Source organism: Rhinolophus sinicus, linkage group LG01, assembly GCF_036562045.2.
Source record: "Rhinolophus sinicus isolate RSC01 linkage group LG01, ASM3656204v1, whole genome shotgun sequence".
NCBI lineage: Eukaryota > Metazoa > Chordata > Mammalia > Chiroptera > Rhinolophidae > Rhinolophus > Rhinolophus sinicus.
This window is the reverse complement of record NC_133751.1, coordinates 61347787-61399492: the sequence shown is the minus strand read 5'-3', so window position 1 is coordinate 61399492 and position 51706 is coordinate 61347787. Positions and strand designations below refer to the sequence as shown.

Sequence of the window (51706 nt, the reverse complement as noted above, 5' to 3'; positions counted from 1 at the left end):
TAGCTATGTGACCTTGGGACAAGATATTTAACCTTTTTGTGCCTCAATTGCCTCATAGTAAAATGGAGTTTAACATTAATTTTCTTAGAAGTTTTCTGTGCATATTATTACACTTTAATTTTTTTAAAACTACATTTGTCCTTTTCTACGATTTTTAAGGACATTTATTTCTTCCAGAATAGATCAATGAGTGTTTGTCTTGGCGACTAATTGGCTGTGGGAATGAAGAGAAGCAATCAGCATTAAAACCTATTTGACTAGGAGAATATTAGTACAGCAATTGCACTAAGATGTGTGTGTGGGGGCAGAGAGGGTACTAGTGGGGTAGATTGTACTGTTTGCTCTACCCAATAATACTACCTCTGTTGATAGAACAGACAGTCTTGTGTTGGAGCCAGCTCATAGTGGCTCAGCAGAGCTGATTGTTTAATTTTCAGGACTTTTGTGAGCCAGTTGTTAACCACCATTATTTAGAGTTACATTGTATAAACTTATAATAAAATAGATTATATTTTAAAAAAATAAATACTGAAAATTCATCATTTCCTAATTACTACACTTTACTGTTAGCTATACTCTTGAGTTATTGATGTCTGTTGTGTCTGTTTGGTAGAAGTATTATGTAAGGGTGTGCTACTGGTCAACTCTTCCCAACTCTTCATTCAGTGATACAACATTGGGAACTTAAGATCGGCCATGGCAGGAATCTTTACACCATGGAATTGGCAAACACTACAAGTCAGGGCTTGATTTATTCTTTTGTTGATTGTCTAGAATTAAGAAAGTGATGGAGAATAGCTAATAAGGCAGAGTAAATTTAAAAGTGTGTCATGTTTGTAGTTATTACATTGTAAAGAATACAAACAATTGAAGAATATTCTACTATGTGAAAACTATTATCTAATTCAACAAATCAGGAGCTCATGTCACTGACAAATAAGAGAAGTTCTGACATATGTCTTCATTGCCTCATTTTCATCTCACTTGTTAATGTAAACAAAAGTACTAAACAACATTTATGTCAGAATTATACTCATTCATTATTTGCAACCATAGATTGGCTACAAACATAAGCCAGGCAAAAATCTTTGAAATATTCTGTGGGAATAAATTATCTAGTTGAAATTTACCATAAAGAGTGTTGTATATTTTATTATTATTTGTAAATTATGTGCTATACAACCTTTATATTCATAAAATTTATAATGAAAAAAGATATATATATATATGCACAAACTTTTTTTCTCAGAGAGCTGCCTGTTCAGTATTTAACAGCACATCACTGGTGGAGATCATGCGTGGCATGGTTTGAAAATAAAATATTTCATGTTTTTCTTTTTTAATATGATCTAGGCTATACTCTCTCTGAAAGTTAATGCTTGTCTTGAGACATATGTGTGTGTGTGTTTGATTCAATGGTAACCTACTGGATAACCAGGAAGGATCTTTACTCTGCTTTATTCTTCATCTCACAGGAACTTAGAAAGACCCAATCTCTTCTGCAGACATCTCCCTCTACTTTCCAGTAAATGGTAGTATTAGTAAACTTAAATGACTCCTATTCGGGAAAATGTACCACTAGGGATTACTGTACTGGCACAGTGATAGGTACTGGAGACTTTCTCTGTGGAGGTTTGAAGACGAAGCTCCTGAAAGGGGCCTGAGCACAGGGAATAGGGCAGAAATTGGGTGTGTCTATCAGGTGACTCCCTCTAAGGACTGAACTTGGAGTTGTACCCAAGAGGATGGCTTGCTTCACTTCTTCTGAAGTCACATCCTATTTTGGGGGGGGGGGGGGCTGGGCCAGGAGTTTCAGGGGCAACTTGAGACAGAGAGGTAGCTATGAGGAGCTCACAACACACTGATTCAAAATAGATGGGAAAGCCCCTCTCCCCAATACACAATGCAATGGCAGGAATGGGGAAATTAGAGAAGTTTATAGAAAAGCTTGTTGAGAAGTTGAAAGGAGCTTGATACTAGAAGTTTGCAGAGAAGCTGAAATAGGAAATTTAGATGAAGCAGAAAAAGAGAAGTGCTGCCCCAAAACGCAGATGTGGGTTGTTATATTAAGATCAGCTGTGCCCGTAAGGTGGCAGGAGAACCGAGAAACAGCCATGTGAACATGGCCACTCCTATGTTGGACGGCCACCATCCCCAGGCTTGGAGAGGACACTTGCTTCATTGGAAGAAAATGAGTTTCAGGAGGTAGACAGCCATTGGAGACAGAGAATTGAGAGAGAAGATAAGCACACTGGGAGAGGAGGAGGGTACAAGTTCAACAGTGAGTAGGGTTGTAACAACTTAGGAGAGAAACAGAGTACTTCCTGGGCTGACGATGGTCAACAATATGCTTCTTGTAGAACTTTCTTTCCTTGACTTTCAAGATCTGCCATCCTGATCCTCTGTGTTTTCCCAGTCCGCCCAGGGATGATGAGCAGACCTCGAGTGGCAATGCACACTGCTGATAAATAAATACATCCTTGAAAGCAAAACAGAAATTGACCAGCTGAAACTTCTACTGTAAGTAAAGGGTTTCAGTTTTACTCTGATTTGATTTCTTGTAAAATGATAATATGAGGGAAAATATAAACTGTTTGCCCAGTTCTGGACCCCCAAACTCTGGGGCGAGAAAGATGTTGATTTTAGTTGTGGTTTGGGGTGGGATGCCTTGTGCGGAAACGGTCACTATTGTGTGGCTGAGAGCTGTGACTGGCCCTTCTGTGTCCTTCCCACTTCCTCCATTGGGGACCAGGGTGGTTTGGACTGGATGGTGATCGCCACCTGTAGGTAGAAAACTGGAGGCAGAGGACAATATCTGAATACTGTTTAGCTTTATTGTAGATCAGGAATAAAAGTCCAGTAAACTGTCTTTGGCCCATCTCTGGTTCTCTTCATTTTGAAATTCAGTTTCATTGTGATTAAGAGACAATATGCCAGGCCCCGTCCTGTAGGAAGAAGCAGCTCTAATTTTGGCTGCTTCTAAGAGCCAAAGACCTAAGAGTCTAAGAACTGACCACTTCCTCACAGAGAAAACAGAATTCAGCAGGGAAAACTCCCATTCTGTCCCATTAAGTCGTTCAGAATTACCAACATCTGTAATCAATCTCCACCTTGTTCCTGGTGCAGTGGGAAAAGTGTCCGCTTCCTAGAGTTAATGCTTTCAGGATCCGCTCCCATGTTTTTCCACAACCTGTGGAAACCTTCACTTCTTTCTATCAGTATTTAAATATGCCTAGGACTCTTCCATCTTAAAAATGTTTTAAAGGCCAGAAAATTAGCATAACAAATGTCTGATCCTGTAACCCCATAAGCTGCTGCCTGACTCCTTTTTCCTTTTCATGGTCACACTTCTGGAAATAGTTGACTAAGCTTGTTGCCTCCACTTCCTTCCCTTGTTTTCAGTCCTCTGTCCACTCATTTCTGTCTCCTGCTCCCTCACTAGGAGACAGTGCTTGACAGGTCCCCAGAAGTCCAAGAGACACTTTTCTCACCTGTTATCTTGGTAATGTTTGAATGATAATCCCTCCTTCTCACTGGAAACACTCTTTTATTATGGGTCAAGGATACACACATTCCTAGCCTCTCTCCCACATTTCTGGCCTCCCCTTGGTGCTCCCATCTGGTAGATGTCACTATTATTGAGCCAGTTGCTCAGGCCACCCATGGACGACCATGGAGTCATCCTTGAGCATCTTCTCTCACTGCCCACATCCTTTAGTAAGTCCTGCAGCTGTGCCTTCAACAACCGTGGGGAATTCCGTTATTTCTCAGAAGGTCCTCCTCTGTGAGAACCCTGGTCTCAGCCACCCTCATCTCTCACCTGGCACACTGCTGTAGCCACTTAGTGATCTCCTTGCCTCTGCTCTAGGTGCCACACAGCAGCTAGAGCATTCCTGCGCAAATAAATCACACTACGGACCTCGCTTTTTTTACCCCTCCAAGGTTATCCCCATCATCCTTAGGCCTCAGGTTACATGTCTGTGGGGGCGGAGCCCCAGAGAGTAGTTTCCAGGCTCTCGGCCTCACATAGACAGGTGCTGGCTCAGGTAGTAAATGGCCAACTGTGATTGCATGGCCATCAGCTGTGGCTAGTTGGCCGTCAGCTGTAACCAGTGAGCCATTGGCCACAATATAACTGCTGTGGCTACGCTAGAGAGAAGGGAGAAAGAGAGAGGAGAGAAGAATGGGGGCTAGCAAGAAGATGGCGGCTGGGCTGGCAAGCGTGGATGGCGGTTTGCGGACAGTGTGGATCCAGCCTCCAGTGAGAGTATAGTGCCGCCAGAGAGAATATAGTGGTATGACTCCCCTACCTATGGCTCTGTGGGTGTTCCTTTTTGGCCTCACCATATCCTGCGTTCTGGTATGGGGAGCGGGAGCAGAGAGCGAGCAGGGTCTCCCGCACGACAATGTCACTTCCCCATAAACCCTCCTGAGCCCCTCCTAATTTGTTCCGGAAGCACCTGTATGTTCCTTCCAAGAGAACTTATTTCAGTGTCCGAACTCCTCTGTTCCCACAGCTCTGTGAGGTCAGAGAGGGCAGAAACTGTGTTCATCTGTTGAATCCATCCCAAGTACATGGCACCTAGTAAATATTCCATAAAAAACTGTGAATGTACTGTCCCACTCCCCAATTTCTAGACAAATGATATTAACAGATCAGGGAACAAATTTCAAAAGAAGGAAAGCAAGGAAAATTCTGTCAATTAATTGATTGTTGTAAGAAACTCCCCAATGGGCCCTAAACATACTAAAGAGTCACAGTTTAGATGAGCCATTTCATTTTCTTGTAAAATGTCGGCCTGTGGCAAAAATAAAACTTTGTGGTTGCACGAGGTCCTGTGACCCAAAGCTGCTGATTTCACCTGTGGCACATGTGTAAGTGGCACAAGCCCTGAGCTTAGGGACCTGTGTGCACAAATGGAGGGAGATCCACTGCGGGGAGTGGCAATGGGCAGCCTTTGCTGTGGGCCCCAGATGAAGGTGAAGATTTGGGGGATGAGGTGGGTGGGAGACTAAACAAATCCGGGGCTGCTTTTTACTGCTAAAGGCAGAACCTAAGGACAGGGAGGAGTTTTCCAGGAAACGAAAGCGAAAGAGGCAAAGTTAACCGCCGGGAGTTGGGGTGGAACTGGCAGTGCGGGACGGGCGAGCTGAGCCGAGGATGGCCGAGCCCGGCCGCTTCCCGTTGCTGGTTGAGGGGTCCTGGGGCCTCGACCCACCGAAGAACTTGAGCACCAAGCTGCAGATGTACTTCCAGAGCCCGAAAAGATCTGGAGGCGGGGAGTGTGAGGTCCGCCAAGAGCCCGGAAGCCCGGCCCGCTTCCTGGTGCTGTTTTTCCCGGACGATGGTGAGCCGCCCGGGGGGTGGATGACAGGGGGCACCCGGGCTTTTTCCCCAGGGAGACTTGGAACTGGGGCACGCAGCGGGAGACTATACCTCGCTCCAGCAGCGGCGATCGGGGAGGGCCTGAGGGGTTGCAGAATGGACAAAAAATGCACGGGGGTGGGAGGGAGGTGACGCTGGGGTCCATCTCCCCTGCGCTTCCAGGCGCTCACCGGTGCTGCTTGGAGGGGGCCGCAGAGCCGCGCAAGGTAGAACAGAAAATAGCTGACTGGTAGCTGATTCACTCACCTCTTTTTTTTTTTTTTACAAGGCTACATAATGTGTTAATGGCAGAGTTGCAATTCCATTGCAATTTTTGCCTTCTGCCTATTTCAGCAGCAGTTCTAGAGCTCCAGAGGTTTGTGGAAACATGATTTTAAGGGAAGATAAAGTTTCCAGGGACAGTCACGTCTGACTCCGGAGGGTGAATTCAGTTCCTGAGAGGCGAAATATTAGGGAGGCTCTTGAGATGGCAGCACCCTGCAGGAATAAGTGCTGGGGCAGGAAAGCACAAGGCATCTTTCAGGGAACATGCAGGATGGCTTGACCAGAGGGTCGTCTACTAACCCCTGTGCACGAGGAAGTCTGTAGACTAGATAATAAAGAGAACATGTGGGCTCTGCAAAATTTTTAAGATTGCAACAGAGGTTCTTATTTTAAAAAAATCTTAGGTTTTCTATTATTAAACCTTTTTGTGAAGAGCTGAGGATGAAAGTTGGGTTGAGATGATAGAGGACCTTATCTGTATGATACCATAAGAAGTATGAACTTTCCCCCACAGGTAAGTAGGGGAGAGACATGTCCCTATACTTTAGGGAGATAAATTTGGTTGAAAATGCGTACATTGATTTCTGTTGGGAGAGTCTATGAAAATAAGACCTTTTAAGAGATTCATGCGGCGATCTAAGTGAGGACCAGTGAGTCCTTGAAAGTCAGTGTGGGGATAAAAGATACATATTTGTGTACTGTTCTGGATTTGGTAATTGATTCTGTGGGAATGGTCAACGCTCCATTTGAGAAGGAGGGAGAAGGAGGGTCCCTTTTATTTCTGTTAATTTTTAGGTGGTGAAGGTGAGGGGTTAAGCAATGTGAGAAGTCATGGGGATTTCCCCATGGGTCATGGAGATTCCCAGTGGTTTAGGATTACCTGGGAGAGCGGCAGAGGCACTGCCTAAAATCACATTCTCTGGGTGAAATAGTTATTGGAGGGGGAAGGCAGCGTGCTGTTGATCAACACAGTATTGAGTCCTCTGGCACTTCTTCTCTCAGTTTCAAGGTAGTCCTCAGATTGGGTTGAAAGTGGTTGGGAGTTTTAAGCTTTTGGGGGGGAAGGTCCCTCCCCACAGGCAATTGAGCAGCTGACTTCTCCCCTCCTCCCCTTGCTGTTGCCATTTAAGAAAGGGGGAGGACAAATACCCACCAAGTATCTGCTTGCTTAAGATACCCACCAGGTCCTGTACTGGAGGTATGTGACCTGCTGCTTCTAGAGCACACGCTTTTTCCATTGGCATCTCATTGGAAAGGATGTGGACAACTCCTGATCCTGCCTTCCTGTTACTGGATTTGGAGGAGCATTTGGGCCAGAAGAGAGGCAAGGAGGCTTACAAGGCCCTGAGAGCAACTGGAATGCTCTAGGCAGGGATCTAGAAATGGAAGATGAAACCCAGAGAGCAGAGGGGTGCACAGATAAGAGTGAAGGAGATGAGGTGGGAAGGGGACAGGAGACCCTGTTGGCTCAGAGCCTTTATGAAAACATACAAAGTTTTCCAAGGACTAATTTCACCAAGGAATGCTCAGAAAGGCAGCTGTGTATTGTAAGTCTTTTCCTCAAGGGATGTTACCACTTTGATTCTAGCTGTTTACATCACCATGGGCCTGCCCTTTAGGGACATTTCTCACTTCTTCAGCATCCCATTATCCTCAGGAGTAGTTCTCAAATTGGGGCCACACATCCCCTGCGTCCCAACTGACAGTAGTTTAAACAGCGACAGCCCCAGCTCTGCGTAGACTCAGGAACGCTAAGTGTGGCTGGGTGGAAATTTGGACTTTGAATCAGCACCCCAGGTGACCTTGCTGTACTAAAGTTTGGGAATCCCTGTTGTTTGTTGATGACCCTGAATGAACAGAAAGGGAAATAATTATAGAAAATAGAAGCAGCTTAAAAATACAACCAGTGCAATATATAATTTTGTGATGATAACATCATTCTGTTGTAGCCCCTCAAAGCAGAACTGATTTTAGTCTCCTGCCAGACTTCTTCCTTCACATCTCCCAGCCCACGACCCCCTTCCTCCACCCCCAGGCCACTCCCATGGCCCCTTCATATTACTCTCAGCACAGATATCTCAGAACTTAGTGCAACTCAAGACCTTTTATGGTCAAAGTTCTTGAAACGTGGAAGTCCCTATTCAGTTTCAGTTTCCTACCAGGAGAACCACTTTCTGAGCAGCAAGTTGCCAGGAATTTGCTAACAATGAGTGACCTGCTATAGCTGTCCTAGGATAAGAGTTCTGCAGCCATTCCCTCCCCCTCTATGACAGGAAGTGGCTGCAGCAGACCCATAGTGTAACATGACTTTAGGCATATAATTCACATAATAAGAATGAGCCCACCAATATTTCTCTGTAGAAATTATAGCACCCAGGAACTATTTAGAAACTGTATTTTACTTTTATATGGTTTAACTAAATTTCTGAAAAGTTGCATATAAATTGATTTAGAAGATTTTAAACCCCGTTTTAGAGGTGTACATGTATCATCCTTTCTGGTCATAATTTGGCCCCTGGTTATTGTCAGTCTCTGTGTAAGGGGACCCATCTTCTCTATAAATAAAGTGTGGGTGGTCTGAGGTTGGAGCAGAAGGGAGACATCCACATGGATAAGGGTGGCTTGACGTCAGAGTTTCAGCTCTTTTTCCTCCCAGATTCACCTTGCTAGGGAGCACTTACTGATATTGCTGCCATCTGCTCTCTTGCAGTGGTAGTGCCCACACATACATATTATCCACAGAACAGGTTGGTACATTTAGATGCCTGGATAGGATCCACCAAACTGTAAGGAATAATACAAGGAATGCATTACAGAGGTCCATGGGGGTCTGGCCAACTTGGCTTACAAAACGGAGCTTCCTCTGTGGCTTCAGGGGTCTTCTCCTGTCCTCATTCTACCTGAGGGCAGCTCCTTGGGGTCTGTGTGAAAACATTTCTCTCCCATAAAGAGTGAAATTAGACACTGGTGTTCTTTCTCATATTGCTTTTGGGGTCTGTGTCATCCAGTTGGCATCCAGTTAAGGCCTCACCTCCCCCATCCCTTCATGGATTGTTGAGGCGCAAAAGCTATTCAAGTCCCTCTTTTTGAAAGATTGCTACCTGTAGCCTTGGCCCGATCAGGCCAACCGTGTCAGAATATAACATGGTAACCCAACATTTGTGGCAGAGTTACACCTGTGAACAGTCAGACACTCTGAAGGTTCCCCTTCACTCTGACCTCTTTGTACCATCTGGCTCTGTCAAGCACACCTCCTTGTTGAAGCTCACTCATTTTCTGCTCTCCACAGCCTGAGGTATACTCTTTACCCTTAAGCTACTTCTTTTTATGATTGTAACTTATGTTTGCATAGCTTTTGTGGGTGTTATAAAATTCATTCACAGACACTGGTTTAAGTGAAGAAACAGACAAGAAAAATTGAGATATTTTCTCAATGTCACTCACCTAGTTTGTGACAGAGTTGGAATTTCGATCCAGGTTTTTGAATGCTTACGTCCACTGTTCAGTTTTTTCACTGCAGCCCTCTGCCCGATTAAAAAAATTTTTAAATTAAATTAAAAAATGAAAAATAAATAAATTTAATTTAATTAATTAAAATTAATTAATTTTAAATTAAATTTAAAAATTTTAATTAAAATATTAATTAAATTGCAAATTTAAAAAAAATCTCTCCCATCCCTTCTTCTCTACTCCTTTTCCTAATGAATGTGAGGCGCGTATCTTCACAGGTTAAAGAATGGATTGAAACAGCTTTTTACCTAGTTCCCTGGTCATTCTTGCTCCTGGCCATGCATCACCTTCCTAAAACATGGCTTTTATCATGCCAGGCCCCAACACCCAGCTAACCATAAGGGATGCTGTAATTATTTCCCTTTACTGTAGAATAAATATTGTTCCCTTTCTGAGTACCTACTGAGCATCAGGTTCTGTACTAAATTCTTTGTAATGTTTCTTCTACTTAAGCCACATAACAACACCCATATAAGACTGTCCTCATTAATTATTTATTAATATACAAGAAGACTGAGGCTTTTGAACATGCTGAAGTTTAAAAAAAAAAAGTTTAAAGATGGAATTCAAATCCAAGTCTGTTTGCCAATCTTTACCTCTTTTCACTACACAAGACCTCTCTTGGGAAACTGACCAAACTATTGCTTGATGATGACAAAGCCTGTAGAAATCATGGAATAATTTTTGTGAGTACAAATTTATTGACAATTGGCTTCTTCTTCTCCTCCTTCTTCTTCTTTTTAATATTTCAGTTCGGCAGAAAGTTCTGGAGAGACAGAACCATGAGTTAGTATGGCCAGGAAAAGGAACATTCAAGTTAACTCTCCAGTTGCCCACAGCCCCAGATGACGTCCATGATGACTCCGAGGGAAAAATCTCAACGAAGGTAAGTAAGGGAATGAGTAAAAGGGAAGGAAAGTGTTCTCCCAAGGTGTCTGGGCGGGGAAGCACAATGAGGAAAATGTAGTGGAATGCAAAGTGTAAATCAATATGGAGTGAGAAAAAAAACTTACAGATGTGGAGGGAGACTAGTGGGAGGGTAGGTATGAAATAATGAAGGAGGGGGCATTTTTGTTTGATTTTAGACACTTGGAAAAGTCAAGATTTGAGAGTTATAATAAGGGTGGTTTGAGATGTGAAATTTTGCGTGTTTGTCCTGGGTGCTCTTAACCTGGAACTTGCTTATTTGTCTTATTTTTACATTGTTTTGAGGGGATAGTGAGCCATACTGCATGTACTAAGTGTTTCCTCAGCTGTAAAATGGTATAGTAATAGTATCTACTTCGTTGGATTAGATGAGGCAACCTCTGAAAAGCAAATGGCACAATGCTTGTTCACAGGCAACATTCAAGAAATGTTGGGCCGGCCCGGTGGGTCAGGTGGTTGGAGCTCCATGCTCCTAACTCCGAAGGCTGCCGGTTCGATTCCCACATGGGCCAGTGGGCTCTCAACCACAAGGTTGCCAGTTCAACTCCTCGAGTCCCGCAAGGGATGGTGGGCTGCGCCCCCTGCAACTAAGGTTGAACAAGGCACCTTGAGCTGAGCTGCCACTGAGCTCTCGATGGCCAGTTGGTTGGAGCGCATCCTCTCAACCACTAGGTTGCCAGTTCGATTCCCTCGAGGGATGGTGGGCTGCGCCCCCTGCAACTAACAACGGCAACTGGACCTGGAGCTGAGCTGCGCCCTCCACAACTAAGACTGAAAGGACAACAACTTGACTTGGAAAAAAGCCCTGGAAGTACACACTGTTCCCCAATAAAGTCCTGTTCCCCTTCCCCAATAAAAAAGAAAAAAAAAAAAGAAAAAAGAAATGTTGAATGGAGGAAAGATAAGTCTTACCCCACACCCCGGACACTTAGTGTTCATTGGGGTTTCTGTTATTTGTGACTCACTTTTACCAGTGAATTTTGTGCTGAGTAAATGGATATGCCACTATACATGAGGTGCATTCAACGGCATCATTGCCAGAACTTTTCATTATTGTTTCTATTGACCCTCCATCTTCAGATTGGTCGCAGCACATTTTCTTAATGTAAGTAATTTATTTGTAATTTATTAATGCTACTTTATTGTTTGGATTTTAGGAATCCAAGACCAAAGAACATGCCAAAGAACCAGGTAAGATCTCTGTTGAGATAATTGGCCTTCACCACGCGGTTTTACATTTATTAAAGATGGCACTTGTAGACATCATCCTTCTCTTGACTTCACAAGGCAGGGTTTGCTCAGCTTGGAGATGCCTTGGGCCGCATCATCTATATACTGTCAGCCAGCTGTGCAGAGGGTGAACACTAGGGGAGCCTCCTAAGTTGTAAGGGCTCCGGTCAGAAGGATGGGCACAGCTCTTTCTGTGGGGACTGGGAGACAACTTGCAGTTGATGGGAGGGCAATGAGGTGCTTGGAAAGTTGTGATGAACTGACCTTTAGAGTCCCTGTGCCCAACCTGCCATCAAGAAGCAAGGATATTACGTGTCATGGGTGCCGTGTGTGGCTAAGTCAGTTTCTGAGCACTGAGTGTGGAAAGTGCTGTTCTCTGGAGCCACGATAGGAAGGTGTAGTTTCACTGTGTATGAAAGATCCTGAGTGCTGAGTGTAGGATGTGGGTGCAGCCCTGCAGACCAGCAGCAACTCTTCTGGTCCCATCTGCTGTAGAAAACAGCCTAACACCTGGTAGCTATTGTAGACTCTGCTGCTTGACTAGTGTCTGGGCATTGGCCTATAGTACCACCTGACGTTTACTAAAGAAGTGATTAGTTTTCCTGGGTAAGCATGCTGTTATAAAGGGGAGGAAATGATGAACTGCACTGAATGGCTGAGCAAGAAAGATAAAGTGATACTTATATCCAGATCTTAGGGAAAAGGAATTCTAAAAAATATGTAAATATTGTCCTCTATAGTTGAAATCATCTTGAGAACATGTTCCGATTTTTGCAATTTTCTCTTTTTGAAAATGGCACCTGGGTGAGAACTGCATTTACTTGGTAAAATGACTGGATAATTTTATATATATACATAAATATATAAAATATAAATATATATATAATATAAATATATATATAATATAAATATATATATATATACACATAGATGTGTATATATATATATATATATATGTATATATGTGTATATATAATTTTTACCTAGCATGGATGTACTGTTAAACTGTAGAATCTAGTATGCATGGTTTCCTTAAATATCTCATGGTTCTTATGAGATAGGATTTTTTTTTCTTTTTGTTCTCTTTAGTGTAATTTCTGCCTTCCATTCTTCCGATATTGGACTGGCTCACTCAACTCCCAATGTTCACTGTGACTCTCTAAATCCTTATCTATTTCTTGGAAGATGCCTTAGGTGCCGTAGCCTCAAGCTCAATTTCAGTCCAGGAAGTGGTTTTATGTTTCTGTATTTATATCTGTACCATTTCCTGCATCTAGAATTTAATCAAGTCTGTGTTTCTTATGGTTTCATAGATTTTACCCTAACTCTGTCTTAACTGATTTGTTAGCACTGCTTCAGATTTGCTTAAAACCCCAAGTGTGTGTATTCTCATGAAGAGCCATCCAGCCCTACTCCACCAATGGGCTTTTCATTGTCCTGGAAATTTTAGACCCATTTACTAATCTGTTGCTACCTGACCTAAACTCTAACGATAGTAATCAGCTAGGAAGTTGGGTAGTCTTCAACAAGATACTTAAGTTGACCCTTTTAAGAGATGGAAGAGCAGGTCCTTTGTTGAATAGTTGCTCCACACTGAGTTCTGACAATAGCTCTAAATAGGACTCTTGAAATTAATTGGAATGGTTTAGTCAATTTTCAGAACTGAGCAACATGAGGACGGAGGGTGATTCTCTAATAGGTTCCATATCTCACGGATGAGGAGATCAGAGAATGCTGCACCATGAAGGCACTAGGCATGCCTGAAACCCAGAGCTTTAAGGTAAAGATTGGCGTGCAGTTGACAGAGCAGAGAAAGTTCTATGAAGGCACACAGCAACATCAGGGGATGTGAGCACTACGCCAGTGTCCTGTTCCAGGCTAAGCTGAGTCGGGCTGGGCCAGAAAGGTAGAAACCAGCAAGTGGGAGAATCAGAAGAGACCGAGCAAGAACAGAGAAATACTGGTCACTTGTGGTCAGCTAATTCTGATTTTTCCAAGTGTGTGTTTCTAGCCAGAACTCTCTTCTAAAGTCCAGACTTTGTGTCTGCCCCTCCTGTTAGAAAATGTGTTAGAGCCAATATGTTTGAAGCCACCTGTGTCGTCGTCTTCCCCAAACCAGTGCCGTCTTCTGGCTTCGTTATTTCTCTTGAAGTGCACAACTAGTCTTCCCATTACCTATTAGAAATTTCAATCATTTCTCCTCTTTGAGCTTTCACATATATTGGTCACAGAAATGTATCAATTTTTTAAAAAAGTTTTTCTCATCCATTCCTTCTTCCCCCCAGACTCCTATTATTACCTCACAAATCCCGGGTGGCGGGAGCACCCTGCTTAGTCTCTCTATACCTGATGTCCTTCTCCTTAAATCTGACCAGTTCTTTGTACCCTTGCTGGATATCACGTCGTCCTTTTCACAGAAGCATTCCCTTACTTACCCTTACCACCAACAGCAAGATAAAGTCCAAACCACGTTCTGGATGAAGCTTTATTGGTCACATGACCATTTTCTAAATAGTTTGGTGCAGTCAGGACACTCTGCCTGTACTTCTGCTGTTCACAACAGTCTCTACCCCGCTTTTCTATACCCTTCAAGATCTACTCAGTTTCCTCCTCTTCTCTAAAGCCTTCTAAGCCAACCCAATCCTTTTATCTCTTTTTCATGGAATCTTGGCTTAATCGTTGATGCTGTTTATTAGACAGGTAACCAAGCTTCCCTTGTGAAGAAGCTTTTAATAGTCACAGGGTCATAAAACTACATCGCTGGAAAGGCTCTTAATATTTGCTTAGTCCAATAGTCTCATTTCATAATTAAGAGATGTGCCTGAGGTCACATGGCTAAAGAATGGTGGAATCAGGGGTTGAACCCGTATAGCCTCACCCTCGTATAGCCCAGTAGTCATTTTGGTTTGTCTTACCTGTCTCATTGAGTGCTAGTTTATACTGTTATTGAATCCTTAAGCTATTTTTTATTTGGCATGAGTGTGTGTGCGTAGTGCCACCTCCAGCACGTAGCAGGAGCATTTGTCAGAGTGATCTAACTGTTGTAACAAACAGCCCCATATCCCAGTTCAGTGTAGTAGGCGACTAGGGTCATGTGGGGAGTCTAGACCTCTTCATGCAGTCATTCAGAAATGCAGGCTTCTTCCATTTTTGATACTGTTATCCTTGATATGTGGCCTTCAAGATCACTGCAATGGAGAATGGAGATCCATGTGAAGGAGACTTGTATTGGCCATGCTTGGAAGTGAAATTTACCACTTCCACCCATATTCCGTTAGCCATATGAACTCTACTGTAGGAATTGAACTGTAAAAAACCTTGGAAATATTTCACGGAAAAAAACCTAAATGGATTTGATGAGTACATAGCATTTTACTCTGCCATAATAAACATTTACATAAGTCAGTTCCCTTTCTCATTTTTCTTAAATACTTCCATTAGCAACTCTGTAAGTTCCTTACCTAATGTTTATTGTATGCACCCTTCTCCCCACTTTCAGTACCTTGAACATAATAAGGGCCCCAACTGAATAGTTGCTCAAAGAATGCCTAAAGATCATATACCGTGTTTCCCCGAAAATAAGACCTAACCGGAAAATAAGCCCTAGCATGATTTTTCAGGATGACATCCTCTGATCATAAGCCCTAATGCTTCTTTTGGAGCAAAAATTAATGTAAGACCTGGTCTTATTTTCGAGGAAACACGGTAGTACCCATCATGCTATACTGCACTGGACAAGCATAGAGTGAGACTGACCTTATACGTATGTATAATTCACTTCTGGTCAACAGTAGAGAGGAACAAACTGGCTGGAATGTTTGCTATTCAATGAGTTTGACATATACATACAGCTCTCTAGGCCGTTTTATCTTCTATTTGTATTTCTTAGTCATTCAGTGCAAGTATCTTTTTTTTTTCTTCAGTGATGAGAACGTATTGCTTTTCAGAGCATAATGTGTTAGATGATGCCCATGTTTGGGCATCATCAGATATTCTTGCTTTCCTCCAGCGGTCTAAGCAGTAAATCTCCAATTCAGCAAACTTTTATTGAGCCTCAAGTATATATATACTATGTGCCAACAATACAAGGGTGCAAAAACATGTTCCTTTCTCTGGGAAACTGAACTCAATAATTATAATATGATAGAAATATGTGTCACTGGAAAAGGTGTAATACAATTGAAAATAATAATAACATGGTACATTTTGTTTTTAATTAATTTATGTGAAAAGCCTTATAAAATCTGTTTTTATTTGGGTTAGCCAAGAAATTGGGAAGGAAAGATGGCAGTGTCTCATGATAATTTACATTGCTAAGACTATGGTAGTAAATATAACATTGTGATTTCTTTTGTATCCTAAAATCAGATACACCAGAAGAACTGGATTCAGAAATCTCTCTCGATAGAAGATCAGAGAAAATGGAAGACATCTCAGACCAATGTGAAAATATTCCCTCTTTGGTTGCATTTAAAAATCTCCAAGCAAATGTGACTGATGTAATGTTAATCTTGTTAGTGGAGAACATAAGTGGCCTGTCCAGTGATGATTTTGAAGTCGAAGTAATACGAGATTTTGATGTTGCCGTAGTTACCTTTCAAAAATATATAGGTAAGATTAATTGATGCTTCATTTGCCAGTCTTCTTGCACCCCACTTTTGGGATTTGGGACACCCAGCTAATGGACTATCTCTGAAAATTTGACTCTTTCTAGTAGCTAGTAAGAGAGGACTTCTAGTTAATATAGATCCTTTTTTATTTGAAAGAGAAGCACATTTGGTTTGAATCCAAATTCTCATATGTTTAGTAGAACGAACTTTATTAGATGACGTGTGTGTGTGTGAGAGAGGGAGAGAGAGAGAGAGAGAGAGAGAGAGAGAGAGAGAGATAACACACCCAAATAGAAATTTACAGTCTAAGGTTATTAAAGTGATTCCAGGCAGAGGAGTCAGCATTTTCACGTGTGTTACCTCATTGGGAGAAGTAAATATTGATCTGTGTTACCAAACTGGACTTGAAAGTAATAATAATAGCAAATATTCATATAATGTTACTATAAGTCAGGTATTATGCTAAGCTCTTTACATGTGTTCATTGACTCGTTCCTTTCAACAACCTTTTGAGATTATTATTATTCCTCATTTTACACTTGAGGAGACAGAGCTGCAGAGATGGTAATAAATGGAATAATTGGATTTAAACCCAGGCCGCACACCTCTGTACAGCCTCTTCCCTTAGCCCCTTTACCACGTATTTTCTTAGGACTTTCATGCTCATCCACACGTGCAGGGAGAGAAAGTGCCTGTGCTACAGAAAATGAGTGCACATTGAGATCTGTGTGAGGAGTCTGTGGACATTCTCTGAGATTAGAAGAGCCATCTCCAGAAAGACAAGGACATTGTCCAGTTCCAAGCTCTCACTGTTCATAGCCATGACCGTGGAATGGTTCATTAAGAGCATAGGTTATGAAGTCAAAATTCTAGCTTCACCATTTAAGTAATTATCTGAGTTGGCCAAGTTACTGCCTCTGTGTGTTTTACTTTCCTCACCTACAAAATGGAGATAATAATCCCTACACAGAGTTTGTGTGGAGATTAAATGAAGTAATGTTTGAAAAACTCATAACACAGTACCTGAGACATGGGAAGGACTCAATAAAGGGAGCTATTCTTATTTTAAATTTATGATTATGCCTTATAAAGGTAAAACTAAACAGACTGGCTGTTGTTCATTGATCAAAAATCTTGAATACCTACTGTAGTTCACTAGTCTAGGTGCTGTGGGTACAGAGATGAGTAATTCTTGGAGATGAGTTCCTGCTCTTGAGGAACTCATATGGGGCAGGGAGGAAACCCATATGTTAATGAATAATGAAGATGCAAAAGGACAAGCTGCCTTCCTTGGCTGTGAACAGCAAGCTGTGGAGAATGGGAGGAAAGGGGACCCAAACAAGGAGGCTTGGTTTTACCCCGCCTACTCACTTCTATGAAGTTTATACTCCAGAAGTACCAGTCTGTCAGGTCCCAAATATACTATGTTGTTTCATGCCACTGTTGTTCCCTCTGCCTGAAATGTTTTCTCCCCTTATTTGTCTGGTAAACTTTTCTTCATCCTTCAAAACTCAGATCAGTGACCACTTACTCTGGGAATCCTTAGTCTTCCCACCTCGTTTGATCCCACAATCAGACATTTGTTTGATTTTAAGACTTCCTCAGTCCTGGATGGTGAATGGTTACGGATTTGTTATATACATTACTGTATCTCTAGCTCCTAGCCGAGTGCCAGGTACATTGTAGGTCCACCATCAATATTTATTTATTTGAAAGAGATAATTGGGCTGAGTCCTGAAGGAGGAATAGACCAGGATAAAAAAATTCGAGAAGAGCATCTCAGGCACAGGAAATTGTATGTACAAAGGCAAAAGAGAATCGGTTTTCAAAGTAATGGCTAGTGTTTGTGGCGATATGGAAAATAAAATGGCAGACCATAACCCGAGGTGATATTTGAAAATTAGTTTGGAGTCAAATAGCCAAGGGCATCGTAAGCCTAGCTAAGGAGTATGAACTCATGGCTGCGGGTAATGGGGAGCCACTGAAGGACTTTAGAAAGAGGTGAAATGAGATTTGTATTATAGAAAGAGAATTCAGGTGGTGATGTCAAGGAGGGTTGGAGCAGAGGTAGGCACACAGCTCAGTGGCAGTAATCTGGGTAAGACATTCATATGTACTTCGTTTTTTCAGAGATTGGGAGTTTTAGGCATGTAAATTCTTATTTAGGAATTAAAATCTTGCATCTAAAAATTGAGTGCTTAGCTCCCCCCTTATCTTAATTCATATTCAGTTTCTTCTGTATAATATAAAGATATAATCATAACTTTACGTTGATTGATTTTGTTTTGTAGATACCACGAAATTTGTTAATGACTGTATCAAGCACCATTCAGTGAAAAAACTTCAACTTTCTCCAATACTTTTGGAAATGACAAAAACAATTAGGGTTGAAAACCTGCCACCTGGTGTTGATGACTATAATTTAAAACATTTATTTGAAAATCCTCAAAATGGAGGGGGAAGAGTTGCCAGGATTGAATATTTTCCTGAAGAGAGTTCAGCTCTGATTGAATTTTTTGACAGAAAAGGTAATATCTATTTGGCTTATTTTGTAAACCTGGCATAATCTAAACCATTTTAGCAGATCTTAACAGTTATCAATTGAATTTTGATATATTTTGGTTTTTATTTGCATATTTCATTGGTAATCCAATTAGTAATCCTGTTCGTGTGGGACATGATGCGTAATGAGTCCAGTGATTCAAACTTTAGAAAACTAATGTCAAGCTTTTATATAAGGATATTTTCTCATGAGTCTCTACCTATGATGAACTGAAAAACATATAATTTTTACAATCTTGGAAATACTGTATTAAAAGAGATGATTTGGTTTTTTAGCTGTACACTTGGTAGAAATTCTGAAGTTAATTTCATCAAGGTTAGGTAAACAAATACTCAGAAACACATACAATTCCTATAAAGTATCAACACTTCCCCTGGAACATGTCAGTGCCATCATTCAGAAATGAATAGGGGTGATTTCACACGATCAGTGGACGTCCGCTGGATTGTTCTTTGCCGTGAACCTACGAGAACCAATTCCAGCTGAACCTTAAGAAAACACTTATGAGGGTTTTGCAGACATAGATTGCCCATTCTCTGAGGCATGTGCAAAGTCATCTTGGAGAGTCCATTGATGTTCAGAGGTCAAGGCTGAGGAGTAGGAATTAATGAGCCAGACGTCTTAGGGAAAGAAGGAACTTTGTGCTTGGGGTTAACTGGGGGAGCATAAAACAGGATCATGTGGTGTGCCACACACTTAAGGTAAATTGTTTCATGGGGTACTTGGAGGAGCCGCCTTTTAGCTTTTATGAGTTGGAGAAAATGGGGTGAAGGTATGGCTTAGATTAAAATGGAATGAAAGACCTAGTGTTCCTTGGGCAAAGGGACAAAAGATGATCCTCTGTTGCATGTTCTTTATATCTCCCTCAGCCTGCTCTAGGGTTCAGGGAAAGAGCTACATAATGCTGTCTACTCGAGAAGTGAACTTCCCAGCTTATGGTGGGAGTTGACAACTTTGGGGATTTTGAACATCTCGCGTGCAGGGGGCAGTTGGGTGTGTCCTCAGAATGTCTAGTGACATGTGTACAACTAATAATAAGAACTATTTAGTTAAGGTTTATTTTATGCCAGAGCTACACCTGTTAACAGAAGGCACTCTCAAAGGTTCCATTTCTCTTGACCTCTTTGCACCATCTGACTATGTTGACCATGCCTCCTACTCTAAGCTCACTCATTCCCTATTCTCCACCGTCTGAGATACATGGATTTCCCCTTTGTCTCTCTGGATGCTCCTTCTTAGAATTGTGACTTACGTAGCTCTGCAGGGTGCTACAAAGTACATTCACAGACATTGCTTCATGGGCATTGCTATTGTAATCCCTATTTTACAAATAAAGAAACGGAGGCACAGAAAGGTCAAACAACCTGACCAGGGTTACATGGTAAGTGACGGAGTCAGGATTTCAACCTGGGTAGTCTGGCCTCATAATCTATGCTCCTAACTTCTCTACTTTTTCCCAATCTGCTCTTCACCTATAATACTAATTTTTCCTGTGGGATATTTCACCCCTGACAGTGGGTCACCAATACTGAGGCAAATTGTAGATAAAGCTGGACCAAGAAGAGAATTTGTTTAGCAATATTGTATTTTATGTAGACTATTTGAGAGGAATGTTAGGCACTTCACTGTGAAATTATTTGGGTCAACTTGATGAAATCTGATTCATAAAATCTTAAGGAAAGGAACTTTTATTAAACACCTATTGCATATGAGATTTTTTTGTTGCACATTCTACCACAGTATCTCACTGTATCCTTATAATAACCTGCACAGTTGGCTATAGTTACTCTTTCTTTACAGAAGAGGAAACAGGATGGAGAACTTAGGGCACATTAAGGTGACATCTGTGATGGTTCTTGTATCAGATAGACCCAAGTTCAAATCCTGGCTTTGGTGCTTACTAGCTTAGTGATCTTGGGCAAATTACCTTAACCCGCCAAATCCTCTGTTTTTTCATCTGTAAAACAGAGTTCATGTTACTACATACCTCAGAGGAATGTTGTGAGGATTAAATGAAATTATACCTGCAAAGTGCTTATTATATGGTAGGTGATCAGTATATGTTAGTGGTCACCGGTATTGCCCAGGCTCGGAGCCTGTAGGGGGCCATGTTGGGAAGTTAAAATTATGTGTCTGGACCTCCGAAGGCCATGTTCTTGTTGTGTCTGTCTCAGGCCTAGGAGCCAATCGTGCACAGGTGAAGTTATTTTTACCATTTTTCCACAAGGATGTTATTTTTTTTTAAATTTATTGGGGTGACAATTGTTAGTAAAGTTACATAGATTTCAGGTGTATAATTCTGTATTATATCTATATATGTCACATTGTGTGTTCACCACCTAGAGTCAGTTCTCCTTCCATCACAAGGATGTTATTTTAATCCAAGTTGTTACTGGAACTCATTTCAATTCCCTTCCTTCTTAGACCCCTTTTACCTGTCTAATAAATAACACAAAATGAGAGTACACCCCCTGTGCTCGCTCTCTGTCTCTGTCTCTCTGTCTCTCTGTCTCTCTCTCTTTCTCTGTCTCTCTCCTCACACACACACGCACACACACACACATATACACATGCGTGCACGTGTATACAAACACGTATATTTCCCACCCTAGGCACTGTCCCAGTAAAAGTGTCAGGAGGTGGATTGTAGCAGGGACAGGGAAGGTGAGGATTTACTGAATCAGTCTCTGGGCTGGGCTCTCTGATGACTTTGGGGATGACCTCAGCTTGGACCCCCTGGTAGAGGAGCAAGAGCATGAGCTTTGGGGTCAGATAGATTGGCTTGAATCTCAGCTCAGATATTAACATTCTACATGACCTTATTCAAGTTATCTAACCTTCCCTAGCCTCAGCTTTATCATTTATAAGTAGGGATGATAATAATAGTCTCTTCCTCAAGGGGTTGTTGTGTGGATCAAATTAATTAAATATATATAAAGCACTTAGAATAGCGTCTGACACATGGGAAGCTATGATAATTATTACTGTGTTCCTCCCTCTAGAAGTATTAATGGAATCTAAGTCATCTACGAAGCCTCAAGTCGTGAGACGTGCAAGAAGCAGCAAATAGCATGATTCTTAGACAAGCTTTGCTTTCAACACCAAAATATTCTTCACACTGGAGCAAACATTCTCCCTTTCTTGTGACCAAAGTCCTATTTGTTTCTTAACCTGGTGGTGATAGATCAGTGTTATCAGAAAAACAGAAAATAGAATTGATGTGACAGAATTTCAACATAGAGTGATCTTGGCTGGAAAGCAATTAACACCTATGCAGTGTTAATACATATCAATTTATATTTGAGTACTTTGAGAGTAGAGCTGCTTTTTAATAACATGTTGTAACATCAAAGTTCTACAGACATTAGAATTTTTTCCCCTCAAGAGTAGGAAATTTGTTTTCTTGTTTGCTTTCATTTGAAACATACTACACTGGGATTACCTTATTTTCTCTCTTTCCTTTTAAGTGTTAGGCACCATCATGACCAAGAAACTTCACTTCAATAACATGCCGCTGTCTGTGTTCCCATACTATGCCTATCTGGGCACAGCTTTGTATGGAAGGGAGAAGCCTCTGATCAAACTTCCAGCACCATTTAGAGAATCACTGGCTCTTCCTTTATGGAAGTTCTTGTACAAAAATAATCACCTCATTGAAGAGATAAACGAAGAAGTGAGACGTTGTCACTGTGAGCTAACATGGTCCGAACTCAGTAGCGAAGTTACCGTGAGACCTGCAGCCACCTTAGTCAATCAAGGAAGACTAAGAATCAAGAACTGGAAGAAAGATGCTTCCACAGCATTCTCTGACATCAGGTCTAGATATAAAGTGACACCATTTAAAGTGGATCCAGTAGTGTGGGACACCATAAAAAATGATTTAGAAGCTGACAGGATTTTGATTGAATTTGATACATTTATGGAGATTGTAACCTTAGTGGGGAAATCAGAGGATGTACAAAACATGGAGCCACATATCAAGGAATTAATAGAAAACACCACACAAAGAATTAAAAGAGAAGAGCAAAGTCTAAAGGAAAAAGTGGCCATTTCTGCAGGAAAGTATTCTCTTTTGTGCCACAGCGGTATACAGGAGCGTTTCCACACGGAGTTCCCAGACATGGAGATTTTTTATGATGAAGCCACACAACACGTGTACTTGAAAGGATTCCATGCAGATGTGTATAAAGTCAAGTGTGAAATCCAGGAAAAGGTGTACAACATGGCTCAGAAAAACATTCAGCTTCCCCCTGCGGTTTTCCAGTTTTTGCAACAGGTCGACTCAGCAGAATTCTCTAATTCTCTTTTTATAGCACAAAACATTCTTGCAATTTATGAACTAGAGGGTACAACCGTTCTCTTAACCGGCAGTTCTTCTGAAGTCCTATTAGAAGCTGAAAAGAAAATGGTCAGTGCCCTGAATTATAAGCGCATAGACATCGAGGACAGAGAATTTCTTAATGGCAAGAAGTGGAAAGACATCACTCACCATTTGCATAGGAAATACAACTCTTCCTCAAAGACTGTAATGATCAATGAATTAACTTCAGAAACCACAGCTGCGGTCATCGCAGGCTGTGTGAGAGAAGTAAACGACATCCACAGCTTCCTTCTTGACTTTTTGGAAAGAAACATGAAAATAGAGAGATTTATTGAAGTAAAGCCTCCCTTAGTTATTTATTATTTAAAGGCACAGAAGAAGCTCTTCTTGCAAAAGGCAAAGAAGATAAATGTTCAGGTGGAATTCAATCCTGCTGACAAACAAAATGGCATTTTACTAACTGGCTCAAAGAGTCAAGTCCTCGAGGGAATAAACATCTTCAAGCAAGCCAGGGATTCAGTCTGTATTAAAAGCATCTGTGTTGATAAGCCAGGAGCCAGCCAGTTGTTCCAAAAAGATGCATGGTATTATAAAAGTCAGGCCAAACGGTTATTTGATTGTTTTATAGAACTACAGAAGAACGAAGAAGAGGAGAAGGGAGGCGGCGCTGACAGACAGAAGCATTTCTCTCGGGCAGACTTAGCCCCTGGAGTCTCGCTGATTGTACAACAGGGCGACTTGACCCAGTTTCCTGTGGAAGTGGTGGTGAATTCGGCAAATGGGGACCTCCGGCACAGCGGTGGTCTTTCCGCTGCTCTTTCAAAAGCGGCTGGTCGTGAGCTCCAAGCAGACTGTGAGCAGATAGTGAAGAACAAAGGCACGATCCTACCTGGCCATGCTACCATCTCAAAGGCAGGAAAGCTCCCATACCACCATGTGATCCATGCCATAGGGCCCAAGTGGAAGGAAAGCGATGCCCGGCAGTGTGTGTCCTTGTTAAAGAGGGCCGTGGAAGAAAGTCTCCATTTGGCTGAAAAACACCGGTACAGATCCATAGCCATCCCTGCCATTAGTTCTGGACGCTTTGGCTTTCCCTTATCCCAGTGTGTGGAGACCATTGTTTTGGCGATTAAGGAAAACTTCCAATATAACTGGGAAGGACGCACCTTGAAAGAGATTTACCTTGTGGATGCAGCTGAGAAGACTGTTGAGGCCTTTGCTGAAACTGTGAAAACTATGTTTAAAAACACTCTGCCTGAAACTGCGAAAACTATGTTTAAAAACACTCTGCCTGAAACTGCTTCGCCGTCCAGTTTACCAGCAGCAGTCCAGCCTCGCTTGAGAAAAGATCATGGGAACAGACAAATGCTGTTGTGCCCCGGAGGCCTGAAGATCCAGTGGTTGCAAGAAGAGGTGCAAAATGCTACAGTGAGTGTCCCTATTTAAAGAACACCCACCAAGGGGCTGCAACTCCAGTTAGGCTGTTGCCAAAGGAAGATTAGGATTAGGGCTGAATCTTGAATCAAGGGGGAGAATCCCATGCCCTCTCTCCTGGCCTGGGAACAGATTTCCTTAAGAAATTGGGCTACTTTCACCGTGGCATTTACTGAAAGAGATTGGCCACTTATGTATGGGGTTGTGTATTCAGATCACTAGGTTTCCAGTAAATGTGAAAATCCACAATACCTCATGTGTACAAGGCTCTCTATCCTCTTTCAGTGCCTTAACATCTGTCATATTTTGATGAATCTAAGGTTAATTTCCTGTCAAATTTACTGATAGCAGCTACAGAAGAATTAGAGCATAGGATGGGTGCAGAGGACAGGAATATTGTTAATGAAGCTGAACCAGGGTAAGTGGCGGGGCTTTGTCTGAGGAATCCTTGGCAGCCAGCACCAGTAAGAAAATATGGAAAGGACAGTGGGCAGTGGACCTGGGCAGGGTCTGGGTAATATGTAGGGATAATTCTTATAGGTCTGCCAGGGGGGTGACATGTTTTCAAAAAACGTGTTTAACAACCTTTGCAACACAGGCTCAACTAATGGGAACAGCAGCCCTGGAAGGCCCTGCTGTGCCAATTGTTACTTCATTAATTTGGGGACTGTGGGCAGAAGGGATTCCTAGGGAAGGCCTTTTGCATATCTCCTTTGGAGAAATGTCTATTCAGATCCTTTGCCTACTTTTAAATAGGGTTGTCTTTTTTATCACTGAATTTTTAAGAGTTCTTTATATATTTTGGATACAGGTCCCTTACCAGTTACACGATTTGCAAATATTTTCTCCCATTCTGTGGGTCATCCTCCTTATATAGTAACTTTAAATAATAATTACAAGAATAATAGCTAACATTGATTATTTAGTATGTGCCAGGCATTATACTAAGTGCTTGGCATGCATTTCCTCATTCAATGCCATAAGGTAGAGTCCAAGATTATTATTCTTCTCACTTCACCGATGAAAGAATGAGACTTAGAGGGTTTAAGTAACTTGCCCATGCCCCACTGCTAACAAATGGCGGATCAGGATTGGAATCTGTTTAGGCTCTTAACCATTGCACTATTTCCAAATGTTAAAAATAATTTGGTTTGTCATTTAAAAAAGTCAAACAAATAGGAAACTTTTGACCAAGAGTCAGTAATTAGAATGGGTTCCGTTCCTCATCTACCTTGAACACTAATAATAGTAAGACATTCCTTCCATTCCTTTTATTCCCATAGATGTTTTGGCTTCTGATGCCACAGTATCTGTTATGCCTTGGTCCTTGGTGACTCTTTTGAAAATCACTTGGTCACATGCCTTCTCCTCTCTTCTACTGAGGTCTTAATCTGGCCAATTAATCTGCTCACACTAACTGTCCTGCTGAGAAGCTTCCATAGCTCCTCACTGTCTGTGGGGAAGTCCAGTTGGCCTGGCACTCAAAGCCCTCTTCAGTCTGACCCAGTGAAACATTTCTAGCCTGGGTTGCAGCATTTTCCTGCAGAAGCTCTCTATCAGGTCAAACTAATCTGCTCATGGCTCATGACCTACCATACATATGTTCATGCCGTTCCCCCTTCTGAGTGACTTCCCTGTCTCTCTCTGCCTGCCGCCACGATTCCCAGGTCTTAGAATCCACATCACCCATGGTGACTTCACTAGCCACTGAAGGCACTCGCTCTGGGCTCCCTCAGTGATCCCATACCATTTATACATTGCTTTGTGTCAGCTCTCTTTTTGTCTTGGAGTGTTATTTAAATAAGAAGCTAATAACACTTAATCTTTGGGGTGGTATTTTAAATCTCTGAAAACTTAATCATCTTGTTGTTCCCCATTGTGCCAAGCCCGGGGGCTCAAATATAGCAACTGTTGATGAATGCTTTTTGTTAGAATTTGAAACAAATTGTTGGTTTTGTCTTTAAGACCGATGTTATCGTCAACTCCATTCCCTCGGATCTTGTGCTTAATAGAGGGCCCCTTTCTCAAGCCCTCTTGGGAAAAGCTGGGCCAAAGCTCCAGGAAGAAGTGAACACAACCGGACAAGCGATGGCTATTGACGTGGGCACAATTCTCCAAACCAGTGGTTGCAATCTGCATTGCCACCGTGTGCTTCACGTGGTGGCTCCAGACTGGCAAAATGGCAGCACATCTTCACAGGCGGTAGGGCCTGGTTTTAAATTCTCAGGAAATTGGGTACCCCTTTGGACTCCTTTCAGTATAATATGGATTGAACCCTGTCTGTTTCTCTTCTGTAATAACGTCCCATCCTTGGCAGATTTCGTTATTATGGCTCTCTCTTTCAACTGTAGCTGACTTCTCCTGAAGACTACTTAATAATATAAATTAAATACAGTGCTCAATCATTGGGGGTTAGGGAAGAAATATTAAAGATAACACATCTTTTGTGAAGAAGACAAGGCAAGGTCATGAAGAATGGAAGAGCATGGGGGATGAGAATAGTAGTTGCTTTGCTTCTTTCCTTCATTGCTGAGTTTGAATCTTTTTGGAGGGTTTCTCAGATTGTCTTTTTCTCTTCCTCATCTATTCCTATTTTTCTTTCCATTCCGACTGCCCTTAAACTGCCTTTTGTTGAAAACAAGAAAGGAGTAGACAGAGATCAGAAAGTTGCTAAATTCTTCTTCTTATTATTATTTTTGTCCTAACTCCCATTTCTAGGCAAAATGTATAAGGATGTGCTTTGTATTTTTCAGATCATGGAAGACGTAATCAAAAAATGTTTGACAATCACTGAGAACTTGTCGTTAAAATCAATTGCATTTCCAGCCATAGGAACAGGAAATTTGGGGTTTCCTAAAACTGTTTTTGCTGAATTAATCATTTCAGAAGTGTTCAAATTTAGTAGCAAATATCAACCGACAGCTTTACAAGAGGTTTGCTTTCTCCTGCACCCAAATGATCTCGAAAATATTCAGGTACAGCCTCACTCATTTCTGGTTATTTTGGCAACTGACCCTTAATGGCCTCCAATGTCTTCATCATCTCACAGATTATTTCTTTCATGTATTTTCCATACAGGAAAGTAAACGAGTAGTATACTAGTTGTAGCATGGCAAATTTCAAGCAAATATATGGATATAGAAAAAAATTTAACTTCTTATTAAGGGAAATTTCAACCATATACAAAAGCAGACGAAACAGTATAATAAATTCCCTTGTACCCATCACTTAATCTTCACAGTTATTAAACTATGGCCAAAATTTTTCATCTCCATCTCCACTTATTTTCCTTCCTCCCATATTATTTTGAAGCAAATCCCAGATACACATTTTACCCATGAACAATTCAGTATGTATTTTAGAAATTAGAATTCTTTTTAAAATGTCACGTAACCACAATACTATTTCACAGATAAAAGAAAGTGACAATCATTCTTTTATTTCATTAATTATCAAGTCAGTGTTCAAATTTTCAACTGTCTCATAAATGTTTTTTTACAGCTTGTTTGTTTGAATCAGAATCCAAATGAGGTCCATATATTGCAATGGAGTTGACATATCCCCTAACCCTCTTTTAATCTACAGGATCCCTTTCCCTATGAACACAGAAATTGTAACACATAATATAAAAGCACAGTTGTGATCCTACATGTAGGAGATTGTCAGGATGAGATACACTGAAGGGTGTGATTAGAATGAACTCAGCACATCCCCATGGAAATAGGGAGTTTGGACCAGAAGTACCAGATCTATCTTCAGTCATAGTCTGTTGACCTTCTCATACTTGCTGAACATCAGCTATGGGTGAGCCACTGGACTCAACATTACGAGATGACAAGAGGCATTTCATAAGAGGCTGTTATCCCTGTCCTCCAAGTCCTTAGAGTCCAGTAGAATAAGTGACATTAAATGTGTGAAAAGTTCCATAATGATGCAAGAATTAAATAGATTAAGGCTAGCAACCCAGAAGATGTCTATGGATCATTGGACCATCTGAATTTTTAGGTCACACTTAATTTTTTCCTGGATCTAGACATAATCTTTAAGTTCTTTGGAAGCAAAAATCTAATCTAAATTCTAATCAGACAGCCAAACCACCCAGGCAAATATGTGGTCCATTTAATTGGTCTGCATAACTATAGTAATTCCTAGTCAATAAATAATTTTTGAACAACCTCCCTAGATTTGCATTATACAAGGTTGTATGGATCATGGAATTGGTATGTAACACATAATTTTCCTCCTATAAGTCACAATGACTTTGGGAGCTAAGATTTATACATATAAAGTGAACTAAATTAGAGATATAACGTGCTGAGGGTTTTTGAATGGGTGACTAGGGGAGTGAGTCCTGTGACACGGACCTGAACCTTCAAATCTCACTATTTCTGTGCAACCCCAGACCCTATTTTCTTTCCTAAGGACTCAGAGTCCTCCGCAAGTATTCTATAAAAGGATTAGTCTACACAGAAACTTTTATTGCCGTTAGAAACAGTATTGATTCTCCATAGATGGCCTTGATACTTTTTCCTCTGAAGACTTTTAAAGATAGTTAAACTTTGGTTATCTTTGCACAAAAATCAACAAAACTTATTGAGATGTGTATAGGTGGACACTGTAAGAGGTTGCAAAACAACAGTCTGTGGTCTGAACATGGCCTCTAGACGTGCTTTGTTTCAGCTATTTTTTTAAAAAAAGTATGAATTAGTTGCTCACAGTTATAAATCAAACATTTCACATAAAGTTCCAGAGTCCACCATAACCTAAAAATTCAAACGTGCTGGCACATTGGGCATGGATTTCTGCCTGAACTGTTTGCTGTGGCTGAGTGGCAGGTGCTGTGTAGTCCAGAATCACATCAGTCCAGCTTTCCACTTGTAGCTTCCCTGCCTGGCCCCTGGAGGTCTATGAGACTGACCCTTGGCTTTGTAGTCTGTGCTGGTCCCTCTCCCTTGATCGTATCAGCCTTTCAGCCAAGATTTTGCTTATTGTTTTCCAACAAAATTATCTGTTCCTTGTTTACAAGGAGGAACAAAGTGATGATTTGGGGGTGTCACTACCAGGCAAAGAAATGGAATTCACAGGTTCATTAACCCTAACATACACCAGCCTCTTGCTCCAAAAAGCAATACTCCCCTAGCCATTCCTCTTCTGGTACAAATAAGAAATTAAAAATGGAAGTGTTGTGATTGTCTTTCTCTTAACCCTGTATTTTTAACAACTGGAAAGTTATTTGCTCTTACTTATAATGAAAATAATACATGTTCATTGTAGAAACTTTGAGTAATACGAAATGTTTAAAGTATTTTAGTGTATTTCATTCCAGTCTTCTATACATGTGTACTTTGTAAAGTGGTGTTATATAACGTAATTAATGTTATTCTTTCATTTAATAATATAAAATGAGTATTTTCCTATTCCATTACATAGTCTTTGAAAGGGCAATTCTTAATGACTGCTAAATATTTTAATAGGTAAATATACTAAAATTTATTTAACCCTTTCCCTGTTTGGTTTTAAACTGTTTGATTTTTTCTTGATTATCAGTAGCATTGAATTTTTTTGTATTTGTATCTTTGTTTACATTGTTAATTTCCATGAGATGCATTTGTAGAAATAATATATGTATTGTTTTCATAACTTTAAAAATCTGTAATGGTAATAAATAATACTTTGAGAATTGTTCTCCTAAATATTTGTGCATATAGGATCAAAAGCCATGATGAAGCAAATTCATTCATCTACTGAGGATTATAGTAGTAAAAAATGTCTTTGTGTCTCCAGGCATTTTCTGATGCATTTGACAGAAGAGCTAATGGAAATTTCATCAGTGACAAAACTCCTAAGGCTGAAAATACACAAGGTTCAGTAAATCTTTTACATTGAGAAATTATTTCAAATTACTAAATAACTATTTAGTGACAAGTGAAAGATGGTAGTAATGAGTCTTATGAAAAAATAACTTTGATAAAAAAGATATTAAATTATGTTCCATTACCTGAGCTGCAAGACACTGGCCATGTTTGTGTGATTTAGAGTGAAAGAGTAGGCAGGCCAAGTTAGATAATCTGTACTATGGGTTTTTAAGTAGTGATGAGGCTATTTTCTAAGAATGATATGACATGTGTTTTTGGAAATAGATACATTTAAAGGGAAATACCAACCAAATGCTTTTTCTCTGTTAAATTTGCTGTTGTGTATTTGAGTTTATCCTATCTGGAATTTGCCGAGGCTTCTTAAATCTGAATATGTATGTCTTCCATCAAATTTGGGAATTTTTCAGTTATTTATTCAAATATTTTTCCTGCAATGATCTTTTCTCCTCTCCTTCTGGTGTTAACATAAATAGTAAGCCTTTTAATAGTGTACTACTGGTCCCTGAGGATCTGTTCTTTTTTCTTTAACAAAATTTTTTTTTTCTCTATTCTTCAGATTGGATAATTTTTATTGATCTACCTCCAAGTTCAATGACTCATTTCTCTGTCTGCTACACGATTGAGCCTCTGCAGTGAATTTTTTATATCAGATACTGTATTTTTAAGTTGTAAAATGTCCTTTGATTTTATAATTTATATTTTTCTGCAGAGACTCCTATTTTTCCATTCATTTCAAATCATTTCCACGCATTCAAATGTGTTTACTTTGACCTCAGGGAGCGCAGTTATAGTAGGTACTTCAAAGTCTTTGGCAATTCCGACATCTGGGTCATGTGGAGATTAGCATCTGTAGTGAGAGTTTTTATTCTTGAGAATTCGTCACATTTTCTTGGTTCTTTGTATGACAAGCAATTTTGGATTATAGGCTGGTTATTTTCATTATTATGTTGTGAAACTTGGGTCTGGTTAAAGTGTGGAAAACGTTGATTGTTTGTTTGTTTGTTTTAGCAGGCAGTCAATTGGTTAAGTTCATTCTAAGAGTTCAGTCTCACCTTCTGGGTGGCCAATGGTTCCAATGTCACTTCAGGTCTCAGAACCTTTGCTATGCTGCTTGGGTCTGACTCCATATGTGCAGCTCTGGGGTGAGCTCAGGATTTATTCCAGTTCATACAGAATAGGGGATCACCTTCTCTAGCTCTCCCCTCTCTAGGATTCCCCTTATACTCTCTGGCTTGTAGGAGCCCATTTTGCAGATCTTTCACCAGAAAGACAGGGTTCTCTTGGAGTTTAAGCTGCCTGTTCTGTTGCCTCGTAATTTTGTGTGATCAGTGTTGCCCTTGGGCAAAGTGGAGAGAGAAAAGAGAGAGAGAGAGAGAAAAGTAACAGGGATTCCCCTCTCCCCTCCTCAACCCCGCATATATACACTATTCAGACCACAAAGGTCCTTTTTCCTGATTCTTCTGGATAGAAATACAGAATGTCTCTCAGAGTTTTAGCTCTGTGTGGTGCCACTGTGGAGTTCTGCAGCGGGGTCACCTTGGGGGTAGGGCCTGGATTTTTTAAAAAAAAAATAGGGAAAATAAGAAGGATCCCTGCTGTACTCGTCAGCTCACAGGGACCCTTTCTCTCAATCCTCTGGCCATAAAGACAGGGATCCTGTGAGAGTTTTGCTACCAGTGCTCGTTGTGCAGTTCTGCAACTAGGACCACCCTTGGGTGCAACCTGGGAGAGAAAAGAAGAAAATTCTCAAAACAAAACAAAGTGGGAAACTCCACTCTATACAAGTTGCCGCTTCAGATTTTGACTCCCTTCCCCAATCTGCCTGCTATTTACTCTTCAGTGCTCCATTAGTGGCTTTTCGTATTTGTGCCATGTTTTTAGTTGTGATCAGCAGGAGATACATGCTTAGTGGGCTAACTTCACCTTGACCAGCACCAGAAGTCCACGTTTGATATGTGTTATATTTTATAATCCTTTTTCAAAAACAGAGCATCGCTGGGGCTGAGGGTCAGGGCCAGGTTAAAGGCCAGAGATGAGAGAGAGAAAGGGAGAGAGAGGGAGTGGGGGGGAGAGAAAAAGAGAAGTATGGCAGGGGCACATGTGGGAGCATGAGACCTAAGTCATTCTTGCTGTTGTTGACTTGGTTATTGACTTCATTATTTTCTTTTTCTTTTCAGGTTTCTATAAAACTGTTTCTAGCCCTGACTTAAGAGTGCATGAAATGAAAATTGGCCCCATCACCTTCCAGGTGGCCTCAGGAGATATCACGAAAGAAGAGGCAGATGTGATCGTAAATTCAACATCAAAGGCATTTACTCTCAAAGCAGGTATTGTAGGATTTTGACTAGTGTAATAGTCTCAGTAGATCTCATGAAGGAGGATTCCTATAGCCAAACTATCCTACACTTGCTATAGCCAAACTGGCTTCTACAACTTTTAACATTAAGATTAATTAATATTAATATTAATTAATACTTTTAAAATTATTTTGACATGGTTTCTTGTAATCAGTAACAATCCTTTTATGAACTTTTCTTCTTTGTGAACAGAAATACCTAGGTTATAGGATTCTTTTGATGATGGGGAAAGTGTTTAGATAATGAGGCAATTATTCTGATCCAAATATACTGTTTCTGAGTTTTTGTTTATGTTTGTAACCATCTTGATGTCTCATGTAGGGGTCTCCAAAGCAATTTTGGAGCAGGCTGGACAAAATGTGGAAATGGAATGTTCTCGTCTAGGTAAGGCACAGTGCTGTTTTTTGGTCCTAAATTGTAAGTGGAAGCTCAATGTGGGAGACTGTAGACTGGCTGGGAAAAGTCTTGGGATTGAGGAGACAATATATTGATCTTAAAATCATACATTTTACTAAAGAATTCCAGTCATAGAGAATTAGAAGTGAAAAGAAATGAAAGGTGAAATCATGGTTAAAAAGAGAAGGTAAGCAAAAAAGATTCATCCACGGTAATATTTTAGGAGTCTCTTACTCACATTAAATTCTTTATTTGCCAAACCAGACATTTTGCATTCTAAACAACCAAAGAGTGGGTTCAACACCTGACTTTGCGTGTTTTTGTTTTCTGTTTCTTAGCTCAACTAGGCAACAAGGAGTATATAATTACCAAAGGTGGATTATTGAAGTGCAAGAATATTATTCATGTCATTGGCGGAAATGATGTCAAGAAGTCGGTTTCCTATGTTTTGCAGGAGTGTGAAAAGCGTAATTACTCATCCATTTGCCTCCCAGCCATTGGGACAGGTTGGTAGCCTCTCAAGACTAAATCCCTAGGTGTCCCCTTTCCCTTGATTTGGTGATGACTTTAATATAGTTCATGCTGAGTGTTCGTAAGAGCAGCTTCTCACCCCAAGGCAGCCCCTGAGGGAATGAGCAAAGCCTGTGGGTGTTTTAAGTAAAAGAGGGAAAAATGAAGAAAACTGAAGGGACTGTTGGAATATTAGAGAGAATTTGCTCTCTAATATAGAGGGGAAAGGAGAGGAAGGGAGGGAAGAGTAAGAAAGGCCATCTCTCCTCTTTCAGCAGTCCCTTTTTCTTTTTTTCCATTCCCTATATAACCCCCATGTTAGTCCTTCACTTCCTCCTCCACCCTCTCCATGGACAACATGTTCATTGGCTTCCACCTCCCCGTAGCTGACTCCCAGATGAGCATTTCCAGCCCTCTTCTCTCACCTCTTCCACAGTGGCTGTGTAGGTTGGCCTTAGGGCATCTCTGCACAGAGATGACTCAATGGGTTCTAATGGGTCAGAAACTCCATTCGCCACTCTCCTCTTTTCAGCCTACTTGCCTCTTTCGAGTTTCTAGTTTTCCTCAAAGTATATGATTGTGTGATTCTTCATATAGAAGGATGGTGCTTTGGGTTTATCATTAGTAAGGTGATGCGCTTTGAGCTCTTTTCCTGGGAATCTGAGTCACGAGCATTGATCAGGAATTCCTGCTTGATCTCCCTTAATTGAGCTGGTCAGGGGAGGCAAACAGCCTTAGCTTTAAGTGGAATGGAACTGACCTGTCTCAGAGAGAGATCGCTGGGCACTGGATTTGTCATTCCAATGCTCAGGATTCTAAGTTTGAATGTCTACACTGGCACATTAGGCCCTCCAGAAGTTTAGCCTCAATAAACTTAACCATCCTTGTCACTTTCTGGGCCTTCTTCGAACCCTCTGTCCCTATTTTGATTTGTGTAATTCTCGACCATTCCTCTTAATGTTCCCATGTGGAATGTTACGTCTACTTTATTACTTTTCTATTTCTAAAAATATAATTTATAGCCCCTTTGTGTTTTTATTCCCCTTGTAGTATCATCCAGTCCTAGCAGATTAGCCAACATGTTATCTGTCTATCTATCTCTGTATTTGTCATCTTTTATGGACACCCACTAATGACTTCCCAGTCTTTGTCTCCAACTGCTTTTTCTTCTTTGCTCTGGTCTTGTGTTTCCACCTTCACTTTATTTGGGCCAAGAAAACAGGCAGTCCACAGGTGGCACAGACCTTTCCAAGGGAGTCCCTGGGTGGACTCAAAGAAGACACAAGGAAATGAGGTGGTTTTAGTTTAGTATAAATTTATACACATGTTTGAGTATTTCTGCAAACCTGTTGTTTCTTCCACCGATCTGGTGGCATTGCTGGTCTGCACGGATTCTCCTCACTTGTCTTCTTTACCTATTTCTATCACCATCTGAGCTGGTCCTTAGACTAATGGGTGGGAAAGCTTTTCCCCTTTAGTGGCATTTATGAGTTGAGTGAGACTATGAACAAGACAGCTTCTGGCTATAAAAGAAGCCCTCTTCCTGTTACCTACAGACACTTGTCTTAGGGGAGAGAACGTGTGGTCAGTGATACCTGAAAGCACCTCAAGATCAATGTAAACTCCAAACTACAATTCACTGTCTTCTCCCCTAAACCTGCCCTTCCTCTTACATCCCTGATTATGTTAAAAGCATCAAATTTCTATCTAGAATTCTTGACTGTACCCTCTTTATCACTCCTATGTTCATTAACTTATTAATTAGTTTGATTAAATAGTTACTGAATGCTTGTCATGTACCAGGCACCACTAAAAAGGGGTCCAGTCCCAATAGAGCAGCACCTAGCCTATGGTGACAGACAGACATGTAAATAAATAACCTCAATATAGCGTGCCCATGACGTACACATGAAGGCATGTTGGTGGCAAAAGAAGAGGAACAAGAGGTCAAAGTTGGTCAGTAGGTCCTGCTGAGTTTACTTCCTAAATGTCTCCTCAATCCCTCCACCTGAGTCTTCATTCTTGCCCCCTCTCTTTGTTCAACTCTTGTCTTTTGCCTACACTTATTATATTCCCCTCTAGACCTGCTAGATCCGGGCTCTCTGCTTTAGTGCCTCCTCCACCCCATCTCTCCTACCCCAGACTTATTTTTCTCAAAAATAGATCTATTTCTCTGAGCACACTAGGTTGAATCTCTCACACCCGTTACACATTTCTGTCTGACTTGGGCGTTCCCTCATTTTCCACACTTCACCTACTGAACACCTGTTCAACCTTACACATCACATCCTCTTGTCCTAGTGCGTAGATGAGCATGAGCCTGTGATGGGACATAGTAAATGTTTATTGAGAGTGAATGAATATATCTGAACACTCCCATTTAAAGTCTCCCAAGTATCATGAGATAACACAGTTTTGTAAAGGAGAATTTCCCTCTTTTCCTGCTCATCCAATAAAAAACAAACAAACAAGCAAAACCCTGAGTGAACCCTCTTGGTTTGTTTTATATGGGGTTTGTCTACATCCTCCAATTGTCTACATAGCCAAGTAGAAGAGGCCTACTCTTGTTTCTGTAATAATGGTGAGCACCCTCAGCAGGGATAATCCAAATGGACCCTTAGTCTATCACACTAGATTGGTCAGCGGACTTACACAATGCCACCCTCCCTGCCATGTGAGAGCTGTCATTCAAATGGGACTACTTCCCTGGTTTTGCATGAGACTTTTCGAGGAACCTGTCATGATCTTACATAGACAGTAGGCCTGAGAAACAAGATACGGAACATGCTTAATTAGGAAAAGACCTGCTCAGGTAACAATCTTGAACCCTGCTAGCCAGTTAAAATCTCACTGAGTGTGCAAGGAAAGACTTCCTGAAGGCTTGTGGATAACGTACGTGCAAAAAAGTATAGATTATAACAAATAGCTCCAGGTGTCTTACAAAATTAGCTTAGTTTAAATCAAGTCCCCAAAGACACCTTGGAAAATAAGAATACATACATAAAGTCAAGTGATGACTGAGCAAAAAAAAAAAAATTGTGGTTCTCTTTAAAGAGCATAATATTTCAACATATCGTGGCATCTTTTACTTTTTATGTATCTTTTGAGGACACTAGTGGGCTGAGAAAGATTAACTTTCTGTGTGACACAGAGGAATACAGTGAGCTGGGATCTGCTGAATAGAGTAGACATGAATGTCAGATACCAAACATTAGGTCCTTTATTCATTTGTTGGGTTGTTGGCTTCCTGACATCCTGGGACAAAATCTCCCCATTGCATCTAGGACTTCAAAAATGTTTGCTGATACATTGTTAGAAAGGTCTACAGTGATGAAAGAGCTGGGGAGTGGGTATTTGGTCTGTGAGAATTAGAATCCCTAATTTATTCCTCAGCCTTTTCCAGATCATTTTTTTCCCCAGTCATTTTTATCCTTTGCCTTCCCAGGAAATGCCAAACAAGACCCAGATAAGGTTGCTGAAGCCACAATTAATGCCATTGAAGACTTTGTCCAGAAAGGATCAGTTCGGTCTGTGACAAAAGTTAAAGTTGTTATCTTTCTGCCTCAAGTACTAGACGTGTTTTATGCTAACATGAAAAAAAGAGAAGGTTCTCAAGCTCCTCCCCAACAGTCTATGTTTGATAAAGTTGCATGTGAGTTGTTCATTTTTATGATATTCACGTTCCTATCCTAATGTTGATATCATACGAGAAACAGCTAATTTTTTTTTAATCTAAATTCTTTGCTTGGAGTTTATTAGCTCCATCCCCAGTTTTATTGAGACATAATTGACATACATCACTGTAGAAGTTTAAGGTGTATAACATGATGATTTGACTTCTTATATGTGACATGATTATTGCAAAAAGATTAGTTTACTATCATCATCTCATATAGATACATTTCTATCCATCATCTCATATAGATACAATGACAAGAGAAAGCAAAAAAGGAAAAAGGAATTTTTTCCTTGTGATTAGAACTCTTGGATTTTACTTTCTTAACAACTTTCATATGTGTCATACAGTGGTTTGAACTATAGTATCATGCTGGACATTACATCCCTAGTACTTATTTATCTTTTAACTGGAAGTGTGTATCTTTTGACCACCTTCCTCCAATTCCCCCTCCCCCTACCCTCTACCTCTGATAACCATGAATCTGATCTCTTTTTCTATGAGTTTGGGGTTATTTTTGGGGTGTGGGGTGGGGAGGTGTTTGCTTTTTCAGATTCCACATATAAGTAAAATCATACAGTATTTGTCTTTGTCTGACTTGAAATAGCTAATCTGTAATGAACTATCAGAAAGGGAAATTTTAAAAAATTCTCATTTACAATTACATAAAAAAGAATAAAATACCTAGGAATAAATTTAACCAAGGAGGTGAAAAGTATAAGATACCGATGAAAGAAATTGAGGAAGACACAAATAAATGGAAAGATCTTTTGTGTTTCTGAATTGGAAGAATCAATATTGTTAAAATATCCATACTGACTAAAGCAATCTGCAGATTCAATGCAATCCCTATCAAAATTCCAATAACTTTTTTTTCACAGAAGTAGAGCAAGCCATCCCAAAATTTGTATGGAACCACAAAAGACCCCGAATAGCTAAAGCAATCTTGAGAAAGAACTACAAAGTTGGAGGCTCATCACACTTCCTGATTTCAAACTATATTAAAATTATAGTAATCAAAACAGTATGGTGTTGGCATAAAAACAGACATAGATCAATAGAAGAGGATAGACAACCCAGAAATAAACCCATGCCTGTATGGTCAATTAATTTGCAACAAAAGAGACAAGAATATACAATGGGGAAAGGATAGTCTCTTCAATATAGTGTTGGATGCTTGCTTCAGCAGTACATATACTAAAATAAATGGTGTTGGCAAAACTACACAGCCATGCAGAAGGATGAAACTGGACCACTATCGTACACCACACACAAAAATCAACTCAAAATGGATTAAAGACTTGAATATAAGACCTGAAACCATAAAACTTCTATAAGAAAACACAGGGGGTAAGCTCCTCCACATTGATCTTGGCAATAATTTTTTGGATTTGACACCAAAAGTACAAACAGCAAAAGCAAAAATAAGCAAGCGGCACTAAATCAAACTAAAAAGCTCCTGTACAGCAAGGGAACGGTCAATAAGATGAAAGGCAACCTATAGAATGGGAGAAAATATTTGTAAATCATCTAATTGGTAAGAGGTCAATATCCAAAAATATATTAAAAACTCATACAGCTCAATAGAAAAACAACAACAATCTGATAAAAAAAATGGGCAGAGGATCTGAATAGACATTTTCCCAAAGAGGACATACAATACAGATGGCCAACAGGTACATGAAGAGGTGCTCAATACCTCTAATCGTCTGGGAAATACAAATCAAAATCACAATGGAATATCACCTCATAGATGTTAAATGGCTATTATAAAAAAAAAGATAAGAAATAAACAAGTGTTGGCAAGGATGTGGAGAAAAGGGAACCCCTCCCACATTGCTGGTGGGACTGTAAAGCTGTGCAGCCACTATGGAAAACAGTATGGAGGTTCCTCAACAAATTAAAAATAGAACTACTAAGTTCTATTCCACTTGTGGGTATTTATCTGAAGGAAACACAATCATTATCTCAAGAAGATATTTGCACCCCCCATGTTCATTGCAGTATTATTTACAATAACCAAGACACGGAAACAGTTTAAGTGTCCATTGGCAAATGAATAAAAAATATATATAAAATGGAATATCATTCATCCATAAAAAAGAATGAAATCTTGCCATTTGTGACAATATGGATAGACCTTGAGGGCATGAGGCTAAATGAAGTAAGTCAGACAGAGAAAGACAAATACTGTATGATATCGCTTATACATGGAATCTTAAAAAATAACCCAAACTCAAAGATACAGAGGACTAATTGATGATTAAAGAGGCCCACCTCTAGTAGAGGCCCACCTCTGGGTGGAATTGGGGATTGGGAAGTGGGCGAAATGGGTGAATGGGGTCAAAAGGTACAAACTTCCAGCTATAAGATAGATAAGTCTTGGGGGTGTAATGGACAGCATGGTGACAAAGAAAATAAAAAGGAAAAGAAAAAAATAACTAATTTTCCTTTCTTTTTTTAATTTTTATTTTATTCAAAGCATCTGTTGTATCCCCTTTTTTCTTCTTCTTTAGCATTTCTTGGCTTCTCAAAGCAGCCTCGCCCCAAAAAACATACTTTGGTTTTGGAAAAGAAAACAGAATCAGCAATTTTTCAGGTGTGTGGTGAAAATAAAACATCTGTGGAATCCACCCTCTCATGGATACAGGATATTATTAAAAAGGAACAGGGTCTTTACACCAGTGAAGAAGAATATATCAAACACTTTGATGACAAGGAACATCAAGAATTGATTAAGCTGCATAGGAACTTAAATATTAATATTTGCTTGGACCTTGAAAGACCTCTAATTGAGGTTTCGGGAATTAACAAAGATGTGGAACAGGCCAGAAATGCAATTGAGAAAATGATCATGAGAGTTCGGTTGGCCAAAGAGCAGGAATCCAGAGCAGATTGTATCAGTGAATACATAGAATGGCAATATAACGACAATAACACTTTTCATTGTTTCGACAAAATAACCAACCTGCAATTGGAGGAAGCAAGGCAAAAGAAGGGGACAGTCAAGGTGAAAATTAATCACGATAGCTACACAGTGGACATGAACAAATGCGTTGCGACAAATGCCAAGGGACATAGTTTACCTGTTCAGCGCATCACGAAATATGAAGGTCAGTCAAACTTTCATGCTTGTTGTCCGTTATTTTACACTTTGGGCTCAACACCATTTTGTACATACATCAAAATTGTATTCAAGTAGATAAAATTCAAAGAACCCTATGGAATAAAATAGAAAACTTGGTCTCTGAGCTTAATGAGCTTACCTTATGGCTGGAAAAATAGCATGGGCACGCCCAACCCACCTGAGGACGACCATCTTAGTGATAACACTAGCCAAACCTTGCGTTTTTAGAGTTTATAAGCTGCCCAGAGCCAGTTCTTCTGTGGAGGTAATGGCTGCCTCAGTCAGGAGAGGGAAAGCCGTGGGCTTTAAAGAAAAGTGGCCCAAGGTTTCCTAGACCAAGAGGGAGAAGACAGCCTGGTCAGAGAGTGGGCGCTTTCCGCATCTGCAACTGATACCCAGAGAGGATCAGGAGCCTGGTAGGGTCATCTCCCAGAGGTCACTTCCTCCTCTGCCCGGAAAATAAGGTTCCTTGACATGCACATCAGGAGGCAGCCTTCAGATTCTCTGACTGGATGTGCTCCCTGAGGAGGGAGTGCTTGTGTAGACAACCATTCCTGCTTTCAAACCACAGAAGCCCCCCACTGAAAACAAGTAAATTGGCTCCCTCCCAGTACATTATCTTCATTTCTTGTGAGATTAGTGTGAATGAATTCCTCAGACTCTGAGCAGCCCTGTGGAAATGACAATAATAATAGTCTGTTTAGCAGATGGGGAGACAGAGCTGCCACCACAACCTGCCACACAGCAAAACCTGCTACCCATTCAACTCTAAGGAAGCTGTGAAGAATGATGAAAGAACAGATGTGGAGGTCCTTGTGGTGGTGTGGCGTTCTGGCAAAAAGCCACCATGAGTTTGTAAACAAGACCGTAGCAACTATTTAACACATTGTAGGGAAATAATTTGTTAAATTATTGAATTATGGCAGATTAGAGGCTTAACAGAAGATGTAGCTGAATTACACTACACCAGCAGTTCTCAAATCTGAGCATGATGAAAACTTGTTAAGATGTAGGTACGCAGGTTCAACCCCTCAGAAATTTTGATTCGATAGACCTGTGGGTTTTCTGTTTTTTTTAACAAGAGTTACAATTGGTTCTGTGGTCCACGCTTCTGCTTTGAAAAACGTTCCATAGAAAGATAAGGAATTTCTTGAATACACTGAAATAGGAGATTGTAAAACAAGAACACAAATGATACTGAATTTTTCAAAGCATACCAGGAATGTGGACCATGTAGATGAGCCTTCCCGGGTGCGAGGGTGTCCTTAAATGTCTACTTTGCAGTTGAGATCCCTGCGCACTGGAGTGATATGAAGCAACAGGATGTCTGCCTTGTTGAGCTGCAGCCTGGTCATGCAGAATATGACATGGTGGCAAAAAAGTTTAATCAGACCTGCTCACAATTCAAGATAGAGAAGGTAAGCCTTCTGCTGACATGGAGTTTTCTTAATGGTGGAAATAAGGGGTATCGTGGTCCTGGATAAATACATTTTGATTCATTTCCTATCACATTTTAAAATCCAGAATTAGAATATATTATGGTAATTAGATGTTACATTCTAGATTCTACTCATGTCACCATAATTACTGAGACATTAAGATTGAGATTCTTGTGACAATTATTACAATATAAAAATAGTTTGCAATATATTAGCATACTAAAGGCAAATATTTCCTTTGTGAAGAAAGCTAATAAAAATTCAAAGATACGGTTTCAAATTTTGAGTTGATAACTAGCAAACCACGACGAAGAGACACGCGGAGGCTCCTCAGGTTAGATTATGTGCCTCTGCCCCACCGTTCACAGATCAACAGGGCTTGCTTCCTTAATATAGCCAGTGGTTCTTTCTTTGTCCATCTCATTTATTTGGTATCTTCCATTTTTAAACATTAATGTTGCTCTGTGAAATTACATTCTCCCTTTATGGCAGTATTATTTTGATGGTTTTTTTCTTCTTTAATTCTCCTTTCGTTATCACTGGTATCTGTTTCTCCTCTAAACACCAAATCCTAGATTTACCCACAGGATTTATACTTTGGTCTTCTGTCCCTGCACTTCACCAGGGCATGTTTTTACCCTCCTTGGCTTCAGCTAATATTTCAATGTTGATAGCACCCAAATCAACATATCACCAACTTGGATTTTTCACTCCAGCTCTAGAACATATTCCCAGTGGCTGAAAAATCCTCTGCTTGATTATCTATTTGCTGAATCAATTTCCCTAAAACTTAACTCATCGTCTCTAAGTAATGGTCTTCCCCCTTCCTTCTCCATTTCTGTCCTCGGTTCCACCACTTTCTGAGTAAAGCTAGAGATCTCTGAGTACCTTCCCTTCGTCCATAATAATGAGTCTACCGGTAAATCCTCCATTTTCTTTCTTTGCAAATTTTCTCTTACTTTCTATTTGCACTGCCACCATTCTGTTTACCCATCTGGTTAAGCACATATAATTCAAAAAAGATTTGAAATGTCCTACAAAGATACATACCATACCTTCAGATAAAATAAATAGATGAAGGAAAATGGGCAAAGAGAAAAAGTAAGGAAAATAACACAGAAGTATTGTTAGGTCACAAAAATACATGACATGAAGTCCTAGATAGCTACTAGAGGAGGACCACAAATTTGTCCCTGAGCTTCTTCTTAGTAGACAAAGCAAAGAAGTAAACAGCCAGCTACAAGATTCATAGTCTTGTCCGTAAATCAAAAAACAAACCACTTGGTCAGGAAACACAGCTTTTCACAATACTGAGACTGACTCCTGAGAGATTTATCCTGTGAATCAAGTACTGGAGAATATATTGAAAATCATCTTCATCATAAATTCAGTATCCAATTTTATACCACTGTGGCTTTTTTTTTTTTTTTTAATCCCTCATTGTAAACCTGTTGAGCAGAACAATTCTGTGAGTTACTAAGACCAGGTGATTGGAGCATGCAGCCTTTTGATGATCTGGTTCTGAGATGACAAGTGTCATTCCACATACATCTGCTAGTGGCTGACTGGCACATGGTGACGAGATGCCACGCCCAGGTTGAGCAGCAGTGTCTGCAGTGCGCCCTGGAGGCTGGCCACGTGTTGGCAGATCTTGGCCAGATAAATGATTTCACTACTTTTTCACAACCTTTTTTTCAAATAAAATTTTATGTGAAATCCTGGTGTATGACACTGATAAAAGCAGAGCTTAAGATAAAAGCAGTACTTAAGACACCTCTGTGGAGGTCTCTAGTGAAAACATTTGGATGATCTGTCACCCTCCATGACAGTTATGTCTGTGACTAAGATTTTTAACATCCATAAACTTCCACCTGGATTCAAAAATGTTGCCACATTTGCTTTTTCTCCCTCTCAGTTTTTGCTGAAGCATTTGAAAGTAGGTTGCAGACATCATGACACTCCTAAATATATCTCCTAAGAATAAAGACGTTCTCCTAAATAACAATATCATTATCGTGTGTAAGAAAATTAACCCCGTGAATTAAAATTAATTCAACAATATCTAATATGGAGTCCATATTCGAATTTCCCCAACTGCTCAGAACATCTGTCTTATAACTCTCACCTCCCCCACCCTAATCTGGGTTCATATACTGCATTTGGTCATTATGTTTCTTTCATCTCTTCTGATCTAGAACAGTATTACTGCATTTTAAAAAATGATTTTTCATATTGAATTTTTTAAAGAGTTTAAGCCAGTGTTTTTTAAAGAACCCAAGCCAGCTTTTATATAGGTTCCAGATTTGTCTGATTGTTCATGGTGTCATTTAATTTATTTTCTATTCTCTTTATATCTGGTAAACGGGGAGTTAGGTTGAAAGGCTTGGGTAAATTCAGATAAATATTTTTTGCGAGAATATTTCATAGGTAATACTTCACATCAAAGCCTCGGATAGTACGGTTGTCCCACTATTAATGATCCTAAGTTTGATCACTAGTTAGGGTGGTAACCACCATATCTCTCCACTGGAATCAGCAGTCATCTGTGGGATGATACTTTGTCACTGTATAATAAGTACCCTGTTCCCCAACAACCTTTTACCAATTAACTTTAACATTCTTTGATGATCCTTTCCTGAAGCCATTATTACGTGGGAGGTTGCAAAATTTAATTTTCTAGTTCTGTCATTCTTTCTACATTTATTATCTGGCATTTTTGTAAAGAAGAAATTTTCTCCCCCTTGCTTATAAAAAAGTTCAGTATCTTATATTTATAATTACAGTGATTATTCTTTCAGATGCACAAATGATCCTACATTTGACTAATAGGGGCCCTTTTTAATTGGCTGTCATGTCCTTTTCATGACCCCATTCATGTCTGAACATTTCTTCTCTTTCTGCCACAAGATCTCTTCAGCTCACCTTGTACTTTCTCTGTCTCAGGCTGGCATCACACATTTGTATAAGAAGTCCTGATTCCTTTTACTGAGAATGGTAGTGAGAAACCAAGATCTGTGTGCTGGATGTGCTCACTATTGCTTCCAGGCTCTTGCATGGCTAGAGCTAAGAAAACCATGAGTTCATATTGATGTTTTCAATTAAAATTTAATATTATAGATTTTTCTGAAGTTTTTATATTCTATTAATATCTTTTCCTGTACAATAGGAATTTTGGTTCCTAATAATATTACATATTTATTTGTTTTATCCTATAGTATATATAAAATTGTTTCAAAATTATGACACCAAAATTATTATTAGCAATATTAAAACAGCTATGCCAAGTTTCTTTTGGTTATTGTTAGCATGCTGTATCTTTCTGTACCCCTCCTTTTTTTAACCATCTGATAACTGTATGTTTAAGACGTGTCTTAGCAGCATATACTTGAGTTTTGTTTTTCTTCATCCAGTCAATCTTTATCTTTTAACTGGAGTACTTATTCTGTTTAATGTATTTACTGTATTTACTGATATGTTTGGGTTTAAATATACCATGTTAATCTTTGTTTTCTATTTATCAAATCTATTCTTTGTTCCCTTTCCTCTTTTTTCCTACCTTCTTTTGCATTAAGTATTTTTAATATTCCACTTTATGCCCTATTAGATTAATGCCCTATTAGATTACATTATATTATAATTCTTTAACTGTTTACCTAGAGATTATAGTGTTCATCTTTGACTTATTAAACTTTGATGCAAATTAGTATGTTTATCATTTCCCAAACAATACAATGAACTTTGAACACTTTAAATTCATTTATCGCCTCCTGCCTGATGTACTACTTTTAACATGTATTTTAATTCTATGTATACTTGGAACTCTGTAAAATGTTTTAATTTTTTAATACAGTATTTTATATTTACCACAGTAAACATACTATTTTAATATAGTATTTATTTATATTTATAAATATAATACAATATTTATTTATATTTACCAACACATTTAACTTTTAATCCTGCTGCCCTTCAATTCTTCTTGTATTTCCATGCCTCCATCTTGGGATGGTTTTCCCTCTGGTTTTAGTATATCTTCCAGTGTAGCTCTGGTAGTGATGTTTCTGGCAGTCTCATTTTTAGTTCATCTGAAAATGTCTTCATATCACTTTAATTCTTTGAAGGATGTTTTTGCTGAGTGTAGATTCTGGATTGGCAGTTATTTTCCGTATGGACTTTGAAGAAATTATTCTATTGTCTTCTGACTTTATTTCACTCTGCAGTGCCCTTCAATCTCAGAATTTGCCCCATCAAATCCTGTTGCCTTCAAACAGACATTCCCCCCCTCCAGCTCTTCTAGTAGTTGTTGGCAAGGGGATTGCTCTGATACAAGTAGTCTACCATAGCCAGAAGTCTGCTGTTAAAATAAACCTCTAAATAGAGTTTAAGATTTATTGACGGTGGTTTTTTTTTTACTTCATAATTTATCCCACTAGAAACATAGAATCAGATTAGTGTTTTCAAAATTACTTGAAATAATTCTTTTCTTTGTGTGGTTATTAAATTTTAAAAGGGTGAGTGTTTGCTTTAGTAGCACACATACTGAAAAAAAAGGTGAGAAACAATGAATGAGAAGACTAAGACTGGTTTCAAAACTCTACAAGAAGAAATTTTTAAGGCTTTTGAAAGATGAGTAGAATAAATAAAATTGATGGTAAATAGAAACAAAATAGAAGTAGGCAGTTTAAAGATTAGAAAATTAATAGTAGGTAAAAAAGAAAAATCAATTTTAAAATCACAAATGAGATCAACAAAATACATGATTATGCCGAGACTTTGAGATAGAGAGCAAACTGTATCTTAATTAAAAATAAGAAACCCCAAACTGAAAATAAATACATAACCAGAGGGAGGCAGAATTAGTGTTAACCGAGAATTCTCTAGAATGGAAAAAGATTCTGACAGCATGGAACCTTCACCTTGCGCCTTTCCATGAAGGGCCTAGTCCCCCCTCACTCACCCCTTACTCTTTCCCAGGACAACTTTATGAAACGACCACTATCTCGTGATTAGGGAAGTTTGAAGCCGATCTGCAATCCAGGATCCAAGGAGTTTCCACCACAGCCCTGAAAACCACTGTGCAAAGCGTATGGTCAAAGCATGGCCACTTGGGTCTGCGACCAGATTAGATTCCCTTCTGTCAGGATTCATGCCCCACTCTTCCAACTGGATGAGAGATTAATCTTCAGTAATTAATTTCCTTCTTGCCTAGACATTCTAGTATTTCTCCCACAGTTAGAATTTGGCTAGGTAAACCAGTATCTCTTAAGGACTGAGGGGGAGAGAGGCAAAGTGACAAAGTGAGGTAGACAGCAACAGGAGCAGTTATTACAGTGAAGGTAAAAAGCAGGAGTTGGAGAGGCTTGGTTGGTCAAGAGCCTAAATATTGTTTGCTCTCATGTGGTGCATAAAAGATGTTAAAAATTAAATTAACATTCTTCCCAAGGCCTGATTTGTGAAACACTGGATCTGAAAAAGAATTCTGAATGCAGAAAGCTGGCACTGTATTTGCTCTTTATTGTAATTTCTAGTTAGAAAAAAGAGTGGTCATGTTTCATTTGCTGTATCTTGCCAAGGGCTCTTGGCACTAACAGAATATTTTTCCTCATTGATTTGCAGATTGAGAGGCTCCAGAATCCACATCTCTGGAAGAGCTACCAGGTACAGAAAAAAATCATGGATGAGAAGAATAAACACACAACAACAACAAATGAGCAGCAGCTTTTCCATGGGACAGACGCCGACTCGTTGCCACATGTCAACCAACATGGCTTTAACCGCAGTTACGCTGGAAAGAATGGTAAGGAAGCGAGTAATGTGGGTGCTCCCAATGAGGTGTCAGCCGTGTGAACCCAAACTGGCTGAGGGACCATGTGGATGGCACTGTGTTCCCTCATGGTTGGTGGCCATGTTGTAGCCAAAGTTTCAGGTCTAACTAACTATGACTAGCCCTCTGGGGTGGAGGAATGATTTTCTTTAATTAGAAACACAGAAAAAAAGATTTTTTAACAGGCTTTAGAGAGAAGTGAATATGATTTTAACATTATTTGACATACTGGGTCAATGTGTCAAGTTACAAACTAAATTGAAATGCTTACAACTGTTTTTCTCTTCACAGCTGTGGCATATGGAAAGGGAACCTATTTTGCAGTTCATGCCAATTATTCTGCCAATAATACATACTCCAAACCAGACGTAAATGGGAAAAAGCATATGTATTATGTGCGAGTACTTACTGGAGTCTACACACGTGGAAATTCATCATTACTTGTGCCTCCTCTAAAGAACCCTCAAAATTCTGTTGAACAGTATGACAGTGTCACAGATGACATGCGAAATCCAACTTTATTTGTGATATTTTATGACCACCGTTCTTACCCAGAGTATCTCATTACTTTTAAACAATAACGTTTTGGTGTCCTTCACAGATGACATTATTCATCTATACCTGTCTAGTTGTAAAATAAGTTTTAGATTTTTTTTCCCCTCTTAACAGCTTTTTCTAAGATCAAAGGATCCTTGCCACTGACATCAGACTTTCTTTAGCTTCTATTTCATAACTGGAATGACCTATCTTGAAAGCAATAAATTTGAGAATTTAAATCCAATCACTTAGTTACAATCGTGTGTCCACAATCATGAACATCAAATCTGTAGAAGAATAGAACAGGTTTATATTTTCAGGAGGGAGAGAGTAATATTAATCTTAAAAGCAAAGGGCACAGCTCTGCAATGTCAGCTGCCCCTGACGGAGCTAGCTGGTGTCACGTCAGGATGCCATATTGCTGTGGGAGCACAGTATTATTAAGTGGGTGGGACTGCTATCTTTCCTGGGACCAGGGAGGGTGTCTGGCTCATTTTTTTTATCCCTGAAGTCTGTACCTGATGTACAATGGATACTCCAGAAATGTTTCATAAACCAATTAAGAATGAAAAAAGCCTAGTCAGACTCTTACCCAAGTAGGAACCATTTCTGAAACATTCTTGACTTATTGTCACTTTGCCTCCAATTGAACAGATTCCATGACAGGGAACTTTGTTTTTCATGAATCAGCCCATGACATACGGGACAGTTGCAGTCAGGGCTCTGGGAATGCAGTGCAGCTGTGCCCTGCGCAGCCCAGGGACCGTGGCCTGGTGTGTGGTCTGTGGGAACTGTGTCCCCTGGACCTGTGCAATTTTTAAGTTCACCGAAATGCTTCAATGAATGTGCAATCCTAGAAGTAACATCTCACACTCAGAATTTAAGTTGATTCTTAAGAGTAAGTAGTTTCATGTTTGTTTGAGGTGATTTTTAGAGTAGTTTTAGTTTTCCAACAAAATTAAGAGGACGGTTTCCTATGTACCCCCTCCACTCATACATGTACGCACCCCCCATTATCAACATTACTCACCAGAAAGGTACTTTTTTTTTAACCAAGGATGAACCTAAATTGACACATCATAATCACCCAAAGTCCATACTTCATCTTAGGGTTCACTCTTGGTTTTCTGCAGTCTATGGATTTGGACAAAAGTATAATGATACATCCATCATTATAACATCATATAAAATATTTTTGCTGCCCTCCAAATTCTGTGCTCTGCCTACTCATCTCATGTTTGTTTTTAATAATTTCCAACCTGTAGCTTCAAACAAAAAATATCACATCCTTGAAAGCAAACCTGTTACTTTCATATATTTAGAGCTTTTAGCACAGTGCTTGGGATAAACTAATGCTAAATAAATGTTTCCTGAATTCACACCTTACTTTTAGCAATGTATAAAGATTTCTTAAAACTAACCATTTGTTGCCTCCACTTTTGCATAATAAACTATTAAGCACAATCAGAAACAGTCTCAAAACAAAGGGATCAGGTCCACAATTTCATGCTCACCTCTGCAGGTTCCCTTTCCTGGTCCCAACCACACTATCATTGATTCCTGATCACCCTCGCCCCTACAGCATTCATTCCAAAGCTTCTTCACTCCCCAATCCCAAATCCCTCTCTCCACTTCCTCACTCTAGGTGGTGCCTTGCTCGATTTTTCTGAGAAAACTGAAACCTATGATTTCACTCTTTTCACTTCAACATTTCTGGCTCACGTTGGTCTTCTTTGGTCTCAAATAACACAATCTTCCTCCTTTTCACCTGCATACTCTGCCACACTTCCACTCGAATGGAACGAGTCTGTCTCCTCACTCCCCTCCCCTGCCTGCCCCTACATGCCTCCCGCCTTGGTCTTTTCTCCCCTCACTTTCACTCCTGGCCTCGCTTCACCAGAAATTGCGTCTTTCATTCATTTCCATAGTCAAATTACAGTCTTGAGCCACATAACAATGTTTTGGTCCAAGAAGGTTAGTGGTCCCATAAGATTATAATGGAGCTGAACAATTCCTATCGCCTAGTGATGTCACAGTCGTCTTAACATTGTAGCGCAATGCATTCATTACTCAGATGTTTTGGGATGCTGGTGGAAACACACCTACTGCGCTGACAATTGTATTAAAAGTATAGCACATACAACTCGGTACAGTACATAATACTTGATAATGATAACAACTGACTGTTACTGGTTTATATATTTACTATCCTATACTTTTTATCGCTTAGAGTGTACCCTTCCTACTTATAAAAAAAAAGTTTGTTGTAAAACAGTATGCCATGTTACACCAGCAGCCGCCTCATCCATCTCGTTTACCGCCTCTCTTGATCGTATCGTTTTCTCTTGTGCGTGATTTAATCTCATGTTGATTTGTACAGTAACATGCTATGCAGCCTTGTAGTCTAGGAGTAATGGGCGCCATGTAGCCCAGGTGTGAGTAGGCTATACTTTGTGTGAGTGCACCCTGTGTGTGCAAAATGACAAAACTGCCTAACGATACATTTCTCAGAACATATCCCATCGTTAAGTGGCGCATGACTTTATACCAAAATCTTCAAATTACTCTAAGACGCACAGGCACAATCCAATTTTTATCAGTTCTTTCTCTTCTCAGCCCCCAAAGCACTTAATGTGTGTAATATTTACATCCCATCTAATTAATGGCTTCCTGCCTTGTGGATACGTCTTATACTACAACTCTTTTTATCCGTGTCTTTTCTCCCCAAACCGTATTTAGAAGCTATTTTGGGGCAGGACTGTCGTCTATCTCACTGTAGGAAAGCATCTCCTGTTTATAGTGTACATACAAATTTTTGGATAATGGTGTGGTAATGAATTTGCTCAAAAATAACTTTTCTATGACTCCCATAATATTCATCATTATACTGACCACACTGACCATTTCACATGTATTTGATTAGTGTATGTTTTTGTACCTTTTATTCATATGAACCTTTTCTAATTTAAAAGAAAGCTTTTATCTTCCAGTACGATTTTGCTCATTTAACTTACTTCGTAATGGTAATAAGTAGTCACCCCAAACTGGTGTTTCTGGAAAGGATGAGATTAAAATAGGGCTGAAGTTCCGCAGATCGGATTCAGAGAATCCTTTAATACAAAAATATGAAGTCACTTGCAAAAATATGTGTGCATGCTGCATCTTTCAGGGAAGCAAATCCATACTTACATCAGATTTCCCTCCTTAGGACTTCAAGATTAAGAATTACCAGTTTCCTCAAAAAGTTAAATATAGAATTATCATATGACCCAGAAATTCTCCACTTAGATATATAACCAAGAGAATGAAAACATGTGATGCTCATACAAAAACTTGTCTATGAATGTTCACAGTAGCACTAGTCATAATTGCCCCAAAGTGGAAACAACCCAAATGCCCATCAACTGATGAATGGATGAACAAAATGCAGTATATCCATACTATGTACGGACCATAAAGGAATGAAGCATTGATACGTGCTACGACACAGATGAAACCTGAAAACATTGTGCTGTGAAAGAAGTCTGACACAAAAGGCCATATATTGTACGATTCCATTTATATGAAATGTCCAGAACAGGCAAATCCGTGGAACAGAGAGTACATTAGTGATTGCCAGGAGCTGGAAAGAGGGGCAAATGGGGAGTGACCGCTAATGGGCAACAGGTTTCTTTTTGGTGTGATGCAAATGTTCTGGAATTATAGTGATGATGGCTGCA

At 39.9% G+C, this 51706-nt stretch overlaps 1 protein-coding gene across 7 annotated transcripts; it reads left to right on the top strand.

The window, feature by feature from the left end:
* Positions 1-2107: 2107 nt before the first annotated feature.
* PARP14 (poly(ADP-ribose) polymerase family member 14) lies at positions 2108-48231 on the top strand. 7 transcript variants are annotated; one of them, XM_074330869.1, is made up of 18 exons: positions 2188-2205; positions 2417-2520; positions 9913-10046; positions 11245-11278; positions 15686-15928; positions 18219-18455; positions 21958-24239; positions 26211-26447; positions 26999-27220; positions 30030-30108; positions 32299-32448; positions 32800-32862; positions 33213-33380; positions 36830-37036; positions 39577-40173; positions 41472-41605; positions 47243-47423; positions 47742-48231. In XM_074330869.1, exons 5-18 carry the CDS (start codon positions 15739-15741, stop codon positions 48029-48031), a joined length of 5037 nt encoding a protein of 1678 aa, XP_074186970.1. In that variant the 5' UTR covers positions 2188-2205; positions 2417-2520; positions 9913-10046; positions 11245-11278; positions 15686-15738; the 3' UTR covers positions 48032-48231. The 7 variants fall into 7 exon arrangements, with proteins under 7 accessions (XP_074186965.1, XP_074186970.1, XP_074186949.1 ...); XM_074330854.1 differs by lacking the exons at positions 2188-2205; positions 2417-2520 and adding an exon at positions 5051-5348 and having other exon boundaries at positions 21958-24066; positions 24103-24239; XM_074330864.1 differs by having other exon boundaries at positions 2108-2520.
* Positions 48232-51706: the final 3475 nt, after the last annotated feature.

Excerpts from the sequence above, each read along its gene's own strand:
- PARP14 (XM_074330848.1), top strand. The coding sequence starts at position 5,162 with ATGGCCGAGCCCGGCCGCTTCCCGTTGCTGGTTGAGGGGTCCTGGGGC. Across the intron at positions 27,221-30,029 it reads ATGATCTCGAAAATATTCAG|GCATTTTCTGATGCATTTGA; the intron begins GTACAGCCTCAC and ends TTGTGTCTCCAG. Across the intron at positions 41,606-47,242 it reads CACAATTCAAGATAGAGAAG|ATTGAGAGGCTCCAGAATCC; the intron begins GTAAGCCTTCTG and ends ATTGATTTGCAG.